A 72,089-nucleotide genomic window follows, 5' to 3' on the forward strand; every position below is an offset into this window, starting at 1 on the left:
GAGACTTCTCTGGAGGGCTTGCACCTGCCGAGTGCCAGAAAGATGCCTTTCCAGGTTCAGAGATTGTGGCTGGCTGAATGTGAAACGTGAGTGGGGACTCTGGGAAGGCGATGCCTGTAGTCCTTAAATACATTGTGCTTGGGTTAGGGCACAAATATTGAAATCCCAGCTCCAACACTCAGGTGAGTAATTCAGTTTCTTTGAGCTGTTGCCCATCTGTGCAGTTGGAACATCATTACCGACCTCACAGGGTTGTGTTATCAGGGTCTAGATGATGAGATGGTGTATACACAAAACCAGAGCAGGTGCTCAGAGACAGTAACAAATCTTATTAGTAAAACCACTACCTCCACCAGTAAAATAATCAGCATTTATTGAGCGTGTATTATGTACCAGACCCTGGCTAACACTGTACACGTTTCATTTTCACAACAGTTGGCAAGCAACATACTTGAGAAAACAGACGCAGTGATGTCATGCCGTTTGCACAGAAATCACATGAGATGGTAGCTCTTCACTAACATTCCAAGGGGTGGAGAGAGCATGGCATTATAAGACAGTGTATGGGGTTGTCTCATGAAATATACAAACTCATCAGTGCTGGGGGCCACACTTTTTCTTGTTAAGGTCCTAGGAGAAAGGGGAGAGAGTTTGCGGTAACCTCATTTATTGGGCGCATCTAGTATAATCTAGATGCTTTTTATGTTATTTTATTTAATTCTTCTCCAGGAGTCTGTGGGTGTGAAAGAATACACTAGGAGATTGATGTCTTTTGTCCAAGGTTATGCAGAACTATGATTAAAACACTGGACAGACCAATTCCAAGTGAACTGCTCATTTTATAATACCGCAAGATCACCCGAGCCTGTCAGGTCTCTTTGTTCTGTTTGTTTATGTATATCATTTATGGAATGTTAATATAAAATATGAAAAAGATTGGAAGATTAAGTCCCATCAGAACTATTTTTGAATGCAGAGGTTAGCTTAAGGGAAGAAAGAAATTTCTTGGATCATCAAATTGAAAGCTTTTGAAGCAGGCTTTCAGGCACGGCTGAATCCAGGTGCCTGAATAGAGCACATAGGCCTTCATCTATTAGCCTCTCTTCCCTCTGTGATGTCTTCATCTTCAAGAAGTCCCTCTCCTCTTTGTAGTGAGATTTCCACTGGCTTTATGGTATCTGGCACAGGGCTACTTTCCCCCCACCTCCCACCATTGGCTTCATTATCTCACCCCAAGTTAGATGACAAGGTGACATGATTTGCGTGGGTCAGCCTCCTGCTGGGTCTCAGAGCAGAGCAGGGGATGGAGGAGAATGGGATTGAGATGGAGGTTGGAAGGAATATAGCCAATGCTCTTTCCTACTCCCCATCGCTAGGATCTGGTCTTGATCCCTTCTTAAGTGCCACAGATTTTCTGCCAAAAGAGGAGACTACCCTGAAGCTTGGTTTTTATCCTAGGGATTGGATGCTCTTTACATGCCCAGGCATTGGCCGGCCCGCCTCCTGGTGGCCAGTCGGGAGAAAGCATGAACAACCTCCCTCTGGCTTGGTCTCTGTTCGGACCCAGGGTCCCACCCCTTGATGCCTGACTTTGGATTCCTCCCTCCCCCACCACCCCACTCACTTCTTGTCCAAGTCCACCCAACTCCAGCAGCCTCCTTGGGCTCCATTTCTTTCTTGCTTGTACCCTGGTGCTTAGCTCTTTTTCTGTCCAGCCATGTCTGTTCCTCACCCCTCCCTCACCCCAACCCCTCAGGGCTTGGCACGTTAAGCCCCCTCTGTCCTGCTCCCACCTCTTTCCAGATGTGGCATCAGGGACCAACTTGCCTCGCTCCTTCTCTGCTTCTTTGGCTCTTGTCCAGCTGGACACCGTTCACCGCTGTGTGATCGAGGGCCAGTTACCTTCTGCGGGTCTCGGTCTTCTCAGCTGCAGGAATGGGGGCGATCCTTTCTGATCAGCTGGCCCGAGCCTGGCGATCGTATTTACAGTAACACGAGCACAGCATGTGAGGAATTACCAGGAGGATCCAGGCTGCCGCGAGGCCGGATTTGTACTGATATCGCCCCATTATGAGGTGTCATGTTGCATTTGCAGGAGGTGGCTCTCCTGTGCTGTATGAAATACTCACCCGCCTCCCCTGGAAGGGATGAGAACTTCTCCCTGCTTCCTGGCTGCTCCACGGTGGAGGGAGCCAAGCCCCAGGCTGTCACTAACACAGGATGACACCAGGACCCAAAGCAGAGCCCTGGGTGTCTGGGTCAGAGGGGTGAGGCTGGTGGGTGGTGCAGAACAGACGGAGGGAACCTGTTGTCTGTAATGGTCCAGGGTCCATCAGAGCCTGGTTGCTCACCTCTTCCCCACAGGCAGAGACACTTGGGATTGGAAGGAGCTACGGGTTGAATTGTGTGTCTCCATCTCCAACCTCTGTGTTGGAGCCCTAACCCCCAGTACTTCAAAAGGTGACATTGTTCAGAAATAATAATAAAAATAATAATTCAGAAACTGCAGATGTGAGTAGTCAAGATGAGGTTGTACTGGAGTAGGGCGGGTCCCTGACCCAGTGTGTCTGATGTCCCCGTAAAGGGGGGAGGTTTGGAGACATACATCGGGAGAACGCTTTGTGAATACTGCAGTTGTGCTGCCACAAGCCTGGGGACTGCCAGAAGCTGGGAGAGAAGCCTGGAAGAGACCCTTTCCTAAAGTCATCAGAGGGACCCTGGCTCTGTCCACATCTTGACTTTAGACTTCTGGCCTCAGAACTTTGAGACAATGAATTTCTGTGATTCTAAGCTGCCCAATTTGTGATGGCTTGTTACAGCAGCCTAGGAAAATACTCCAGGATGGGAGTTCACAGATCCCTAGGGGTCCAAGGAGGTACTGCGTGGGCAGGACATAGAGGATGAACTCTGGGGTCAGCCAGAATTGACTTTGAAAATGAGAGTTGAAGTTTTAGAAGGTAATTTGGTATTGAGAATCAGAATCGGGGCTCTGGAGGTAGAATGAAGAAATCCTTACTTACTCCCTGTGGGACACCAGGTCTAACTTCTCTGGGCCTCAGTTTTCTCATCTGTGAAATAGGGACAACATATCATTGTCCTCATAATATTGTTGGGAGATGAAATGATAACACTTGAGAAGCAAATAGCATATAGACCATGTTAGCTTTCCTCATTGCTAGCTGAGTGAACTTAGGTGAGTCACTTTGCTTGTATAGACCTTAGTTTTCTCATTTGTAAAAGAGGGCTAATAATTTTGTCCTCACATTTTTATTAAAAGCATAAAGAAGGTATACAATCACTTGCTCCAGTAACTGGCAGATAGTAGGAGATAAATAATTGTTAGCCTCATTCTTTCCATTTAAGTTTCCCACCTATGTAGTTGCTCAGCTTCTGCTTGAATACCTCTAGGGATGGGCAGCTCATTATGTTTTATAATATTCAATTCTATAGGGAATAGAAGCCTCACACAGAGAATCCTGATTCAAGGAGACTTTCTAAGGTCCCACACATGTGTTACTCTTTGTCTTCAAGACCGCACTTTATACATGAAGAAGCTGAAGCCCAGGAACCAAACAGAAAGATTAGAAATAAGGTCTCTGGAAAGGGAACCCTCCTGCATTATTGGTGGGGAGGTAAATTGATGTACCAACTATGAAAAGCAGTATGGAGGCTCCTCAAAAAACTAAAAATAGAGTTGCCATATAATTTAGAAATCCCACTACTGGGCATATATCCAAATAAAACTATAATTCAAAAAGATACATGCACCCCTATGATCACAGCAGCATTATTCACAGTATCCAAGACTTGGAAACAACCTTAATGTCCAGCAACAGATGAATGGATAAAGAAGAGGTGGTCAGTATATACAGTGAAATACTACTTGGCCATAAAAAAGGATGAAACGATATCTGCAGCAATAAGGATGGACCTGGAGATTATCAGGTGGCACTGGTGGTAAAGAACCCACCTGCCAATCCAAGTTCCATCCCTGGGTTGGGAAGATCCCCTGGAGGAGGAAATAGCAACCCACCCCAGTAATCTTGCCTGGAAAATCCCATAGACAGAGAAGCCTGGTGTAAGTCAGAAAGAGAAAGACAAATAACACGTGATATCACTTGTATATGCAACTAAAATGTGACACAAATGAACATATCTACGAAGCAGAAACAGACTCACAGAGAGCAGACTTGTGGTTACCAAGGCAGGGGGAGTGGGAGAGGGCCGGACTGGGAGTTTGAGATTAGCAGATACAAACTACTGTATAGAGAATGGATAAACACCAAGGCCCTTCTATACAGCATACAGAACTCTGTTCAATATCCTATAATAAGCCATAGTATAAAAGAATATGGGAAAGAATGCGTGTGTGTGTATAGATAAAACTGAACCACTTTGCTGTGCAGCAGAATTTAGCACGACAGTCAATCACAGTAAATCAGCTGTGCTTGCCTGAGCGTGGAAAGGGTGAAGGGGGAGCGTGGGTGACTGTGTGGGGACCTGGCGTGCTGAGTGGCCCCCTCTTCCTGTCTCTCTCTCCTTCCACGCTTGCCTCTTTCCCGCTGTGGTCTAACACGTGAATTAGTTCACACCATTCCCTGCTTCTGACTTTCAGTGGATTCCCATTGCACTTGGAAAATAGCCCCAAAGGCCTTTGCTTGGCAGACAAGGACCCTCGTGACTCTGGTTCATTCGCCAACCCTATCCTGGGATACTCCACCCTAAACAACCTCACACCAACCTCAAGGCCTCTGCCTGTCTTCAGATGGACCATGCCCATGATCACCTTGGGGCCGCCCTCTGCTCATCCTTCTGTCTGAGCATCACGTGACTGCACCTTCTCACCCTTCGGGCCTGGATCTAGAGCTCATTGTATCCTAGAAGTCCCCACTCCCCCACCCCCAGTGCCTCTGAGCTGGGTCAGTCTCCAGTTCAGTTCAGTTCAGTCACTCAGTCGTGTCCAACTCTCTGCGACCCCATGAACCACAGCATGCCAGGCCTCCCTGTCCATCACCAACTCCCGGAGTTCACTCAAACTCATGTCCATCGAGTCAGTGATGCGATCCAGCCATCTCATTCTCTGTCATCCCCTTCTCCTCCCGCCCCCAATCCCTCCCAGCATCAGACTCTTCCAGTGAGTCAACTCGTCACATGAGGTGGCCAAAGTATTGGAGTTTCAGCTTCAGCATCAGTCCTTCCAATGAACACCCAGGATTGATCTCCTTTAGAATGGACTGGTTGGATCTCCTTGCAGTCCAAGGGACTCTCAAGAGTCTTCTCCAGCACCACAGTTCAAAAGCATCAATTCTTCGGCAATCAGCTTTTTTCACAGTCCAACTCTCACATCCATACATGACCACGGGAAAAACCATAGCCTTGACTAGACGGACCTTGGTTGGCAAAGTAATGTCTCTGCTTTTTAATATGCTATCTAGGTTGGTCATAACTTTCCTTCCAAGGAGTAAGCATCTTTTCATTTCATGGCTGCAACAGCATCTGCAGTGATTTTGGAGCCCCCGGAAATAAAGTCTGACACTGTTTCTACTGTTTCCCCATCTATTTGCCATGAAGTGATGGGACCAGATGCCATGATCTTTTGTTTTCTGAATGTTGAGCTTCAAGCTAACTTTTTCACTCTCCTCTTTCACTTTCATCAAGAGGCTTTTGAGTTCCTCTTCACTTTCTGCCATAAGGGTAGTGTCATCTGCATATCTGAGGTTATTGATATTTCTCCCGGCAATGTTGATTCCAGCTTGTGCTTCCTCCAGCCCAGCGTTCCTCATGATGTACTCTGCATATAAGTTAAATAAGCAGGGTGACAATATATAGCCTTGACGTACTCCTTTTCCTATTTGGAACCAGTCTGTTGTTCCATGTACAGTTCTGACTGTTGCTTCCTGACCTGCATACAGGTTTCTCAAGAGGCAGGTCAGGTGGTCTGGTATTCCCATCTCTTTCAGAATGTTCCACAGTTTCTTGTGATCCACACAGTCAAAGGCTTTGGCATAGTCAATGAAGCAGAAAGAGATGTTTTTCTGGAACTCTCTTGCTTTCTCCATGATCCAGCAGATGTTGGCAATTTGATCTCTGGTGCCTCTGCCTTTTCTAAAACCTGCTTGAACATCTGGGATTTCACGGTTCACATATTGCTGAAGCCTGGCTTGGAGAATTTTGAGCATGACTTTACTAGTGTGTGAGATGAGTGCAATTGTGCGGTATTTTGAGCTTTCTCTGGCATTGCCTTTCTTTGGGATTGGAATGAAGACTGACCTTTTCCAGTCCTGTGGCCACTGCTGAGTTTTCCATATTTGCTGTCATATTGAATGCAGCACTTTCACAGCATCATCTTTCAGGATTTGAAATAGCTCAATTGGAATTCCATCACCTCCACTAGCTTTGTTGGTAGTGATGCTCTCCAAGGCCCACTTGACTTCACATTGCAAGATGTCTGGCTCTAGGTCAGTGATCACGCCATCGTGACTATCTTCGTCGTGAAGATCTTTTTTGTACAGTTCTTCTGTGTATTCTTGCCACCTCTTCTTAATATCTTCTGCTTCTCTTAGGCCCATACCATTTCTGTCCTTTATCGAGCCCATCTTTGCATGAAATGTTCCCTTGGAATCTCTAATTTTCTTGAAGAGGTCTCTTGATTTTCCTGTTCTGTTGTTTTCCTCTATTTCTTTGCATCGATCGCTGAGGAAGGCTTTCTTATCTCTCCTTGCTATTCTTTGGAACTCTGCATTCAGATGCTTTATCTTTCCTTTTCTCCTTTGCTCTTCGCTTCTCTTCTTTTCACAGTCAGTCTCCACCCCTGCATACTGCCCTTACTGTGCTGTTTATTTCCACTATCACCCACGGCACCAGTGGTATGAATGTGTTATTCTGTGCCTGTTTGATGAATGCCTCTCGTTCTCAGCAGACTGAAAGCTCCAGGGAAGTAAAACTCGTGCTTTTTTAAAATTCACAGTTGGCCCCTGGGCAGCTGGTAGGAACTCAGTAACTGTCATTTGAAAGGTTGAATTGCACGGGTCTGAGTTTGGGTCTGGGGTGTGCATGAGGTGGGTGGGGTGTGGTTGTTTTTCTCAGGGAACTGACATACGTATCAGATTTGTAGCTCTGAGATGATAAGTTGGTGAGTGACCAGAACTGTGTTTTAAAAGAAACAAGTGGCTAAACTACATGTGTTAAATCTGGCAAGGAACAGACCTGGGGAACGTGAGACGTGTCACTACCCTATTGAAGACAAGACTGTCCCTGTTCCCCAGGATGTCCCCAGGATCTAGTCCCATCTCTGACACAGAACCTTAACTTGAGTGATGCTCAGTGGGTGCCTAAAGAGAGAATACAGGGGCGCAGACCTTGTCTCGATCAAGGAAAATTCTTTGTCATGTTTGGAGCTGGCACATGCTTGGGGGGAGAGTGGGTGGCCTTCACCTGGGTCTTCAAGTCCCTTCCAGCTCTGAGACTTCATGCTCTAAGAGACCTTTCCCTGGCTGGGCAGACCTGGGCAGAAGACAGAGTAGCTTTCCTTTTCTCGGTTGGGACCACTGGGTGGGGGGCCTGGGAACAGGTCAGTGCTTCACTCCTGGACTGGAGTCTGGTCCTGTTGGTCTTAGCCCCGGGTCTGGAAGCAGCACTACACTCCTTGAGATGGGACCTCCTCCCCCTTCTGCATCTGTAGGTCCTCAAGCACGAGTCCTGAGCAAGCCTTGGTACCTCTCAGCTTGTGTAATGCTTTCCCCGGGTCTCACAGTGCTTATTATCAAAGTCACAACAAACAATCATGGGCCTCCTATTTAAAATCCAGCCTTTGTTTGGTCCCTGTGCTTGGGACTGAAGCTTGGCATTACCTTATCCAAGATGGAAAGCTAGTTGGCAGAGGTCTTTAGTGAGAACTTGTTACCCAGGAGGTCAGGACAGAGCCAGTTCAGAGGGGCTGAGGGAGCCTGGACATTCTCCCTGAGCTCACTGGGGCTCATCAGAGCAGGATGTATGTTCACAGTGACCCTTGTGTGGAAGCCAAGTGAAAATAATTTGGACTCAAGCAGCTAGGGTTTAGAACACCAGCTTCTCTAGGTGACCTTGAAGAAGTCACTTCATCTCTTGGGCTTTAGTTTTCTTATCTGTAAACTGGGGATTGCAGCAGTGTTTACCTCTTAGAGTTTCTGTGAGGAGTAACTGAGTAAAGCAGTGAACACAGAAGGTCCCAGAAGGCCAACATTTTGCCTTAGGGGCGGCAAAGACATTTTTCTTATGCTGAGGGACATATTCTTCCTTTTCTGCTGCTTGGCCCAGTAGTTGCCTAATAGTGGAGAAATGCTTTCTTGGGCCACCTTAAGTGAGAATGTGGTCATTTCTTTCACTCCTGGAAAAACAGTTGGCTTGAGGAATTTCAGAATGTCTGCAGAGGGCTGGATGGCCTCAAGTCTGTTCAGCCTTAGCTCCTCACTTTGAACTTGCGATACCTGAGAGCCAGAGAGGGAAGAGTGCTTGTCCATGGCCACACGGCTGTAAACACAGAGCCGAGATGGGCACTCAGCCCTTGCACTCTTTCTGGGGGGCGATGGCAGTATGGCAGTTGGCCACTGTCCCAACCCTGTTGATGAGACCAGAAGCAGCCTTCCCGAGTCACTGAAGCAGAGACGCTGGGACAGTCCCTTCAACCCAAGGCCCGTGCAGGGCCAAATCCCAACAGGGGAGTTTGCTCATAACAAAACCACGGGCTGACAGCCTTGTGCTCACAAACAGTGTTGAGGGAGGTGAAGGGGAAGTAAGTGCTCTCTTGACTTTGTGAAGGAAAACAATTTTCTTTCTTGGTAACTGCAATTACTTGAAAACCATGTCAAAACAGTCGTTTTTCTCCAGTGCCTCTCTTTCTTACTCTCTCTCTCTCTCCCCTCCCTCCTTTCTTTCTTAACTAGTGTTCAAGGAGCCAAAGAAACTGCAGGATGATCAAGAGAGCAAAAATATTAGTTAAGGACCTTGGACAGAGGTGCATAAACCTCCCAGCCGCTCCCCCCACCACCTCAACACCCTTAGCTGAGCTCTAGTGCGGAGAAGGGTAGCAGCTAATTAATGTCCGAGATCTGATGAGCTTAACTCCTTATGTGGGTATTTCATTGCTTCTTGGTTCCACTTCCTTATGAAGTGATAAGTACGGTGTTAATGGACATTTCTTTCTTTTTTTATGAGACGCTTGGAGGACCCTCATCTCTCCAAAGCACTCTAGGAAGGTTGTCTACTCTCAGTGAGAGTTGCTGCTTGTTCTAATTAGGGTCCTTTCCAATTCCAAACCTCTTTGAATAATAAATAGATAATGAGACTCAGAAAAACAAAGGCTGTGTCTTTAAGCCGTGGACCACAGTTCATCAGCAATTTTGGGGCCACTTAGCTCCATGACTGCTTGGACAGCTGTATCGGGACCTAAAACACCCAATTAATGGTCCTATTTCCACTGTCTGATCACTGAACAGACAGGGAAAGAGGTCATCGGAGTCCCACTTATAGAACTAAACAAGACGCCTTTGTTGAGGTTCTCCTTGGCACCTTCTGTTTAATTACAGAAATGGTTGTTTGACCAAATTAATATAACAGTTTAGCAGAAAGGTGATTGTGTGAATGCGAAATCCCTCCCAGGCCAGGAGAACAAGGATTTAACTTCCACCTCTGCCCTCAACCAAACCTGTGTCATTTTCATCACACATTCGTGACTTATTTGGAGTTCATTTCTCTGTTATTCCTTTCTTTAGAATTCTTGTCTTGTGGGTGTGATGGGCAATAAGCTAAGTTGTATCTGCCCCCGTGAGACTCTCAGACCCTCAAGGGCAAGGAAGAGACCTGACTTATCTGCGCAGTGCTGGACACGGTAAGTGTTCAGTGAGTGTATGACTGGCTGACTAACTGATGGACCGAATGAATGTTGAGAGGGGTATTGAGTTTAAGCTCACTGAGGGCAGGGATTTATGTCTTGTATTTTTTTCCTGGAACAATGTTTGGCACAGAGTAGGCGCCTGCTAATTGCTTATTGTGCTGTGTAAGCATAGGAATGAATATGAGAACAAAGGCTGCTTTTCTTTGCTAATTGTGTGAACTAGAGAAAGGAATTCATCTCTTTTTTATGGATAACTTTCATGAAGTTATGGGGATGAATGGCTTATGTGACGTTGCTTGATGAAGTGTACAATAATATACACATGTGTATTGGTTACCCATGGACACAATAATGCTGTGAAAGGTACATGAAAAGGTGCTCAACATGACTAACCCATCAGGGAAATGCAAATCAAAACTACTTCGTTGGCGGTCCAGTGGTTAAGAATGCGCCTTCCAATTCAGAGGACGCAGGTTTGATCTCTGGTCTGGGAACCAAGATCCCACAGCCCGAGGGGCAGCTAAGCCAGCAACCACAATTACTGAGCCCTTGTACCACAAACGACACAGCCTGTGCTCTGGAGCCCATCTGCTGTAACTAGAGAGAAGGTCACACATCTCAAGGAAGACCCCATGTGCCACAGTTATGATCCAAAGCAGCCAAAAAAAAAAAAAATTAAAAAATTACAGTGAGCTATTTCCTTACAGCTGTCAGGATGGTTGACATGACCGCCTAAAGTCTGAGTGCTCAGTCCCTGGACTGCAGTAGTTTTTCCCTGCCTTGGGCCAAAAAGAACCCCAGAGTCTAGAATGAGGTAAAGGGGAATTCGTTCTCTTCTCACCAGTTAAAATAAATGCTCCGGAGGAAACACCTGAGGGGCCATGTCTGAGAGGATGGGTGTTCAGGGTCAAGTGGCCTCAACAGTGGTGGGGGGAGAGGAGAGGGACACAGGGTCTGGGATGTAGGAGGGTCTGGCCGAAGGTTATCCGGGCCCTCTCCTTGAACTCCCCATCTAAGCTGTGGACTTTAAAAATCATATCTTATTTACTCCTGTCCTCAGCATCCAGTAGGGCATCTGAAGCAGGGATACTCAGTAAATGCATGATTGAATTTAAGAATCAGCATGATGGTCTGCCCTGGGGAGGGTCATCTTTTCCAACAGGGGAAATCTGAAACCAAAAATGGGATGCTCAGAGGCAGGAGGATTGGGCTGTTGGCACCGTGACTGTACCTCTCACCAGGGGAAGCAGGTCTTTAGCTACTAGTTATGGAGAAGTGTTACCCAGTGTCAGTACTGTTTAACTTGCGTACCTTTGGCTTGGGGGCTGCAGAGATACCCCTCGCCCTACCAGCTGAGAAGTACCTCACGGGCCAGTCAGCATCCTTTTAAGCAATTGGGCAAAACAAGAAATTTTGGATGGCTTTTCGAGGCAGGACCTGCTTATTCCAGCCTTGTTACCTCTATTTTCTTCTACCTCTGGATCAGGGATAAATAGTTTAAGAGATTGAGTTTCTTCAAACAGGTCTGAGTTCAGATCCAGGGTCTACCATTTGCTCTACATGTAACCTTGGGCAGGGAATGAATGTCCCTTCTCTGAGCCTCGGTTTCCTCATCTGTCAATGGGTATGATAGTAGCAGAACCCATTCTTGTGAAGATTCAGTAACGTAGTCTAGGACAAGTACTTAGTCCCGACTTCCTCAAATATGTATTGAGGGCTAGCTTGGTGCCAGGACTAGAGAGATATAATGTAGACAAAAACAGATACAGTGTCTGCCTCTGTTGGTTAGTCTGGTGGTGGTAATGGTCAAGTTAGAAATCACACAGAGAAATGTGAAATTGCTGTTGTGGTCACTCCTGTGAGTGGAGTTGCACAGATCTTTGAGAGTCTCCAGGGAGGAGTTCAGCCTCGTCTGGGAGGTCAGAGAAAGCTTCCCTGAAGTAGTGACTCTTGGCAAAAATCCAAAGCAGCAGCACCTAGAAAGCATTTGGTGTATGTATCATTGTCCCCTTCTTCCTCGCCTTCAGAGGTCAGCTTCGCTCAGCTGGCAAAGAATCTGCCTGCAGTGCAGGAGATCCTGGTTCCATTCCTGGGTTGGGAAGATCCCCTGGAGAAGGAAATGGCTACCCACTCTAGTATTCTTTTCTGGAGAATTCCATGGACAGAAGAGCCTGGCAGGCTACAGTCCATGGGGTCACAAGGAGTCAGACATGACTTAGTGACTAAACAACAACAAATCTCTTTCAATCCTCTAGTAACCTCCCGTAAAGTAGGTAGGATTGCTACTCTCATTGTAACACACTGAGTCTGAGAGGCGAAGTCATCGTTCTGAGGGAGGAATAAAGCAGGTTAAAATCCAGGTCTTTCCTCTGTAGACACAGCAGCGGGGTTCACATCTTCCTGGTGTGATTGATGCCTGGGAGGAGCCTGCACAGAGTCCCAGTGATTAGATTCGCAGAGCATTTGTCTTCCCGAAGGTTCACCATGCCTGGAACCCCACCATTAGCTTGGCAGCCGTTACAGTCCTCTTTTGGGTAGAATTGTTTCCTCATTATTTATAGTGGCCAACAAAATGGTCAAATCCCCATGAGGAGAGACAAATTTAAGATGTTGATTAAAAAAGAGATTTGGGAGCAGGTACATTTAAAGGTGGGCTTCCTAGGTGGCATCAGTGGTAAAGAATCTGCTTGCAAGGCAGGAGACGCAGGAGATGACAGTTTGATCCCCGGATCGTGAAGATCCCCTGGAGGAGGGCATGGTAACCCACTCTGGTGTTCTTGCTGGGAAAATCCCATAGACAGAGGAGCCTGGTGGGTTACAGTCCATGGGGTCGCAAAGAATTGTACGCAACTCAAGTGACTGTGTATGCATACATAATCAAAGGCAAGATGAGGAAGGCGCCTAGACCTCTCTGCCTCCTCTTCACCCCCCACAACCCCGTAATCTTAGAGCAGTCAAAATCTTAGTAACCACCTAAGTCAATCCCCTTATGTAATGCCTGAGAAAACTGAAGTTCAGGGAGGGTTCGGTATTTGCCCAAAGGCACACAGCATAGGGACTTGTACCAGGGTTTCTTAAATGCTCTTGTGCTTTTTTTCCCCTCTGCACCATATTCCTTCTAGTTTTTTTTTTTTTTTTCTTTTTGGAGGGAGGGGGCGCTTAAAATTGCCTCCTAAAGGAAGGCAGCAGATTTATGGGTTAATAAACATTTACAATGAGCCACTGAAAAAACAGACTCAGGTAGACAGGAATTATTCATTCAAATTAACTATAAATTAAGATCAACCTAATTTAGGCCTATTAAAATGGAAAGCATATTATCTCTCATTCAAAGGAATTTGTATTTGATGCAAATAGAACAAGTTCCTAAACTTTAGAAATGTTCTTGGATTTTTCATCTGCGTAGTTAACCAATGGAGAATGGGCCCCCGATTTAAAAGCAGGGGAACATACGGAACAATAATTAGTTATGTAAATAATGTGGCATTCTTGTTTATAATTAGTTCAAGAATAAAATAAAATCCACGCATGTCACAGGACTAATTTTCGTATGCAAATGAACAATCAAAATTATAAACGGTAATAATGCAGTTTGGGAGATGTGACATTCTCAATTTATTAGCAGAGGTGCCAGTTACAGCTGATGATGGCTGACGTTGAGAGATTTCAAAGGTGCCCAGACTTGAAAAATTCTCACCCATCAAGAGGAGAAAATCTGACTGAAATATTTTCACCCATTTTATGCTGATGGCCACAAAGTGCGCCCAGGGCTCCCCCACGGCTGGAAAGAGAGATTGCCACACTAGGGAGAGAGGACACCAAGAGGATCTTTGAAAACATTGCCTTGAATCTGGCTGGTGGAGGGAGCCAAGAAAGGGCGTTCTAACCTGGGTCTGGACCTCAACTGTGTGTGTGACCTTGGGCAAGCCACCTGCCCTTGCTCGGTCTCATTTTCCTCGTTTAAGATGGAGGTTTTGTGAAAGAGTTGGTGGACGTTTTGGAATCAAACATCTGGGTTAGAATCTCTGTCCCGCTGCTTGCTAACTGTGGGGCTTCCCCCTTACGTCTCTGGGCTTGTGTCTCCTCATATGTCAAAGAACAGTAATGACAGTGTCCCTTGTCTGTAAGCAGTGCTGCATTAGCTCAAAGAGGAACGATGTGCAAGTCTGATGGAAAGTATAATATCAGGGGAAGAAAAAGAATGAGATAATGAGAAGGTCTAGAAAAAATGGCGCTTAAATTTTGGCATTTGTGAGAGCTTTGTGTTGTTCTGAAAAATAGGTTGAAATTATACCATGTCACCATGAAAATGTGTATCGTGTTTCTTGAGATTTACCCATCCATCCATCCATCCATCTGTTCATCCACCCGTCATCCCTCCATCCATCCATCCTTCCATTCATCCATCTGTCCATCCATCCATCCATCTGTCCATCCACCCATCATCCTTCCATCCATCTAACTATTAAGAACATTTAGAAGGTTAACTGTGTATGATGTGAAGGGTGGAGACTCCAGGCCCATTAAACTGGTGGCACTTCAGATTTGGGATGGGCATGAATGATTATTGGGCAACTACTCTGTGTTGGGCTCTGTCTAGAAGCTTTAGTTACATGATCTCATTTAGTCCTTATACAGCCCTAAAAGTTATAGGTAACAATACATGGAATAATAATAGCTATCATTTATTGAGTGTTGCTATGCACTAGGCATTACGATTAGACATTTATGTGAGTTATCTCAGTTGATGTCCTCAACAGTTTTGAAAAGGAGTTACTCTTATTTCCCAGATTCACTATTATTTCCCAGATTCCAAGAGGTTAAGTGCGCCGTGTGCCCGAGGTCACACAGGACAGGGACACTCAAGCCAGGCTGTAGCCCCAGGTCTTTGGAATCGCAGTGGGGCTTCTGTCTCCTTCACTGTGCCTTCAGGACAGTGGTCTTCTCTTGGAGGGGTGCATGCTGGCTCCTGGCCCAACAAGACAATCATGGAAGTAGGAAGCCAAATGCCTTCTCCCAGAATTGTCTCTGCTCCTTCCCCAGGGGGCGGCCCCTCCTGAGAACCCTGACTGGTCAGCCTGTGCTCAGACCTGCCCTGGAGGGTCCTCCACACCTCCCAGATGTGAGTACACGCAGCCGTCAAGCTCCCAGGAGTCTCTGGATCCCAAGAGCAGTGGGGGATCCTGCAGGATTAGTTGCATCTCCAGCTCCCAGCAGGGAAGCAAGGGGCTGAGACAGCTCAGCTTGGTTCAGACTGAAGGGAAGGCACCCAGGTGGCAGAGAGAAGGCCTCCGTGGCTCAGGGGCTCTGTTCTGCAGGCCCGAGAACCTGCGTGGGCAGAGAAAGGCTCATGGCAGGAGGGGAAAGCCATGGAGGGCCTCGCTTCTTCCAGGGAATGAAGTCAGACCCCAGTGTCCTCTTCTCCATGCAATTCTGGAACTACACAGCTGGAAAAGGAGCCCCAGAAGGGTCTATTTTCACCTTCTTAATTCTTTTGATGTGGCCTTCTTCCCTGTCTTTCTCTCTCTTCTTCTTCCATAGTTATTTTGGGGCACCTACTGTGTATTATGCTCAGGAAGAACCAGGCAGACCCAGTCTCCAACTCCATGGAGCTGGGTCTAGGTGGGGAAGACAGAAACCATCAGATAACTGGCACAAAGAAAGGCATGTTTACACACTGGGAGGGTTATGTCAGGGAGTCACAGGTCTCCCTGCAGCAGGGACTGGCTTCATTGGGGGATTGGCCAGGAAGGGCTTTCCTGAGGGAGTGACATTGGCGCCAGGACCAAAGGATAACCAGGTGAAGAATCACTTCACCTCTTGAAGCTTCAATTTTCTTGTCTGTAAAATGGGATAACAGTAGCACCAACATTCTAGGACATTTGTGAGGATGAAATGCCATGAGACAGGGGGAAATGGATGGTACACAGATGGTCCTTAGTTAGCACACATCATAGCACACCTCCACATGAAGCCACCGTAGATTGGAAGTTTCACCTTTGACCTAGGAACTGCTTGCTGGCCCGCGGAGCTAAGAGTGCAAGAGTGCCACGTGAGATGCTTTGATGATGAACACAGAAGAGGAAGGGTCTCTCTCTGTAGTGTGTGTGTGCTTGTGTGTGTGTGTGAAAGAGGGCAGAGAGAGAAAGAGGGCTGCACGGAGAAGGTGGCGCTCAGACCACGTCCTGAGCAGCTAATACTGTTCAAGAGAATGAAGGAGCGAAGCGCGTTGGAAGTAGGAGGAACAGCAAGTGCGAAGTGATTAAAATATGAGAACGAATGTCGTCTGTTGGTTGATACCTGAAGAAGTTCAGATGGTCACATGGAGCTGGTGTTCACACGAAACAAGCTTTATTAAGACAACACCATATAGACCTTGCAGGATAAAGGTTTCATTTCTTGAAAAAATAATAAGACAGTGCTGCTGTTCTTAATAACAACAACAATGGAGATAATAACAACAGTGGCCACAAACGCAGAGGCAGGGGTGCTTTGACAGACACTGCATGTGGCCGACATGCTAAAACACTATCTACTTATTCTGTGATGTTGCCTGACGACGTCCAGCACCGTGTGGGCTACTCACGCGGGCGAGGAATTGAGGGTAGCGTTGTAGAGGAATTTTCCGTTCTATCTCAGAAGAGATGCTCTGTTTCTGCAGTGTTACCCTGGGCAACATGAATGGTCTAGACAGGTTCGTTCTTTGTTTCCTGGCGGGTCAGATTGAGACAGATATATTAAGGAAACAAGTTTAACTCAGTCAAAGGATGATTGTACAGAGCTCTAAGAGGTAGTGAGCTCCCTATTATGGGGATATGCAAGTGTTAACCTGGCTAATTCCTCATTGGAGATGTTTTGAGAGCAGCCAGAGAGAAGTCAGGGACTTTGCTGGTGGTCCAGTGTTGTAAAGAATCCACCTGACACTGCAGGGGATATGGGTTCGATCTCTGATCTGGGAAGATTCCACATGCCTCGGGGCAACTAAGCCCATGCTCTGCAACTTCTGAGCCCCCACATTCTGGAGCCTGTGAGCCACAAATGCTGAAGCCCCTGCACCTTAGAGCCTGTGCTCTGCAACAGGAGAAGCTACCCCAATGAGAAGCCCATATACTGCCAGTGAGAGAGGAGCCCCTGCTCACTGCAACTCGAGAAAGCCTGTGCAAAAAGCAATGTGCAGCCAAAAATAGACAGATAGATAAATTAGAGAAGAAAAGAAGTCAGGGAAAAAGAAGTATGAGAAATTGGACTAGGAGACCCCAAAATCCCTCCAGTTCCAAGAGCCTGTGGTTTTAGGGAGGCAGACATGATCTTCTATGAAAGGCTTTTACAAACAGCGGGAAACACTCTCATCTTTGCTGTCCCTGTCTTGAGTAGCCTTGACTAAGATTTGCACAGCTTCAGGGGGACGGTTGCCTTACTGTCTCACAGTTCCTTTCCAGCCCTTGAAAGCATTCTGGTCTGTACTTGGAGCAGCTCTCTGAAACTGTAACCAGAGTCACCTTCACCTCTTCCCAACTGTTGCCACAGCTTGCTGCTGCGGCGGTTGGCTATATGCAAAGAACATCACACTTACTACATAGGAGATCCTTCTAAAATACACCATCCACGATTGGGTTTCCTCATTTTAGGCGTGTGAAGTAAGAATAGCCAGGCTTCCAAGACCCCTTGGCTCTATTCCCAGCAGCACTCTTTTTGTTCGTTTATTTGGCTGCGTTAGGTGTTAGCTGTGGCACCTGGAATCTTCACTGTGTCATGCGGGACTTCTCATGGCGGCTCACGGGCGCTGGGTCGCCTCCCGCAGGCTCAGGAGTTTCGGCTCTCTTGTGGCTTACTTGCTCCTCGGCATGTGGAATCTTAGTTCCTGATCCAGGGATCAAACTTGAGTCCCCGCATTGCAAGGTGGATTCTTAACCACTGGACCACTGGGGAAGTCCACCCTATCCAGCAACATCTCTTCATGGGACACATATGTGTGGGGGCCAAAAATAGATCAATCACGTTAAACTTAAAATTGAGAATGTTTGTTCATTGAAAGACGTTAACAGAGTGAAAAGGTCAGAGTAAAAAGGTAAGAAATTGAGTGGGAGGAGATATTTGAAATTCGTATACTTGACGAAGAGCTCATACATAGACCAAATAAACGGATTCCCACCATCCACACGAGAATGGCAGGTAATCCTATAGAGAAATGGGCAAAAGGCTTGAATAGGCAGTTCACCAAAATGAACACTGAAGTGAGCAGGTCATGTGTATGTTCATTTTCAGAATCAACAGCATAATGCGGGTTAAGACCACCACGTGACACTACTGCACACACTACATAAGGGTTAAAGTATGTTAAAAGCTAGAGAATTCTGAAGGTTGGAGAATATGGAGTAACTGCAACAATTTTGTGTTGCTTGTGGGAGAATAAATTGAGATAACCATTTGGGAAATCTGTTTGCTGGCATCTACTAAAGCCAAGCTTATGCATATCCTATGACCTAGTAATTCCATTTCTTGGTATGAATCCAACTGAAATACATACAGATATGTACCAGGAGACTTGTAAAAGGAAGTTTATAGCAGCACTATTTGCGTTAGTCCCAAGCAGAAACAACGTGAATGCTAACAACAGAAGCACGGCTAAATAAATTATGGTACTTTCATGCACTTGAAAACCAAGCATCCAAGACCATGAACAAACCACAGATTCATACAAAAACATGGATGAATCTCACAAACATGATTTCAGGTGAAAGAAGGCAGACCCCAAAAGAGCATGTGCCCTGTGAGTCTATCTACCTCAAGTTCAACAGTTGGACAGACTTGTCTGTGAGTGGACAGACTTATCAGTAGTTGGGAGGGTGGTTATTCTTTGAAGTTGGGGGGGTGACTTGGGGGATATGACAACCTTCTGGGGTCATGGGGTAGGAAAGGCTGGGAATGTTGTGTGTCTTGAGTTCAAGTACTAGTTGCACACGTGTTTGATTTGCAAAACTGGTTCCATACTAGGACTTATACATCTTTCCACAAGTATGTTATATATTAATAGAGTTTATTTAAACATATTTATGGGGTCCTGTATTGTGCAAACCAGGCTTGACTCTAGGGAGTCATTCAAAATCAATGGAGAGGAAACCCTCCCCATCATGAGACGAAGTATCAGACGTCCTAGTAGATAACGTGGACTTGCTGGGTGGCCTCAGGTGAGAGACCCCATTTTCCTTAGAGATAGGAGAACTGGGTCTCATTTCCCCATCTGTAAGTTGAGACTCCTAGCTCTTTTCCCCAATCACACCCAGCTGGCGAATTCCCTTTTCATCACTCCCTCCTGCCCTCAAAGAGACAAGCCCTCCTCGCCATATGTCTCTTTGTTTATTTCCACTCAGAGCCACCTATCAAATCGTGGTCCTGAAAGGCAAGGCAAGGAGGGGCCCTGGCTTCCACCTCTGTGAATCCCACAGCCCTCCTCCTGAGATCTGCAGGGGGAGCATGAAATATTTAAAAGCTTAAATTGAAATCCTGTTAGCGCCAGGTCTTGGAAAGCCAAGTTTCTCAGCCCCAGAACATCAGTATCTGTTTGTCGGTGTCACTTAGGGACCCCGGCTTTCCAAACCATTGACTGAACCTTTCTGTCAATCCAACACTTTTAGGGTAATTTAACTTAATAATACCTTTGTCGGCACCGGCGCCTGTATCTGAAGGGTGATTACCATAGAAGTTATTTTAGGTTGTTTAATGGAATGTAGTAAATTCTCAATTGACAGGGCAGATCCTCAGAATGGCTTTTCAAAGTGTTTACCTTTCAAAGCTTCCCCCTCCTTCACTTTACCAAACTTACTACTTTGAGCTGGTGAGGACTTCATAAATTATTAGCAATTGTTCTCCCCCCGTGTTCACATGCATCATTAATTCTTTGTAAAAAGTTCAAACTGTCCGGAGCTTAATTGTTATCACTGGGAGAACGGCTGGAAATGGATGTGGGCTCTATTATTTCTGTCAGAAATTTTGACTTATTGCACTTGATATTTTACCCATCACATCATATTCTCCGCACAAGAGAGCAAAAAAGAGGAGGGGAGAGGGGGAAAAAAGAACATAACTGCTTCTCCTTGAAACAAAAAAAATAATAATACACATATTTCTGGGGAAAAAAGTCAGAGATCCAGGTGACAAAATAATAGTTCTAATCCCCCAAAGAGAGAGGAGGAGAGCAGTATTGAGGGGAAAATTTATGTTGTAACTTTTATTGGCTTGAACTGTATTTTTATTCTGAGGTTTGAAGGTTCTATAATTCTAGGAATCTAATTTTTAACAGTTCTGAGATATTGAAATTCCATGTGTCCAAGTTCCCGAGGCATTTGATTTTTAGGATAAATTAATCCAACAGCCCAAGATTCAGTTCTGCTGAGAAGTGTAGTCTCTCAGAATTAGAATAATATTGACAAGAGCCACAATAATAGCTAGCATTTATTAAGAGCTTATTATGTGCAGGCATGGTGCAAAGTGCTTCTTATGCATCACCTCATTTAATCTTCACATCCCCTGAAACTCTTGATTAACCCCATTACACAGCTGGGTAAACTGAGACACAGAAGGGTTGAATAACTTGCTCAAGAACACACAGCTGGTAAGTGGTAGGTTAAACTTTAAACTCAGGCAGCCTGTGTTCAATCCCGTAAGTGTAGAATCTAAGTATCCCATCTCAAGATACTGTGGGTGGTTCTTTCTTTTTTGGTCACACCCTGCAATATGTGGGATCTTAGATCCCTGACCAGGGATCGAGTCCACGCCCCCTGCATTGGAAACACAGAGTCCTAACCACTGGACTGCCAGGGAAGCCCCTGTCGGTGATTCTTTTGTCTCCACCTGGAATGCTGTGGATTAGGCAGGGTGTGGAAGTGCAAGTGAACACACTTGTAGGTGAGTCTATTGCCAGACAGCACCCCAGGTGGCCCAGCTCTGGCCTGTCTTTTGCCTTTGTGGACACTGCTGTTCAGCCCAGCAGGTCTTCCCTTCCCGTGCATCCTACAAGGTCCTCTCCCCCAAGGAGCCTTCAACTGTGCTCTGTCACAATTAGAAGTGATTGTTCTATCCTTCAAAACATCACAGCTTTTGGTTCCAGGCAATGGGATGGCGGGCATCTGGTAAACCACCCAAACACATGGAGCATGGGATCAGATGTTGGGCTGGAATCTTGCTTCAGTGTATTGAACTTGAGTTGGGCATGTCATTTGAGCCTCAGCTTTCTCATCTGTAAAATAGGCTGTCTCACTGGATTATTGTGAGGATTAAGGGAGGTGCTCAAGGGGAGCCTAGTAAGATGCCTCATACACAGTTGGTGCTCAATAAATATTGACTGCTGTTCTGACTTGTTATAGTTATCTGTGAGTATGTCCTATCTTTCATACTGAATGTTTTTGTGGGTTAGAGCACGAGGATCAATTATCGTTTGGGCATTTGCTGTGGGGTTAACCTCTGTACTGAAGGCTTTGTGCTTGTGACGTCACTTGACCCTTATAACCGCCCTCTGAACCCGTGATTATCCCATTCTTCAGAGGAGGAACTGAGTCTCAGGTTAGTCTTCCTACTCATAGGTAGGGCCATTGTCTGTATGAGTCAAGCAGGAAAGTAGTTTTCCTGGGGAGACTCTCATGAGTTGCTTCGATTCTGTACCTACTCCCACTTGTCTTTTTGCTGGTCTTCCTTCCCAATAAAGCAGGAGGAGGTCCTGATGTCCCAGTGATGGCAAGAGTGGCTTCTAGATCGAGGGTGCAGGTGGGTGGGAAGGATTGGGCCAGGACACGGGGCTTGAGTTCTGGCCCTGCTATCTGTGTGACTTTGGGGACAGCCCTTCTCTCCCCGGACATTCTTTCCCACAGTTGCAGAAGCATGCGAGTTGTATTATCGTTTAAGTGGCTTCCATGCTGTTTTAGTTTGTGAAGCAATTGAACCAGATGCTCAGATGAAATTGTTATGAGGAAGGCTTACACTCAAGTGGGTGGAGAGGGAATGGGGGTGTTGATCCTGCCCCTCAGCTCCCCAGTGGCACCCAGGGCACCCACAGTGAACACCAGTGTGCCATAAGACACTGTTAGAAAAGAGGTGGCCAAATGGTCCCTAAAGATATTTATTCCTCCAGTGTTCTATGTCTCTTATCATCCTAAACAGTTCAGCTTAGAACTTCTCAGTGGAGCAAGGTGAGCCTGTCCAACGTCCTGAGAGTTTGAGCAGAGAGGATGCTGTGGCCTTGGCCATTGATTTCCATTTGACTTTGGAGTATGGGTCTGCAGGTTCCTCCGAGTCACAAGCTTGCCTGTGCCTCAAGTCTTGTGGGAGAACACTCACTCCCTCTTCAGATGCCTCCTTTCTTCTTTGCTGAGTGAAGAAGTGTCACCATCAACGAAGGAGATGAGGATGTCGTTGTGAATTCTAGCACATAGGAGGTAGTTTAGGCTAGTGGTCTACACAGGGGTAGGAAAGGTGTCTCTGTGGTTCTCCTGGGGGAGGAAAGGAAAGGCAGAGTCCACCCACCACCCCTTCCCTTACCAGAGTACCTGCACTCTGACTGCTTTCCATATGCATGTGTGCTTTTAAAATAGTATTTTTTTTTTTAAATCGGAGTATAACTGCTTGTGTTAGTTGCTGCAGTACAACAATGTGAGTCAGCTATGTGTGTGTATATATATATGTGTATAAATCGATGCTTTTGAACTGTGGTGTTGGAGAAGACTCTTGAGAGTCCCTTATACTGCAAGGAGATCCAACCAGTCCATTCTAGAGGAGATCAATCCTGGATGTTCATTGGAGGGACTGATGCTAAAGCTGAAACTGCAATACTTTGGCCACCTCATGCAACGAGTTGACTCACTGGAAAAGACTCTGATGCTGGGAAAGGTTGGGGGCGGGAGGAGAAGGGGACGACAGAGAATGAGATGGCTGGATGGCATCACTGACTCTCTGGACATGAGTTTGAGTGAACTCCGGGAGTTGGTGATGGACAGGGAGGCCTGGCGTGCTGTGATTCATGGGGTCGCGGAGAGTCGGACACGACTGAGCGACTGAACTGAACTGAACTGAACTGATATACATGTACATATATCCCCGCCCTCCTGCAGGCTCAGCAGGTGGCGCTAGTGGTAAAGAACCTGCCTGCCAGTGCAGGAGACAGAAGAGAAGCGGGTTCCATCCTTGGGTTGGGAAGATCGCCTGGAGGAGGAAATGGCAATCCACCCCAGTGTTCTTGCCTGGAGAGTCCCATGGTCAGAGGATCCTGGTGGGCTACAGTCCCGGGGGTTGCAAAGAGCCGAACACGACTGAAGTGACTTAGCACGCATGCACTTCCCTCTTGAGCCTCCCACCCCCTCTTCCCACCCCTCTAGGTCATCACAGAGCACAGAGCTGAGTACAACAGCTTCTCACTAGCTATCTATGCTGGCTGTCCATGCTAGCCGTCTATGCTAGCCATCCATGCTAGCCATTTATGCTAGCCATCCATGCTAGCACACCATGCTGCGTGGTGTGGCCAAAAAAAAAAGTAAACTTATTTCTGTTTAGTGTTTTATTTTCCTCTGTTTCACACAGAAAGCTGAGACTGTGGCATGTTGGAACCCACTTCCTCTGTCTCATAAGAACCTATTGTGTCCATCTCTTCCCAACTCTATTCAGTGAAGTTGTGTTGGTAGCTTGAAACTGGCCATGGTGGGACTGCTCACAGCAAGACGATTGGCCAACACTGTGAATCAGAGTTTTCCCCTAGGAGAGTCAGTTGTTAAATATTTACCAGCATGCCACCAGACTAATATAATAACGCTTGTATACCCACCACCCAGCTTCGGTAAATCTTGACATTTTGCTGTATGTATTTGTTTCAGACCTTTCATTTTTCTTTTAAGGGATAAAATAATACAAAAACAGTTGGCTCCATCTGTATTACTCCCTACAATCTCATTCATTTGCTTCCTGATCCAGAAATATAGTCCCATCCCAAACTTGGTGTTTATCATGTTTTAAAAATATTTTTACTACATATGTGTCCATAAATAATACATGGTATTGTTTTGCATATTCTTAGATTTATATCCGTCGTATTCTACCATATGCATCATTCCACAACTTTTATTTTAAAATACATTTTATGTTTTTTTAAAAGATTTATACATGTTGATATATGTAATTCTAGTTCATTCATTTTAATTTCTATATGGTGTTCCATTGTATAAATATGCTAACATTAATTTATTCTTTTCTCCACTGATGGACATGTAGGCTGTTTCCAATTTTTGTACACATCTCCTGGTGCACATATGTAAGAATTTTTAAGGTATATACTTAGAAGTGGAATTTCTAGGTGCAAGAATATGCATATCTTAATCTCTACTAGGTTTGCCAAGTTGCTCCCCAAAATGGTTGTACAAATTTACACTCCCACTAGCAGTGGATAAGAGTTCTTGCCAACAATTGGCATTGTCAGATGGCTTAATATTTTCCAATCTGATGGGTGTAAAATGATATCTCTTTGTGGGTTTAATTTGCATTTTCCTGATTACTAGCAAGATTGCGCATCTTTACATATGTTCAATGGACATTTATTTTTCTGTTTTGTGAATTATCTATTCGTTTCTTATGCCATTTCCCCCCAAAGTATTGTTTATCTTTTTTGTAAATCAATTAAAAATATATTCTGATTCTTAATACTTTGTGATTGTATGAAGTGAGTGAAATTTTTTTTCTACCAGTACGAATCTTGTTTTTCAATACTGTGTGGGATATCTTTGTGTAGAAGTTTTCAAGTTTAATTAATCACAGTTTTTAATCTTTTAGGATTTGTGCTTTGAGTCCAGTTTAATATAGATAGTCCATCCTGAGGTTATAAGATATATTCTTACAATTTATTGTATAATTTTAAAAGTTTTATTTTTCCTTATTAATTCCGGAAAAATTTTTCCCTATTTAATTAGGTCTTTAATTAACCTAGAATTTATTTTTGCACAATATGTTAGAGAGGAATCTAATTTTCTTTGTTTTACATGTATGTACCCAGTTGTCCCACCACAATTTAAGAAATATTCCATCTTTTCATCTCTGATTCTCAGTAATGTCTTGCAGTTTTTAGTGTAATAAATTTTCTTATTGTTTGTTAGATTTATTTCTTATGTATTTGAAATATTTGATACTATTATAGCTTTGTAATTTTCTTAAAATTTTTTTCTATTTGTTCATTGCTGGTATACAGAAATAAAGTTGATTTTTGTGTGTATTAGCCTTGTATCCAGTGACATTGTTAAAGTAAAAGTATTAATACTGAATGATACTGGGAAAGATTGAAGGCAGGAGGAGAAGGGGACAACAGAGGATGAGATGGTTGGATGGCATCACTGACTCGATGGACAGGAGTTTGAGCAAGGTCCGAGAGTTGGTGATGGACAGGGAGGCCTGGCATGCTGCAGTCCATCGGGTCACAAAGAGTCAGACATGACTGAGTGACTGAACTGACTGAATAGTTTATAGATTCTTTTGGATCTTCTACTTACTTACTCATGTCACCAGTGAATAAAGACCGTTTTATTTCTTCATTCTCTATCCTTAAGCTTTTACTTTTTTTTCTTTCCAATTGCTCTGACTAGGTCCTGTAGTACAATGCTAAATAGAACTGTTGACAGCAAGCATTCTCATCTAGTTCCTTATTTCATGGGAAAAGTTTTCAGTAGTTTTCACCATTAGGAATAAACTTTGATATATTTAAATTTAAAAGATCAGATTGAGGAAGATTCCTGCTATTTTTAATTTATTGTTTCTGTGGGTTGAAAAATTATCATGTTGTGTATTTGTGTGCTCCCCCTCTCCCTTTTAATGTAATCCAGACTTCCGAGATGTTTTTGTTTTTTGTTTTATTTTGAATAGTGGCTTTTGTGTTTGTTGATCCGCTCTATTGTTCTGAGGCCTTGGGGCTGGAATTTTGGCAGTTGCCCTGCTGGTACAGACATACCTTGAAGAAATTGCAGGTTTGGTTCCAGACCACCACAGTAAAATAAATATTGCAATAAAGCAAGTCATGTACGTGTTTTGGTTTCCCAGTGCATAAAAAAGTTATATTTACACTATGCTATTGTCCATTAAGTGTGCAGTGGCACCATGTCTAAAAATTTAATATACCTTAATTAAAAAAAACAAACTTTGTTGCTAAAAAATGTTATGCACTGTCTGAGACTTGAGCAGGTTGTAGTAGTCACATCCAAGATCACCACAACAGATATAATAATAATGAAAAATTTGAAATACTGTAAGAATTGCCAAAATGTGACACAGACATGAAGTGAGCAAATGCTCTTGGAAAATGACGTCGATAGATTTGATCAATGCAGCATTGCCAAAAGCCTTCCATTTGTAAAGCAAAAACAAAGTGCGTTATCTGTGAAGTGCAATAAAACAAGGTATGCTTGTATTCAGGTTCAAGGATAAAGAGTTTGCCCAGGGAAGACAATGGTATAGTGGATAGTAATTGCTTGACATGATTAATTCCTTAAAAGGGACATAAAAAGGGCATTGTTCGTCCTCAATCTTCAGTACCCAGAACAGAGCATCTCATGTAGAAGTGCTCCATAATGCTTGGCAAATGGAGATGCCAGAAATGAGTAAAAGCCTTTTTACCTTTGCAGTATCCCACTTCTGACACCCATATTGCAATCTTTCTAGAAAGTGAACTGGACTTTAGCAGAGATAGGAAGACCCAATCTTCTCAGGCTATTTATTTGCATCAGGCCTCCCTAATACAAAACACTTTGTCCATTGTGGTTTTGGCCATGAATATAGAGCTTTCAAGAGCAATTCCAGTTGTTGGACAGGAAGTGCTTCCATACCACAAAGACTTTCTGAAATAGATGAATACAAATCAGTTTCATTCATGCCAAGCCAAGCCAACTGAATCCTACAAAATGTACCCAACTTAGTTCACATCAATTCCATTGAAATTCACCAATATAGTGACCCAGCTCAGCCCAACTCAACTAAAAAAATGCAACCCAATTTGACCAGATAGTATTTAACAAAACCAACCCAACCCAACAAATTATAAAATGCAACACAATACAATAACTGCTTATCAGTCTACCAACCTAACTCAACCCAACACAAGCAAATTCAAGTAAGAAGAACTTCCTGCACAAGATGTCCCAACAATGTAATGAAATTCAGTGGAGTGCAATTTAATATACTGTTTTAACATCTTTTTGGCTTAAGGGTACTTTGCATACTATGCCAGAATAATATCTATAAAATGTGTATTTGTTTACAGTTAGTTTTTGAACAAACCCTTGAAACCATAGCCTTTTCAAACCTCCTCAGTGTAGGTATGAGGAAACCGAATCTCATAAATTAGAAAATTATCTCTATTCATCTCCCTCGCCTTTCTGGCCCCAGAATCCTCACAGCACTTTCTCTTACTTTCTGGTCTCAGCTGCACTAGACTGTGAGCACTGAGGGCAGAGGCCATGTCTTTTTCACCTGTCTGCACTCAGCACCTTTCAAAGGGCCTTGAGAAATGTGGTTTAAATGAATGAATGACCGGAGGAAGAAGTCTGAGAAGCTCATTCTCTTTTGAAGCATCTGTAGAGTTTATTTATTTTGGTGGCCTATTGAGGAGGATGCTAAGGTGGAAGGCACAGACAAGCCTATATCTGAATCCTGGCTCTGCCACTTACTAGCTGTGTGTACTTGGACACACACCTCTCTGGACTTGCCATCACCTCTCTGGACTTTCCCATAGAGTGAGGAACAGAAGACCAACTCCAGGGGTGTTTTGAGGATAAATACTCAGTTGATACGTGTAAAGCACCTCATACTATGTTTAACATATAATTGAGGATTAATAAATAGTGACTAGAATTTTTCTCTGAGTCTTTGTTCGGCATTTTACCTTTGCAGTTTGGGGACACTCCCTCTGTGGACCAGGGAAACTCAAAAGACTCTCTTCTAGATTCCTTGTGAAATAATATCTTCTTTTGCCATTGTTTCAGCGGCATAAGTATTGAATAACCACCATTTTTTTTTTTTTTTGTATTTCACTATGATTCCTTTGTTAAAATAGGGTTGAGAATGATCAGTCTGGTAGAAGTGTGAATATATATGCTTAAACAGTTAGGGTAAATTAGGGCACAGAACTTTATGACAGTTACAGTCATTTGAACATACACTGTTTGCCACCCCTGGTGGATACACAGCTAATGGCATGTGATTCCTGTGCCAGAGGAACTTACAGTTTAGAGAGAAGATGATGTAGAAATGAGGTTGACGGGAGCTAACTTTGAGGACTTCAGATGTGGCGGCCACGTGTGCTGGGCAGTGGGTTTGTGTTTGGGAAGGTGGTATATTCTGGGCTGCTTTGGCCAGGCCCTTTCCCCCTCTTGAGTTTCATTTCTTCCTCTCTGTAGAGGGGATCACAATACATACCTCATTGATTGTTGAGGGGATTCAATAGGAGACTGACCAGTTCCCTGGCTTACAGAAGGTGTGAAATCCATATTGGTCCCTCCTTCCTCATTTACATGGGTTACCATGCACCCCGGTGACACCACACATTTGTGTGTGCACACACACATGCACACACGGACCCCTGTGTATTTATTAAGCACAGTTAAGATGCCAAAAGTGAAACAGAGTCAACGAGAGTTCTGGCTCAGAAAGTATGTCCCCCTCTCTGAAGCAATACCCGTCCCTTGAGTCCTGAAAAATACATTCATCTGACCCCACATTCTGCTCTGAGAGACCCACACGGCATCATCCAAACTGCTGAACAAGCCCTCGCGGCTGTCAGACACACAAATGGCCCCGTCTGAACAGCGTGGTCTCCACCTTCTCTCAGGGTGCCAGGCTGCCCCAGATCGGGGCTCACATCTAAGTCCCATTTGCTGCAATGGGCTGCCAGGATAGCTGGCTCCAAAGTCAACTGCCTCCCCCGCTAAGGAGCTGGAACTGAATTCTTCTTCATTACAGCCTGGCTGTGGGTTAGGCATTATAAATAACATCATTCAGACAGCCAGATGGACAGCATGCCTAACTGGGGGCTGCTTCATCTGTCCCGGCAGGGATGGCCCTGAAAATAGCATCTGAGAGACTAGGCAGGACCCACAGAGTGACCGTGTCCTTCCCTTGGGTTTAGTGGGAACCCTCCTAGCTTATCTCATCCAGGAAGGCGACTACCTGTTCTCTTTCTTAGAAATCTTCGCGAAGAAAGGAAAATCTGCTCAGACCTCTTCTACTTTTTTTTTTTTTGGTAATGGTTAGTACAGTGTGAAAATGTTCTGGGGTAAGATCTGGGATAAGATCTTAAATCCTGGTCAAGTCATTCACAAGCTGTGTGACCTCAGGCAAGTTAATGAACCTCTCAGTTCCCTCACCATTAAGATGAAAGATGAGAATAGCGCCCAGCTCAAAGGTTGCCACGGGGTTTAAGCACAGGAGCAGGGTCATCATAAATGCTTACGGAATGGAGACTAGAATTTTAGGGAGGCACCAGGTGGTGGTTGTTCAGTCGCTCGGTCGTGTCTGACCCCTTGTGACCCCATGGACTGTAACCTGCCAGGCTCCGCTGCCCTCCACTGTCTCCCGGAGTTTGCTCAAACCCATGTCCATTGAGTTGTACATGCCATCCAACCGTCTCATCCGCTGTCGTCCCCTTCTCCTCCCACCTTCAATCTTTCCCAGCATCAGGGTCTTTTTCAGTGAGTCAGCTCTTCACATCAGGTGGCCAAAGTATTGGAGCTTCAGCTTCAGCATCAGTGCTTCCAGTGAATATTCAGAGTTCCAGGTCAGTGAGAACAATTACTCAGCTCCCTCCCTTCCTGTATCTCCTAACATCACTGAGGACCGCTCTTTCTGGATCTGGGGGCTAAGTAAGACCCCATCTGAAGCACTACTCAGGCCTGTGTACCCATCTGCCAGGTCTGTTTTATTATCCAGGAGGTAGAGGAGCATAAAGGGAGGTCACAGGACTCAAGTCCCAAGGCTCAGTATATCAGCTGCTGCTGCAGGAAACAGAGGTGGCTCAGGGGCTATGAATGAGGCTCTGTTTAATCCCCCCACCTCCATGCCCAGCCCCAGGACACACTCCTGACATCTGATTTTATGTCTCAAATGCCATTAAAAATAGATTTAAGCTCCAAGAAAGATCGGAGAGTTGCTCCTGTAGTCAGTAGTCCCTTGGTTTACTCAGAGGACTATAACCCATCTCCAGTGACATCACTCTCAAACACATCTGAGGGTGAGTCCTCTTCCAAGCACCATTGCTTGGCATTCGGAGTCTCCCAGCATGATGCTGCCCCTGGCTGGCTCACTCCCACATTTCCTCCACACCTCTGTGCTCTAGGTGTTAAACTCTGGGGCATTCTCTGGCTGTATTAAATGTGGTCCAGCATCTTTGCGTCTGTTCACTGGGTCTCCACCATCTGCAGTGCTGTTCATCTGCTTGTCCATATCCTCCCATCTTATACTTACCCTTCAAGACCATGCTGAAGTGTCCTTTTGCGTCAGAAGGTTTCTATTTTGATCCCTCTGAGCAGAAGTAAGCAATTATTTACGTATTCCAATGTTTATTGAATGCTTTCTTTGCTCTAGACATTGGAGGCAAAGCGTGAGCCAATAAAGAGCTGGTTCCTACCTTTATGGAACTTACAGTCCTGATGGGAAGAGAGAGACAATTATCAAATACATAAATGATTGAACATATATGTAGGAATTTAAATTAGTGCCCCTAATGAAATAAAAGGATTCTAGGGCTTCCCTGGTGGCTCCGTGGTTAAGAATCTGCCTGCCAATGCAAGGGAAAGTGAAAGTGAATGTTGCTCAATTGTGTCTGACTCTTTGTGACCCCATGGACTACACAGTCCTGGAATTCTCCAGGACAGAATACTGGAGTGGTTAGCCTTTCCTTTCTCCAGGGGCTCTTCCCAACCCAGGGATTGAACCAGGGTCTCCTGCATTGCAGGCAGATTCTTTACCAGTTGAGCCACAAGGGAAGCCCAAGAATACTGGAGTGGGTAGCCTATCCCTTCTCCAGTGAATCTTCCCAGCTCAGGAATCGAACCTGGGTCTCCTGTATTCAGGTGGATTCTTTACCAACTGAGCTATCAGGGAAGTCCCCCCAAGGCAGGGGACATGGGTTCAATCCCTGGTCTGGGAAGATTTCTCCTGCTGTGAGGCAACTAAGCTTGTGTGCCACAGCTACTGAGCCCATGCTCTAGAGCCTGTGAGCTCAAACTACTGAGCCTGCGTACCATACCTACTGAAGCCCGTGCACTCTAGAGCCCACGCTCTGCAACAAGAGCAGCCACCACGGTGAGAAGCCCACACACAGCAACTGGAGAAGTCCTGTGCACAGCATTGAAGACCCAGCACAGCCAGAGAGAGAGGAGAGAAAGAAACAGGTTCTGGGAGAAATATAGCAAAGGGATCCGACTTCCATCTGTGATCAGAAGAGGCTTCCTTGAGGGAGTGATGCTGAAGCATCAGGGAAGTTAGTGGGGTGAGTAAGGAACAGGAAGAGCAGCCCACGCACAGGTCCTGTGGCAGGACCAGTGCAGGACAGTGACCACATATTCGAGTCTGTCCTAGACAACCCCAGCTGTCCTGGGTTATTAATTAGTAGCATCCTCTTTCTCTCTCCAGAGTGGCCTAGCTTGAAAGATAAATTGTATGGTTGCCCTGTGATTGTGGCCTGTTCGGGGACGGCAGGAAGAGGAGGGGCCAAGGCTGGAGAGGCTGGGGGGACTGGACCAGGTGGGCTTGAAAGCTGGAGAAGTAGTCTAGTCTCCATCCTGAGAACAAGGTGAACCTCTGAAGGGGTCCAGGCAGGGGTGCCAGGATTGGGTTTGCCTCCTGAAAACCTCTCCTTCTTCTCTGTCCTCCTGAGTGCCCTGGGACCTCCTCCCTTAAAGATCTGCCCTGGATCTTATAAGTTGTGGTCTCCATAGCTCTCCTGCTCCTAGACTGTGTGTGAGCTGCAGAGGGGCAGGAGGAACTCTCTGTGACCCTCCCTCTGATTCTTTTCCTCTCTGCTGGCTCGGTGGTGAGCCCCCAGGGAAATCTTGGAAGCTGTGGCAGAATCTCCATTAACTTGGGCAAAGTAGAATATTATCCCCCCTACTCACTGTCCTGAGCCAACCTAGAACCTCATCGAGTAGTCTGTGTGAACGAAAAACTAACATATTATGTCTGAGCCATTATAAATATCGGAAATAAATCTTGGAAATATCGAAAGGGAAAATAGCAGCTCCTGAGCATTGAGTGCACGGCATAGGCTGGCTCTGTGGACTCTATCTGCGTCCTTTCATTTAATCCTGACGCTGCCCACTTTGTGGGTAAAGACGCAAAGACTCAGAGAGGCGGAGTGGCTTGCCCAAGGCCACACAGCTAATGAGTAGACGAGCTGAGGTCTGAACCCAGCAGTTGCTGCTGTTGCTCAGTCACTCAGCTGTGTCAGGCTCTTTGCGACCCCGTGGACTGCAGCACCCCAGGTTTCCCTGTCCTTCACAATCCCCTGGAGTTTGCCCAGAACTCACGTCCATTGAGTCAGTGATGCCATCCAACCAACTCATTCTCTGCTGCCCCTTCTCCTCCTGCCTTCAGCCTTTTCCCGCATCACCCAAAAATATCTGATTCTAAAACCAGTCACAGAATTAACCAGTCCCCTATCGCTTCTCGGCCTTTTGGCTAAGATCAAGTGTAGAATTAACTAATCCTCTATCTCTCTCTTTGTCAGCTGGAGCAGTGGGGGTCTCCCCAGCCTGTGGCCCGGGGATTTAGACTGGCTGTTCCCCCTGCCAGGCAGAGCTTCCCCAGAGCAGATGCTGGGGTAGGGGCTGGGGGTCGGAGAAGAGACGGGTATCTTGCATCCTTGGCCACAGCCTCTGGTGCCATCTCTCCATCAAGAACCCAGCTCAGGCGCAGCCGGTGTGGTATTTCTTTCACCCGCCTGCATTTTGGCAGATTTCTCAGAGAGAAATGCTCTTAGATTCATTTAAAAGTCTAAGCAGGGACAGCACAAATTATTAGTGCTTGAAATATTTATAAAGTCCCTTGTTTGCCATGCCATAGGAGGTGAGAGACCACAAATAAAAAGGGCAGTGGATGTACCATGAGCAGCAGAGAGAAATGAAAAGGGAAGGTGTTTTGTCTGTCTGCTGCCACCTGGTTTTCCAAGGCTGCCCAGCAAGGTGCGTTTTCATTCTGCGTTTGCTCAGGGGAGCTTCCTTTCTGGCGCTCCCGCTACATCTCCACCCTTAAGATAGTCGCCCGGACATTTGAACTGAAGGCTTAAAGATCACAGACCATCAACATTCGGGGAAGCTGGGTGAAGGATATAGGGAGCTCTTTGTGCTACTGGTTTTCTTTATTATTATTTTTTAACCTTTTGTCTAAAATTGTTTCAAAATAGAAAATCAAAAATATATCGCAAAACATCCACTATGTTTGGCTGGAAGAGAATGTGGAGAAAAATGTTCTTTTTCTCCTTGGTCAGATGGAAAAATGGAGACCCAGCGCATGGGGTCTCGATTTACCCAGTGAGTCAAAGACAAGAGCTGAGATCTCCTGACTCCCACCCAGACCTGCCCTTTGCTGCCTCCTGCCACTTCAGTGCACCATCTGATGATTTGGAAAAGAGGGCTCTGGTCACGATTTGGGAATCCTGTGGCTCTGATTGAGTCATTCATGTGTGTATATCTGAATGTATTATGTGCATATTCGTTCACTAAGTGAAGAAATATGGTGCTTTGTCACCAAGTCAGACATGTCCTGCCTTTGAGAACCTAGGAAAAGGTGTGGTTCAGTTGACGTCCACCCTCCAGATGAGCCTCAAGGGCCATGGAGCATGAATAGCACTGTAGAGTTGTCCCAACCTGGAGCAAGGAGCCTGGCCTTTTGTACCTTACACTACTTGGTTAGTGGCAGTGGGACACCCCTCAGGGAGGCTGTAGTCTCCGGGTATTTCCAAGCAAGTTGGCTTTTGTTCAAATCAGTCGCTCAGTCATGTCTGACTGTTTGCGACCCCATGAATCACAGCACGCCAGGCCTCCCTGTTCATCACCAACTCCCGAAGTCCACCCAAACCCACGTCTGTTGAGTCGGTGATGCCATCCGGCCATCTCATCCTCTGTGGTCCCCTTCTCCTCCTGCCCTCAGTCTTTCCCAGCATCAGGGTCTTTTCAAATGAGTCAGCACTTCGCATCAGGTGGCCTGAAGCTCCAATACAATACTTTGGCTCTTGTTGGCCGAGGGCAATTCTTAGCGGTAGGGTGCAACTGTGAGTATGAACAGTCAACATTCACAGTAAGTGGGGCTGGATGTACTGGTCCTTCCAAGGGACCTGAGTAGGGCACTGGGAGTGTGTGCTCCTGGGAGACCGGAGCGTCGTCACACTGGGAAACTGATGGAGACAGTGAGGAGCTTGCACATCCCCGTGAGAGAGCAGGCCCTCCATCCACCGACTCCCGTCAGTCCTCAGGAAGGCTGCTTCCCTGGGAGCTTGATTCCCAGCCTGAAGGAGCATGGCCTGACCTGTGTGGGGCTGCAGAGAGCTCCAGCAGACAGAGGAAGGCCTCGGCAATGAGACCCTGTGTGCGGGAGCATGGGAGTTGGGCAAATGTGGCCAGAAATGGGAAGTGTTGAGGAAACACGGGTGTGTGAGAACCAAAATCATCCATTGCAGATGGCCTGGGCCAACCACACTTACCCCTCAGATGTGTGGACTTAGGAAGCTGCTGGAAGCACGGGGCCTGTTGGCTGGAGCACCCAGGAGAATCACAGGGTCCCAGCTGGGTGGCCTTTTGCACGTTGAAGCTGTGTGGATGTGAAGTTGAGACATCATTAGAGGGGATGGCTGGGGAGAGAGTGGGGCAGAGAGCCGTGTGTGCAGACGCTGGAACGTCACTCAGGGAGGGTCATGCTGGCCTGAGAACATGTCTGAATTCTGGTCATTCACTCCTTCATTTGTTCTGCAGGCATTTATGGAGGGCCTGTAATACGCCATGATTCATATTGTATATAGCATTGTGCTAGGTGCGGGGACTCCGATGCATAAATAAGACCGACAATGTAAATGTTCTCTGAAATAATATTTTGAGAACAATTAGAGTTTTGTTATAAATTTGTGGACTGTGACTACTTTGTACAATTTTTATTTTAAGTGTGCACCAAGAAATAGCCAGTTCGAATCACTGATTTGATTTTTGTAAGCCATGTATTAGAAGTAAAATTTTAGTGAAAAGAATCATTTCAGTCTATGTATAGTGTGGTAGTTAACGTAGTTTTTCAAAATTATTTATTTTAATTTGAGGATAATTATAATACTTAAACTCTGTAACAAAGACTCAAAATACAGCAGTATAAACAAAATAAAAAAAATAAGACAGAAAAGATCCCTGTCCTTGGAGCTTATATTCTCTGTGTGTGTGTGTATATAGTAGGTAATTAGATAAATAAGCAAGATAATTTCAGATACACATACATGTGGTAAAGGAAACCAACAGGGTGCTGAATGGAGAGTATCTGATGATACTGAGGGGTACTTTTGACAGGATGGTCATGGAGAGACTGTCTGATCACACCCATTTTACAGATGAGGAAACTGAGGCTTTGAGAAGTTCAGTAATGTGCCCAAGTGCATTCAGCTAGTAAGTGGTCCAGTTTTAGATCCCAAGCCTATCTCTCGGTAGCAGCCTCCACTTCTTGACTCTGAGTTCTTTGAACCAGCACAGACTAAACCCTCTTCCTTCTTCTCCTGTCAGTCATTTTGTGGTTTGGAGACAAGACCTGACCTCCTGAATCCTGACACAGACTCTCTTGTTTGTGCCCTGGCCCTGGACTAAGCGGTGGCCGGGAGCTCTGGGGCCAGCCTCACTGTGGCAGGTGTCGGGGTCCAGGAGCGCACAGTGGCTCTGGGCTGGTGGTCCTGGCCTCATCATTTGTTTATGGTAGGAACTTGGGCAAGTGACCTCCTCTGTCACCTGCTGATACTGACTGTTTTACTTCCTGGCGTTACTGAGAAGATTAAATGAGCCAACGTTTGGGCAAACACATGGACCTGAGCCTGGCACAGAGTGGACACTCACCTTGATCTTGGTGGGGCCGCTGTTTACCCTAAATAATCTTATCACTTGTTGGGGGGTACACTGGGCAAGAGGCAAGTAGAGACCTTCAGTTCTGGTCTTCACGGACCTCAGTCCCCAAGTGACCGCAGGCCAGAGCCAGGAGTGGAGAGAGGAGGATTTTCTGACTCTGGGTCTGGACTGCCAGAGTCAATTAGGGGCGTCAGACAGACGGTGGCCTCCAGCACCCAAGCAAAGCGATGTGGCGGCCGACAGAGGGGCCAACTCGTCCTGACCTTAAACCCGAATGCTCCTGCCCACATCTGCAGCTAAATAAACCAAGTAAATCATGCTGGCAGATAGATAATTAAATAATTATCAGGCACTTAATAACAAGGAGTGGGTGTTCTGAATTACCATATTAGACAGTGTCTTTGAGGACTAATTGTTGCATTACATCAGAGTTACTCATTCATTATTCTTGTCATTTCGGGTGATAATTTGCACTTTAGGAGACAGCGACAATTTTAGCAGGCAATTAGAGACGTGTCAGGCCTGGCCCCGTGAGTTACTGTCACAATTATTGCCTTTTTTTCCAGTGTCCTCATTTGCAGCCGTGTATTTAAGGGGATTTGGGTAATTCCAGGCCTGGGCAAAACAACCAGCCCACGGGACAGTGGCAGGGTGAGGAAGCGGTGGTCATGGCTGTCAGGACAGGGGACGGCTTCTGAGAAGCAGAGGGGTGGGGCTCAGGCCGCCGGGAGCTGCGTGAAGCTCCTTCCTCTACTGGCGGGAGGCCCTTCAGTCTCTGAAAACCAGGACTCTGTCTCCCCAGTCATTCTTGAGACTGTGGCTTCCTCTCCTGGCTCCTGGTTGCCCACCCAGTCCAGCCCTTTATTCACACTCACCCCAACATTTGTGGCGAGTTCTTTGCAGACTTGGGGGAGGCTGAAGGGAGGAGAGAGAAGAAGGGAGAAAGGTTTTAAAACATTTTCTGGATGTCATGATGCTTTGACAAGGTGGCGGCACCTTGCAGACCCCCTAACTGCCCCTCCCAGGGTTAGCTGTTTCCTAGAGGGAGCACACCTTGCCTTTCAGCACACCTTTGATACACAAACCGACTGATGCAAAGGCCACACACTCCCCTACCTCCTTTTATCAGGCTTCTGCAGCTCAGGATACCACCTCTCTGTCTGAGTCACCCTGGGGCCAGGTCCCAGACGACAGGGGAACCATCAGCTATATAGTCCAGTTGTGCTCAGTTGCTCGGTTGTGTCCGACTCTTTGCAGCCCCATGGACTGTATCCCTCCAGGCTCCTCTGTCCATGGGGATTCTCCAGGCAAGAATACTGAAGTGGGTTGCCATGCCCTCCTCCAGGGGATTGAACCCAGGTCTCCCACATTGCAGATGGATTCTTTACCATCTGAGCCACCAAGGAAGCCCCAAAAATGCTCAGCCTTGAAGTTGTAGCCTGCCAGGCTCCTCTGTCTATGGAATTCTCCAGGCAAGAATACTCGAGTGAGTTGCCATTTCCTTCTCCAGGAGATCTTCCTAACCCAGGGATCGAATCTGGGGCTCCTGCATTGGCAGGTGGATTCTTTACCATCTGAGCCACAAGGGAAGCCCTGCAACTGGCAGCAGTGCTCCTCTGCCCATGGAATTCTCCAGGCAGGAATTCTGGAGTGGGTAGCTGTTCCCTTCTCCAGGGGATCTTCCCATTCCAGGGGTGGAACCCAGGTCTTCCACATCATGCAGGTTCTTTACTGGCTGAGCCACCAGGGAAGCCCTAAGCCTGCTGAAATTCTGCAACCAGACAATGCTAGATCAGCTTACTCTTGGCTCACTTGTGCTTCCTGAAAAAACCACAGTCAGGTCTCTGGCACGTGTTTTCTTCCTGCTCCTTCTGCCTCCCTACCAGAATCTCCTCCTGGTGTTTCCCCACGTGGCCCAGCCTGTTGTGTCCCCTCCTCTTGGGAAATGTGAGCAACAACCTTTTTTTTTTTTTTCTAATTAAAATAAATAAATAAATATTTCGCTGCCCTGGGTCTTTGTTTCTGTTCTTGGGCTTTCTCTGGTGGAGCTGGGGCTCCACTCTCTAGTTGCAGGGCTCGGGCTTCTCATCGCAGTGACTTCTCTTGTTGCAAAGCACAAGCTGTCGAGCACACTGGCTTCAGTAGTTGCGGCTCTTGGGCTCTAGAGCTCCAGCTCAGTAGCTGTGGTTCCCAGGTTCATTACTCCACAGCCTATGGGATCTTCCCGGACCAGAGGCTGAACCCCGTCCCCTTCATTGGCAGGCAGATTCTTAGTCACTGGCCCACCAGGGAAGTCCAAACCACCTTTTCAATGGCAGTCGTCTCCCGATCACCATTGTGAAACAAACGGCCGAAAACTCCTGTACATATTTTAACAGAAAAGAGAAGGAAGGGGGATAGAAGAGAGTAGAGGAAGGAAGAGAGGGAAATAAGAGGGAAAATGGAACCGGAGAAAGAAGGAGAGATTAAAAGGAGGAGGAAGAGAAAGACCGAAGAATAGAGAGGTGGAGAAAAGAGGCGAAGACATCAAGGTGGAAAGGAAGGAAGGAGGGAGAGAGGTTGGGGGAGCGAGGGGGAAGAGAGGAAGGGAGATTGCACTTGAAAGTTATATTTGAAACCAACTTTTTTTTTTTTCATGGCTCAGAATATTTACTTTTTGGTGAAAGTCAACGTCTGGGTTCATTTAGCCACGGTTGACTCTCTTGACCCTGGGCAACTTGAAAACAGACAGTGTGAATCCGTGACTCAGAATAGTTTCAGAAAATATTTTTCACTGGCTGCATCAAGAAACAGAGCACTGTTCAACCCAAATGCGCTACTCTGTGAGAGAGGGGGCGGCTCCCCCTCAGACTGGCTGTGCCCAGGTCTGTCCTCAGCAATTAGTGAACAGAGACCGAAATGGCTCCGCTGGGTCTCCCTTTCCCTCCAAGAGAGAGGGCCGCCCCCGAAGGGATGTGTAAGCCCAGTGACTCTCGGAAGGAGCAAAGCTCAGAGCTCAGCTTGTGGGTTTGGAGTCCTGGTTCTGCCACTGTTTGCTGTTTGCTTGGGCAAGTCACACCTCTGACATCCTCATTCTTAGCTCAGAGGTGGTTGGCTCTGCTGAGATTTCACAAAAGCATGACTGTGAGGACTTTGGCCACCTGATGCGAAAAACTGGCTCATTTGAAAAGATCCTGATGCTGGGAAAGATTGAAAGCGGGAGAAGAAGGGGACGACAGAGGAGGGGATGGTTGGACGGCATCACTGACTCGATGGACATGAGTTTGAGTAAGCTCCGGGAGTTGGTGATGGACAGGGAAGTCTGGTGTGCTACAGTCCATGCGGTTGCAAAGAGTCACGACTGAGTGACTGAACTGAACTGAACTGAAGTACTGAGTGGGGGCTACTACTGTTTCCCTGGTGGCTCAGCTGGTAAAGAATCCACCTGCAGTGTGGGAGACCTGGGTTCGATCCCTGGGTTGGGAAGATCCCCTGGAGAAGGGAAATGCTACCCATTCCAGTATTCTGGCCCGGAAAACTCCATGGACTGTGTAGTCCATGGGGTTGCAAAGAGTTGGACACGACTGAGAGACTTTCACTCCGTTAATTTTGCACTAGCTTGTGGTTTTGTGTCCCTGTGTGGTTTTGGTCTGGGCCTACCATCTCCCTGGTCCTGTGGGGATAGAAGATGATTCTGAGGCCCAGTCTGGTTCCCCCTGGTGAGGGCTACCCTCTCCGTGAGGGTCCCTCTGAGGGTTAGAGTGCTTCCTGGACCTCGCTCCTTAGGGCACGCTCCCCGTGCCCCTACATCGCAAGTCCATCCCCTGACTGGGGAGAGGAAAAGGGAGCTTCCACAGCAGGTCCTGAGCATCCGTAACATGCAAGCCCCAGGGCTAACCACTTCACATCTGTCGTTTCATTTACGCCTCAGAGCAGCCGCTGAAGTGGGTGAAATTATTCCCATTTTACAGATGCAGGAGTCCGAGGCTTAGAGAGATGATGTAGGTTCTTTAGAGTGATACAGCCAGCAAATGTCAGCTGAGTCAGTCACGAGCTTTCTGCAGTCCTCCCTGCCTCCTAAGATGCAATATCATGACCCTAGGAGGTCACCCCTCAGGAGGATGATGTAGGAAGTAGTGCTTTGGACCCATTTCTGCAGCAGGATTGGCTTCACATAGCTTAGGGTGTTATCTTCAAATATTTTAAAAGTCAGATTTAAAGAAAAACACAAAGCATCGAAAAGTACAAACGGCTAGTGGTAGCGCACCCGTCTCTCCACTTGTCAGCCGTCTAATCTGTCTGTTGCTCCATCTTTCTGTCTGTCCGTCCCCCTAGCCTCTCTCCTGTCTCTGTCCTTCATCCCGTCTCTCAGCCTGTACCCGCCCATCTGTCTGTCTGCCCGCCCGCCTGTCTAAACCATGCACAGGCCTGCGCACACCACCCACCGCACTGCACCCACCCGCACACACACACACGCATAAGCTCAACGGACTTAACTAAGCTAAAACCACAGTAAATCTGACAGGCTCAGGTTAACACGATGGTCAAAACTGTAGGAAATACAGTATTTTGAAAAAGGATAAATCCAGCCAATTACAGATTTATGTTGACGCCAGCTTAGTTACTACAGTTTTACAATAATCATTGATCAATCAACATTTTATGACAAAACTATAATTTTCATGTGTTCCACCTTCACCTGAAAGTTTCCTCGTTTGCTTAATTCCCAGAATGCGATTCTGTAAATCTTTCTTCCTGCGATATTAAGTAGATAATAAGAATGCCATGTAAGATTTGCTTATGGTTTAAAGCACAGTTGCAAATGATTTATAATTAGGGCCAAATCCAAGACAAAACATTATTAAAGTCAAAACCTGTTGTAAATTGGCCCAATCTGCTTAGGCTTTTAGCAATTTATTGGGGTTTGATGACAGTATTCCCTCTGGTGAGATCCAAGGGGTCAGCTGACGCCAAGGGGAGATATTTATGAGTAGGGGGATGCTGTAGAAATCACTGGGACATCCCTAGTGGCATCAGCCGAGGGGACAGATGTGACTCCATGTGCCACCTTCGAAGGCAAAACTCTCCTGCCAACTTAGCCACCGATGAGGGACCTGAGTCCACTCTGCTTCCCCCATGGGCTGATCACCTTGGAATTTTCAGTTCAGGGATTTATCTTGAATAAGTCCAATGAGTAGAGAGTCATTGGTGCAAAATGTGTTTATTGAGCACCTATTATGCGAATATCCTCTGGAGGAGGGCACAGCAACCCACTCCAGTATTCCTGCCTGGAGAATCCCCTGGATAGAGGAGTCTGCCAGGCTACAGTCCATAGGGTCACAAAGAGTAGGACATGACTGAAGGGACTTAGCATGCATTATGTGCAGGATATGGGGCTACAGTGGTTTGAAAATGAGCAAATGTCCCTGCTCTCATTGTGCAGTGTGGGCAAGAGATAGACAAGACCTCGTCCTGGTGGTGGTGGGGACGCAGGTGGGAGTGGGGAGGGCGTGAGGGTTGATAGTAAGAGGTGGGAGGGATGCTGGAGGAAGTTGGGAGGGAGGCTGGTAAGGTTCATTTAAAACAGAGTGGTCAGGGAAGGCCTCCTGGAGGAGGTGGTGTTTCATCAGAGTCACGGGTAAGGGACTAAACTATGGGCTGTCTAGGGAAAGAGCACCTCAAGAGGAGAGACCAGGAAATGCAGAGTTATTGAGAGGAGAGTGTCCCCAGCAGGAGCCCAGTGTGACTGGAGCAGAGTGACGGAGGCCTCTGAGCCAGATCTGATCAGATCAGCATTTAAAATAATGGTTGTTCTGACTGCTGTCTGGAGAACAGACTGTAGGGGGCAGGAGTGGAATCAGAAAGGTGAGGTTGGAGAATTTCCCGTCCACTAGCTGTGAAGGTAAGGTGGCTCAAACGGGGAGGCTGTGGGTGGAGATGGGGAAAGAGGGTTGCATTTGAAGCAGTTTTTGTAATTGAGTTGACAGGACTTGTTGATGAATTGGATATTGGATGAGACACGAAGACAGGAGTAAAGGTCAAGCCCCAGGTTTCTGACCTGAGCTACCGGGGGAACAGTGTTGCCATTCCCTGAAATGCGGAGGAGGAGGGAGTGGGACCAGGTTAGAGAAAGGCTGGGGTGGCATCGAGGCTCTGGCGATGGGCGTCTGAAGTTTGAGATGCCTTAGTGCCCAGCTGGGGATGTCAAGGGGGCTGCTGGATGTATGCGTCTGGAGTCTAGGAGAGAGGTCAGGCTGGAGATATAAATTTTGAAGTCATCAGCCTGAGGATGGTTTTAAAGCCATGAGATCACCAGGAGCTGAGGACAGAGAAGTGTAAGAGAAGGCCTGTAGGCTGAGTCTTGGAGCCTGCAACGTTTAGACACTGGCTGTACAGTCACTCAGTCATATCTGACTCTTTGTGACGCCATAGACTATACAGTCCATGGAGTTCTCCAGGCCAGAATACTGGAGTAGGTAGCTTTTCCCTTCTCCAGGGGTTGAACAGGTCTCCCGTATTGCAGGTGGATTCTTTACCAGCTGAGCTAACAGGGAAGCCCCTTTAGACACTGGAGGAGAGGATAAATGTTCCACACGGGATGTGGGGAAGGAGCTGCCATTGACATAGAAGGAGATGCAAGAGAATGTGGTGTCCTGCAGGTGAGAATAAAACCAAGGGTGAGGGCACCAACTCTATCAAAGACTGCCAGGCGGTCAAGTAGGAGGAGCAACAGAGCCTGGCTGCCGGCTTTGGAGACGTGGCTGTCGTCGGTGACCTTGACACTAAAAGTCTTGAGTTCTTGGACCACCCTTTGACATTTCATCACTGACCTTCACCAGGAGACATTCCAAGAGTCAGTGGTCTCAAAATTGCTTTGTTTCTTGGAGAGGTATCTTTGAGGAACACCCTGCGATGCCTGACAGCTGCCTAGGCATGAACACCCATGGAGGTATTTCTCCCAGGAGAACTTCACAGAAATCTCTTTCTTTTGAATGACTGAATCTCCCTTTTCCAAACTCCTGGATTCCTGGTTACTTCTTTCATTGGCCACCAGTTGCCTGGCACCTGCGTAGGGATGCATTTTTGTGTGTCAAACTTACTCTTGGCTCCCTCTTATCTTTTATTCTCATTTTTCTGGTTCCTTTCCCCTGTTTACCTTGTCTGTTTTATATGAGTCCTCTGTTAATGTGTGCATTTCTCTTGAATGTGTATATTTCTGGGGTGTAATCATGGCAGATCTTTTTGGAACCATATGGGGGTGGTGAATAGGATAGCAAATGCCAAACGTATGACTGCCTCATAGATACCACTGGATCTCCTAGGAACTTGCATGTGTCACCATGGAAAGGAAATAGACCTGGGCACAGAGCCAGGAGATACTTATTCCGTTCCTCCCTGTGTGTGTGACCCTGGGGCTCGGTTCCCCTCTCTGAGCTGCAGTCTCTTTGACTCTCATACTCAGGGGGTAACACTAACTCAGGGTGAGCACATGTGAGGCACACAGGCCCTGGCCATCACCCAGCGCCTCAGCAGCATCACCAATCCATACGGCGCTCTCTGGCATTGAGCTCAGACAAGACATCAGCATCCTTCTTAACACAGCACTTCAGGCTGCAGATACGTATTGACAGCAGCCGGGGTGCCAAATGAGATCTTCTTGCCTTAGAGGACTAAATAATATCCCAGAGTGAGACTGACGGCTGGCCGTGGACTTGAGCTGTGGTGGTATCTATAGCGACATTCCAGTGCCCCCGAGAAAAAATTCCAAAGCAGAGGGGGCTTGAAAAGCTCCATAATAATTGTAAAGTGCGCCATGCATATCCTGGCATTTGTCATCGAGTATATCATCAAGAATGACATTTGGACCATGCCTGCCATGTATTTAAGATGAGAGTTTGGAAACCTGAGATATAAAGAATTACCACCTATCCAAGTCTGAATGCTTATCCTCAGAGATAGATTTGTCTTCTGTTGGAATAAGCAAACTCATTTACTTTCTACAGTCTTCAAAACATTTTTGTGTGTTTTCTTTCCAAAGAGAAATAGGAACATAACCCAGTATTTCTATTCAAATCATCTATCATTAAGTCTGGAGGGAGAAACTTTCCTTTATAGACAGCCTAGGTAATTACTTTTAAATTAATTGATTAGAGAACTCCATGTCACTGTACATAACTTACACATGTAGTTCTGTCTATGTTCTTTTTTAAAATTTTATTTATTTATTTGGTGCTGGCTGTGCTGGGTTTTCGTCACTGCTCGGGTTTTCTCGAGTTGCCATGAGCAAGGTCTGCTCTCCAGTTGCTGCGTGTGGGCTCTTCACTGGGGCGTCTTCTCTTGTTGTGGAGCACAAGGCTCTGGGGTGCCTGGGCTTCAGTAACTGTGGCACACGGGCTCAGGGCTTGACTCCCAGGCTCTAGAGCACAGGCTCATGGGCTTAGTTGCTGGCAGCACGTGGGATCTTCCCAGACCAGAGATGGAACCCATGTCTCCTGTATTGGCAGGCGGATTTCATTTTATTTTTTAACCACTGAACCACCAGGGAAGCCTGTCTATATTTTTTGTCCAGGATTCAGAGTCCTAACTATGTGACTCATGCAGTACTAAGACTCTTCCTTCCAGCAACCTTCAGTTCAGTTCAGTTCAGTTTAGTCGCTTAGTCATGTCCGACACTCCGCGACCCCATGAACCACACCACGCCAGGCCTCCCTGTCCAGCAACCTCAGGAGGTAGCTAATTTTATTATTCCCATTTTATAGCTAGAGAATTGATGCTCGAAGAGGTGAACTAATTAGACCCACGTGTTTTCTGGAGACATCTTCAATGGCATCTCTGATGTAATAAAATTCTAATCATAAAATTCTTAAAAGGATTCTGATTTCCTACATTTGTTTTTGGAACACTAATGAGAAATTGACGATGGCTTTAATAGAGGGTATGTGAGCAGCCTTTCATCTCAGAGAGAAGGTGATGTTTTACGTTTATCTATCGCCTCTCTAATCACTGTGAAGTAAGCACTTATGGTCCTCCTTTCACAGAAAAGGAGGTTTTGGAAGCAGTGCCTTGCCTAAGTTCATAAGATCTGAACCCTCTGTGTGTGTCACTCCAGATTCCTTCTTCTCTGATAAACTTCCTCTCAGGGTTAAGCACAAGCAGACATCACTCCTTCTCAGAAATGAAAATGAAAGGACAGGATGATTTTTGGGGATCTCCAAAAGTGGACCGTTTAAAAATTCATGCGCACAGATGCCAAGGGTGGAGGGAGAGAGACTTGGCCACTGGGACAGACGTGGTGTCAGACGGCTGCCTCCATATGGTGATCTTGGGCTCCTCATGGGCGACAAGTGGGTTGGTTACCAGGCTCGGCAGGCAGAAATGAATTTGGGGGGTCCACTCCGGTCCAGGCGCTTCCGGAATGAATGATGCTGAATGAATGAATGATGGAACAGCCGCCCTGCTTGTTCCCGCTGCGTTGTCAGACCAGACTCGAGTAAGTATCCTGTACACTACATCTTAAAAGAAAAGAGCACCCCTTTACAGTGCTGAGCCTGAAACATCGTGCCTGCTCTGCCCTCCAGAGCTCCAGAGGCACAAACGACCCTCCCCACTTCCCCACCCCACCCATTTCTGCCTTTAGAGCGGCATCCAGGGAATCTGCTGCAGCAGCAGGAACCGGCTGACAACACAATTCTTCCTGTTTCCTGGGACAGCCTTTATTTTGCTTTGTTCTGCACTTGAAAGTGAGCAGGCACAAGACTGTCAAGAGCAGCTCCTTTCACTGAGCTGCCTGGGACACAGGGGATGTTAGGTTGGGTGGGGGAGGGGGACGGAACCAGCCTTGCGGTGGGCGGGGGGGTGGGGTGGGCGAGGGGGCTGGGTGTGACTCCATCCCTGCTGTGTGACCCTGGATGCGTCCCTGGTGCTCCCTGAACCTAGGTTCCACTGTCTCGGAATCCAGGAGGCTGGGTGAGGTGCTCCTGAGGTTCTTTCTAGTTCGGAAACATACCTTGAGGGATACACACGTTCACCGTCAGCGCCTTGAGGAATAAATCCTTGACGGTCTGATTTCAAAAACAACAGATGCCTGCTCCTTCCCAGAGAGCATCTTTGGAGAGAGGCATTGGAGAGGGTTATGGGACTCCTGACTCTGAGGTCGGGAAGGGGAGGATGGCCCAAGATGGGAGAAGAAAGACTCCAAGATAATGAGAAATTGCATCAACTTTCCCCAGAGCTGTTTCTGGCTCTTGAAGCAAGCAAAAATAAAGCAGGAGGGGGAGAAAGGAAAAAAAAACACAACAGGCATTTATTTTGGAGCTGAATCGGAAGCAGAAGTGTCAACTGGCTGAAATGCCGCCTTCTCCTGCCGGCTAACGTGTGGGTGACAGCCCGCACATCCAAATGAGGGAGCGATTAGACCGCGCTCGCCTCTGAAGATGGATTTCTTGGTTGGGGGAGCGGGCTGGGGGGCTGGGCTGGCGTAGAGGGGACGGCAACGCGAGGCTCTGGCAAGTTAATTAGGGTTCAGGAGTCCAGCGAGCAGGGGGAGGCTGGATTTGCATAAAGCCCATTTACATAATGTTCTTCACAAATTGTGCAGCCCAGAAGGCTTCTGGGCTGGCAGGAAGGTGCTGGGAGTGGGGGGCCGTGCTGCACTGGTTAGATGCCCGAGGCGGCAGAAGCCAAGGGGTAAGGGCAAGGCCCAAGACCCAAGACAGGGCCTCCTGCCTGCCCCGTCTGTCCCTGCCATAGCCCACCCTACAGCAACCTTCCCCCAGGCCTCCCCAGGGCATGTCCCATCCCCGAACTGCCCCCACACCATCCCGCCTCCCCAGGGCAGTCCAAGTTCTCAAGCACCTCTGTGATCACAGCTCTCCCTTGCTTAAAGCCTTTTGGGGGCTCCCCCAGGAAGAAGTCGCCTTACCTATAACCAGCCTACTGACCCCTCCTGCTCCCCTGAACCGATCATCCTTTTTGTACCCTCTTCATACCTATGCTCAGTCCCCCTGAAGGACTCCTGGGTCCTTGAGCGTGCTTTTCTCTTCCTGGCCTCTGCTCCTATTTTGGACCATCCTCCTACAAAGGCCAGCCTCCTGGTGACAAACCCCTCCCCCTGGTTCCAAACACTCCCCCCAGCTCTTGGGGCATTTCCTCACATCCTGCGGCCTCCTGCAGTGGGCGGAAGCCCCTCTGGCGTGGTCAGAACTCTTCACGCTGCCTCGTGCTTGCTCAGGGAGGGCCCCTTGCCCCATCAGGTTGGGCCTCCTCCAGGAAGGGATGCGCTTGAAACATCCTGTATCCATCAGGGCAGGGCTGTGCAAACAGTGGCGTTAGGTGTGCATACTCAGCTGGCCCCACTCTGCACCCCATGGACTGCAGCCCGCCAGTCTCCTCCTTCTGTGGGATTCTCCAGGCTAGAACACTGGAGTGGGTTGCCATTTCCTCCTCCAGGGGATCTTCCCGACCCAGGGATCAATCCCTAGTCTCTTGTGTCTCCTGCATTGGCAGGCGGGTTCTTTACCACTGGCGCCACCTGGGAAGCCCCATGCAATAGTGGGCACCCAGTAAATGTTTACTGGATGAATGAGAGAAGTCCGCTCAGCCACAGATGGAGAGCAGGTTCCTGTCTGCCTGAAATGAAGCATACCAGCTCTTTAATTTCTCTGGGGTTCCCCCCCTCCACCTCCTTTCTTGTAATCATCAGCCAGTCCTGTGTTTGCGCCTCAGTGGACAAGATGCAGTTACCCAGGAGAATAGGCATGCTCTGAACTGGACCCTCCGCTGGAAGTAGGATAATAGAAGGGAGACAGAAGGGTGAAGGACATCCCAGGCTGGGGAGATAGGGAGGCTGAAAAAGACATGGAGTGTTTAGAACATGGGAAGAGGGATGAGTGGGCTGGAGCCAGAGGTGAAACAGGAAACATTTCGTGAAGTCTTCAGTTCTGAGCTAAAGAGGCTGACAGAGATCTGGTCGATTTTTCTATGCCTCTAAAGATCTGTGTTCAAGGAGAAGAAAGAAAAGAGTGGCACCAAACTGAGCACCTACTGTGAGCCACGCAGTGTGATTTCACTTCACAAACACGCACAGTAGGTATTACTTCCCCCATAAATACCAGGTTGGAGGACAGGCATGCTGGCCTCATTCACCAGAATCTCACAGTGGTCAAGCAGGGCTTTGAGCTCTGGTTTCAAATCCTAGTCAGACTTCTGGATTTATTTGTGTATTAGAGAAGTATGAAAAAAAAAAAAAGGAACTAGAGGAGAGAGGCCAAGAAAGGGGCCAGAGAGAGGCAGGCAGTCAGGCAGATGGCCAGAGAGAGGAGGAAAGAGAAAAGCAAGGGGAGGTGGCTGAGAAAGTCAGGAGAAAGGAAGAAATTCACAGGTGTCAGTCTCCCCCTGGGAAGAGCAGTAGGGATGCTTTTGGTCCCAGACAGACCAGGCTGCTTGAACCTCCTGTGACAGACTTCTCCATCCAAGGTCCAGCGCAATAGCCACTCACCTTCTGTGGCCACTGAGCCCTTGAAATGTGGCCGCAGGACTGACGAACTGGATTTGACTGCATTTAAATTTAAATGCGAACAGCCATGTATTTAAATGTATTAATTTATATTTAAACGTGAACGGTCATCTGAAGGTGGTGGCTGCATATCTGAAGTCCTGCCCTAAGAACAGTCGTTGCTTCTATCAGGGGTCCAGCTTGGGTTTCCTTTGAGTCCTTCTCGACCCCCCAGTCTGCGGCTCTGTTCTGAAACAGCGTCCCTGGTGTTTCTTTCCCTCACATTCCTGGACATCCCTCCCACACGGAGGTTTAATTTTAGCTGATTCTCTCTCAAGGACAAAGTATATATTTTTATTTTAATTTATGTCGCCTGAACCATTTCCAAGTTTTACTTTTAGAACCTGTCAATATTAGTGACATGTGGCATTTTAGGTACTTTTCTGCTGGTGGGGCCGAAATTTATTGTCATTTTATGTCACTCGGCAAAATGCACAAAACGCCAGAAGTGTTATAAACAGAGACGATTTATGTTCGGGTTGGGGTGAGGTTAAGAGAATGAATATAATCCATTTTTTTTTCACAGACTTTTATGCGAGTGTGCCGGCCAGCCGGCAGGTGCACATTTGACACTCGGCGGGATGTCTTTTCCAAGCAACAGGAGATGGCAGATGCAGACGGAGCCCAATTACCGCTGCTCTGGCCTGATCACGCCATGCGCTTGTGTGTGTGTGTGTATGCGGATACTTGCCCCACTCTTTGGTACCCAGCATGGGGCTGTGCACACAGTAGGGCTCAATTAAAGCATGTGGAAGAAACAATGAAGAGGAGGAATTTGAGACATAAATGGGAGTTCTTGTGACTTCTCTAGTCCACTCTCATAAGAGTGATCTTTTAGACCCGAGTCACTCCACTGCTCTCAACCTTTCAATGGCTCCCCAGGACCCTTGAGTTCTAGCTCAGCAGGTCTGTCAAGACCTGGCACCTGAGGGTATCTCCGTCTCGCCTTCTCTGAGTTACTTGCCATGCTCTGAAACGTTCATGTTCTTACTGCATCTTGCTTTTGCTGTTCTGCAGTTGGAAGTGCCCCCGATCCTTCTTCTGCTGGTTATTCTTCAGTAACCAACTCCAACTCCTCTGTCCTTTGCAACCTTCACCCCTCTATCTTCCCAAAGAGAATGGATTGCTTCTTCTTTGGGGAATCTCCTGCCATATCTATCTATCTAGATATATTAATAGGTAGCCAGGTATGTTGGAGATGGCAGTGGCACCCCACTCCAGTACTCTTGCCTGGGAAATCCCATGGATGGAGGAGCCTGGTAGCCTACAGTCCATGGAGTCGCACAGAGTCACACAACTGATGCGACTTAGCAGCAGCCAGGTATTTATCTAGATATTATTTTTGTTGTTGTTGTTTAGTTCCTAAGTTGTGTCCGACTCTTTGCGACCCCATGGACTATGGCCTATCATGCTCCTCTGTCCATGGGATTGTCCAGCAAGAATATTGGAATGGTTGCTATGTCCTCCTCTAGTATCTATCTATCTATGTCTTCATTGAAGGACTTTTCACAATACCTTGTTGGCTTTGTTCTCTGTTGCTTCCTCCCCAAAGAATGGTCTGGGGAGATGTATTCATCTTATGCTGGGTCTGCACAGAGAATCTGACAAAGGAAAGATAATTGGATGCCATAACAAATGGGTTCCAATCAGGTTGGCCCCAGCATTCCCATGGCTGACTTAGGATTCAGCTGTGTTGGATCTGCGAAGTCAATTACCCTTGTCCTCCTCCTTTCCAATTTCTGAACCTTATGGCTGTTATCTTTTCCCTCAGTGCACCCTGTCCTTAGATGTTCATGCCTTGAAAAATTCCTTTCCTGTAATTTTATTGGGTTTCTTGGAGGGAAATATATTCAAGGGGTTTGTTCAGTTCACCATCTGAACTGGATGTCAGTAACAAGTGAACTGGAAGTTTAGACTTTGGGCAAATTGCTTCTCTTCCTTGGGTCTCCAGTTCTTCACCTATGAAAGGAGGGAGTTGGGCTGGATGAGTGCTAGGGTCCAGCCAAAGTCTTGGAGGGGGACAGTGCTGGTCAGACGTGCTTGATGGGTTGTGAACAGGGGTTTGGATTTTATGTGAGAGCAGCTGCCTGCTGAGACCCTGTTAGGACCCGCGCTCTCCTTGTGCTTTGAATCCTCCGTCCCTGCTGTCCTGCCTCCCAAACACTGCAGGCAGCGGGTGGATTTGAAGTTCCCCCTTATTCAACCCCGGTGACAGTCACCGACTCTCCTCCAGTTCTGCAGCTTACCTAGAGCACCCACCCTCACCTAGTGCAGCTCTGGGGCCAACCCAGTGAGAAATCTTTAATCCCACCTTACAGATGAGAAATCCAGGCCCTGGGAAAGGCAAGGGACTTGCCTAAGGTCATCGGTTAAATCAATTAGGAGCCAAGTGCCAGCCTTGGTCTGACTGACCTTTGACCCTGGTGTGTCTAGCATCTCGCCCGTCATGGATGCTCAGCTTCTATTTATTTGGAGTGGGAAGTGATGACACTTGGGTTGGGTCACAAAGGAGCCATAAGGGCAAGAAACATCATTTAAAAATGAATCATGCAGCATGGGACTTCCCTGACTGTCCAGTGGATAAGACTCCGTGCTTCTACTGGAAGAGGCACAGGTTCTGTCCCTGGTCAGGGAACTAAGATTCCAAATGCTGCATGGCACAGCCCAGGAAATCATTAATTATACAGCATGAAGTTTTTTAGGTCCATCTGCATTACAGAATGCATTAGTACGTTGTTCCTTTTTATGACCGAGTAATATTCCATTGTATAAATATATACCACGTTTTGTTCATTCATCAGTTGATGGACACTTGGGTTGTTTCCACTTTATGGATATTGCTACTGTGAACATTCCTGTGCAACTTTATCTGATGCCAACTGAAAGAAGTCACACACTAACTAAAGGTCACGTGTGATAGTTAACGTGAAATATCTGGAATAAGTGAATCCATGCAAAAAGTAAGAAGACTGGTGGTTACCAGGACCTGGGGAGGAGTGAATGGGAAGTGGGCTTGTGGGGGTGATAAAAAGTGTTTTGGAACTAGATAGAGATGATGGTGGTACAGCATTGAGAAGATGCAAAATGCTGCCAAATCGGACACTTTAAAGTGGTTAGTTTTATGTCAGGTGGATTTCACCTCCATCAAACAATTAATTACCAAACACTTCACTCAAGTAACCTTCAGTCAAGGCCCAGCCGTGCATTTGCTAAGTGTCAGGCTATAGGTGTGAAAACGTATAGTAGGCACCTGGGAAAGATTTGTGGTGTCCACTCACAGATTGTCGTGTTGATTGTTTCTATCTTCAGCCAAGTCTGGTCCCCAGAACAGTGTCATGGGACCCCCGAGCTGGTTGGAAGTACAGGACCTTGGTCCCAATCCCCTCCCACTGAATCTCTGTATGAAACACACCTTTGCCTCTTTTTTTTTTTTTAAAGATTATTTTTTTCCCTGATGTGGACCATTAAAAAAAAAAAGTCTTTACTGAATTTTTTCCAATATTGTTTCTGTTTTATGTTTTGGCTTTTTGGCCCTGAGGCAGGTGGGATCTCAGCTCCCCGGATCTGAATCTCAGTTCGATCCAGACCAGGGATCAAACTCCTAACCCCTGCATCTGAAGGCAAAGTCTTACACATTGGACCACCAGGGAAGTCCCCATGTGTTTGCCTCTTGAACCTCCTTCCTTAATCTTCTTTGCTCATCACTGAAGAGAGAGATGGCGGGAGAGGATTGAGGATAAATCCCCTGAAGTCTGTTGTCACTGAACAGGACCTGTGGTCTGTCTGTCCGTCCGTCTATCTCCCCTCCTGGTTGCTCTCCGTCTGTCTCCCCCTCCCGCCCTCTACCCCTGCCCCCCACCAATGTTTCCCCCACTCAGCAGAGTCCCTACCTTCCCGCACTCTCTCAATTGATTTTTCTCACTCATCTTGGCAGGTTAGTAATCACCCTTCTCAGCAGAAATTCCTTCCATTTCATTACACCGGGTGAGAAATACTGGGCCGCAGGGGGTGGGCTGGGGGCTGTGTTTCATTTCACTCCCATCTCTGTGTCAGGTGAGGCGGGGAGCGGGGAGCTTCCACACTGGGCTCCCTCTAGGAGGGAGGTCATTGGTGTGAGAGGGAGTGGGTACCCCTTTGATGCTCTTTCCAAACCCTGAGGGTCCTGCCCCCAGCCCTCTCCAGCTCTCAGCCCCATCTGCCCTTCCCTGTCCTCAGTCATCACTTGCATTTTGAGGACTTCCTGTGGCTTACAGAGCCCCCTCTTGGCATCGCTTCTTTTAATCTTCACACAGCTTCTCCATTGCACAGGTGAAAAAGTGAGGCTTGGAGTCATGGAGCCACGTGCGAGATAGTTGGGAGTGAGAAGTGGGTCTGCAGGCTCTGGCTGGGTGTCCCAAACTGCTGGTCAGTAAAGGGACTGCTCCAGCCACCTCCCTGCCCTGGCGCAGGCCTGGCAGAGAGAGCTCGGCATTTGTGGTCCCACAGGCTTGGTTCCAGTCCCAGCTCTGCACTTACTGGTCATGAAGCTCTGGGCAGTTGCTCCATCTCCCCACCTGTCCTTCTCCTTAGCTGTCCAATCAGAATGGTACAGAGTTGGGAGAACCCGACTCCCAAGAGTAGGAACTCTGTAATGCAAACCTGGGCTTCTCCCTTCACCACCTGTGCCACCCATCCAGCAGAGGTGGCATCACCTCTCTGGGCTCTAACCCCTCCCAAAGCATGTTTAGAGGTGCCATGGGTCCCTCTGGATTATTGCAAAGATTCCATGAGCTAGCTCCCATGTACCTTTTAGCACATACCTGGCACATGAGCGAGAGCTCAATAAATGCTCTCGACTGAAAGAATATCATCATATTTCATCCAATCTAAGTTGCTGTCATGATGGCAAGATGTACCCTGAATTCACAGATGCTAACATATGAAGCATATGAAAAAAAAAAGTGTGCTTAGAATCAAGAACTTTCCTCCTGCATGTGGTGCCTGTCCCATGCGGGACATAAGAATAGGCACCTTACATACATTTCCTGACAATAATCCTAAAAGGTACAGTTTATTCTCCCCATTACAAGCTGAGAAGGCTGAGGCTCACGGAGGTGAAGCCACTTCCCCTACGTTATATCGTTGTAAGAGGTGAAGCTAGGATCAACCCAGGTCTCTCTGCTGCCAAGTCCAACATGCAGACGGAAGAAAGCAGACCTGACCGTGTTTTGCAAAGTACCAAATTCCAGTCATATGCGTAGAGGGGAAGAGAAGGAGGAAAACTGATAATAATGATAACAATAATGTCAACTTAGCACTGGGTATGGAAAAGGCAATGGCAACCCACTCCAGTGTTTTTGTCTGGAGAATCCCAGGGACGGGGACCCTGGTGGGCTGCCATCTATGGGGTCGCACAGAGTTGGACACAACTGAAGTGACTTAACAGCAGCAACAGCAGCAGCACTGCGTACCTGTCATGTGCCAGGCACGGGGTTTAAGACTCCTGCAACAACACTCTGTTATAATCCCTATTTGACAAATGAGCAAACGGAGGCTCAGAGTGGTAAAGCAGCTTACCCTGAGTCACACAGCCAGCAAATGGTGATGCTTCTGGGCTCCTAATTGATATTGGAAACTGCTCACCTTGGGTGCAGGGAGCTTAGCTGGAAGGACCCTCTCTACCCGGGTGGCTCCCCTTGGCCCCCCGCCCCCGCCACAGGCTCGCCAAGCTGGCTGTCTACTAGGTTCTCAGCCACTTTTCTGTAACTGTCTGTCTTCAGCCCCTCTCCGTGCCTGTCGGCCCCGGGGCTGAGGTGGCAGCCACAAGGATGGAGACCCAGAGTGCGCGGTGTGCAGATCGCCCCATTAAAATTTCATGCGGATTCAAAAATTCAGTGTTGACTCCAGTGACGCAAATAGGTATGAAAATTCCGAGGAAGGCACACTCATTGTTACCGAAATCAAATGGTTGAACGGCCACTAATGAGGCAGACAAGGAGCCTTGCGCACCCTCTGAGGACTGGGATAGACGAGAGGAGCAATCGCGCTACATTATTCATACCCTCTTGTCTGAGTTTCAAATCTCAAGGAGGCTCTGGAAGGGGAAGGGAGAGAGGGCAGAGGCAGCGGAGGGGGTGGCGGGAGACGGCCGCTCTGCCAGCTGCACTAGGTCGGGTGACTAATTGACAAGTTCTCACAGAGCCCCTTCCCCAGGGCGCCCTCTTCCAGCTCTCATTTTCAGCTCCTGCCCACAAGCACCTGCCTCGCTGCTCGATCACCCCCATCCGCGGCCCTTGTGCTGTGTGTCAACTGGAGAGGGCCAACGGGCGAAGGTGGGCATGCGCGGCTGGCTTCCGGTCCTGCCTCCGTGCGAGCTCCGGCTGGTGGCGAAACCTCTCTGAGTCTGCAAAACAGGGAAGCCCGTCAGCAGCTCTTCTGCCTACTATGCAGGGGTGGAGGGAGACTGGAATGTCTGAGGTTCAGAGGCTGCGTCTTACACTCGCATCTTTAGGAATCACACAGGGATCTTGCTGGATGGAAAGTCCAATGCCGCCAAGTCAGGGGTGGGGCCTGCGATTCTGCATCCCCAGCTAGCTCCGACGGAGCCGCTGGTGTGCGCTCTGTAGGGTGGATCCGCTGGCCCTCCAGGCTTTCTGCTTTGTATCCACCTCCCTGGGCAGTTTGGAAAGATGTGATGCCCACAGCATCCCTTGAAGGTTAAGTTTAATTGGCTGGGCCCAGGCATCAGAAGTTTTAACCCCCACCCCTCTTGGTTCTTACATGCAGCCAGATTATTGCAGTTCCTATTATTAATACTTTATTGTTCATTGCCTTCATATTTCCTGGCCGTTTTGCAAGACCCTGTCTTTCCCAACTCCCCTGCAGCCTCCAAGGCCACCTTACACTGGATATTTATGTGTGTGTGTGTGGGGGGGGTGTGCGTTTGTTTCCTTCTCACTAAACAACATCGTTTGCAAGAAGGAGCCTCAGGACCCACTCCTTTGCTCTCAGGGCAGTGAGGGGGAGGGGAGAGACTGCATCCCAGGGGACTAACCTCTCTCCAGGGGCAGCACCCCTTTCCAGGTTCTAAGGGTCCACTCTCTGGAGAGGCGAGGGAAGTGTGAATCAAGGGATGCTTAATGCTTGATGGTCTTCGGTGGTTTCTAACACTGGTGACACAGTTTCTCAAAGGGTACAGCAGACTCCAGATGAGCCAGGGGTGTGAAGCCAGCTTGCCAGGAAGGGGTAGATCTCTACCCGCATGGATGTGCACTCCCACTGTTGACCACGCACCCGGCATAACTAATAAACAGGTTCCTGAGCGGAGCACTCCCTGCATTTCGTAATTATTACTCGGCTATAAAAATCCCTTCTCCCTCCTGCCAACATTATCTTAGTAAACGTTATGAGCGCTCACGAGGTTAATGCAGGGCCGTAAATCCGCAGTGGGTCGAACAAGTGAGACTTGAGGAACTGTTCATAAATCTACCGGAACGGCTCCAGTTTGTTTATTTAATAAAATATCATTTCATAGAAATGCACAGGGCACTGCGGGGCTCGCACCTCGCTGGGCGCGCGTGGGGAGGTGGGTGAGGTGAGGTTTGCAGAGGATGGCGGGCGTGTGCACACGGGCGTGCACAGAACACCAGGCACAGAGGTGGAGCAGTCAGCCGCCTGGTGCCCGGATAGCCGTGTGGTCTGTTATCACACCAGCCATTCTGAACTCAGAACCTGTTCCACTTAACGGCGGCCTGTTCTCTCGGAATTCCTTAATGGGCCTCGTCAATATTTGAAATGATGCTACAAGGCCCAGGACATGTGTAAAGCTGTTTGCACAACCAGAACACCTCCCTGAGCCAATCTTCTGGGATTTGTTAGGGGCGCTTTGCCCAAGCCGGGCTGTTAAATCAACCAGAAGTCAGGCTTCCCCACGTGTTGTGGGATAAAATGCCCAAAGCACGGGTACTGGGGGAAACAGACGTGGGTTCCAACACCAGATTCGCCCCGAACCGGGAAGATGGCCGTGGTATTCACATCTCTGGCCTCAGCTTCCTTCTCTGGACTACAGGAATCATCGTGGCACAGAGATCTGTGATGTAAAATGCAGGAGGACCAGAGTGGGGAACCAAGATGGCTTGTTTTGCTGTTTCACTCACCTGCATGTCTGCAGCACTGCAGCAGCTCTGAAAGGCCTTTGCTAATCAGTTTTGGCTGCGGTCATCTTCAGAGTCTTCCTTCTTTTCTGTTTAATTGGCAGGGCCCCCATCTGAAAATAAAAGACAGTAGGATGGGATCAATGGAAGCAGCAGAAGTAATGCAGAACCTGGAGGTGGTATTCCTGCCAAGTGGGGGTTCGCTTCCCTGAACTTACCATGGGAATCGAGTCACAACGAAGGAGACAGACAGTGTGGTCTCCTGGTGAGGACCACAACGTCCAGAGACCAGGTTTAAGCCCTGACTCTAACCCTTGACTATCTGAGTGATCTCTGTGGTTGAGCATTTTAAGTGCTGAATTCTTGGGGAATGATACTTTTTTTAAAAGATGGGATGTTACCTTCCCCTCGACACCCCTGTGTTTTTTCTTTTTTTGGCTGTGCCATGTGGTAATGTAAAATCTTAGTTCTCCAGCCAGGGATTGAAACCATGCCCCACTGCATTGGAAGCACAAAGTCTTAACCACTGGACCACCAGGGAAGCCCGTCTGTGGGATGATCTTAACTCCTGCCTCTTAGGGCTCAAGCTGATGTGGGTGAAGTGTGTGTATAGGCCTGATATGTTGTACAAAGTCAATAAACAATGGTCAGATGGCTAGTAGAGGAAACAAAAGCTAGGCAGAGATGATGCCTCCCTCCTCAGGCACTCCCTGGACTGTCCCAGTTTGGAAATCAAAAGGTCTCATTCCCTGGGAACTCCCTTCGTCCTGGGAAAACTGAACAGTTGGTTTCCCTAGCAGGAATGGATAAGTCAATGCTTGAAGCACTCTCAACTCTGGGTTTAATTTGGCCACAGCTATTGATGATTTAATAACAGCTGGCTGATTATAGAGGCTCCATCTAAAAGACTCTAATTCCCCAAGGCTAATTGCTGAGCGTTTGATTAACCCAGTGGCTCTCATTAGAATCACCTGAAGAGCTTTCTAAACATACCAATGCCTGGGCCTCATCCCAGACCAGTCTTCCTCCAGCTCACCGCTATTGACATACTGGGCTGAATAAGTCTTTGTGGTCGGGGGCTGTCGTGTTCATTGAGGGATGTTGACGCAACCCTGGACTCTACTCTGAAGATGCCAGCAGAAACTCCCTAATCTCTAAATAAATAAATAAATAATTAAAAATCTCCTGGGTAGAATCAGCCAAAGTTGAGAACTAATGCCCCAGACTAATTCAGGAAGTTGGGGGCAGGGTAGGAACTAAACCCTGGTTCAGTTCAATCACTCAGTCTTGTCCGACTCTTTGCCACCCCATGAATCACAGCACGCCAGGCCTCCCTGTCCATCACCAACTCCCGGAGTTCACTCAAACTTGTGTCCGTCAAGTTGGTGATGCCATCCAGCCATCTCATTCTCTGTCGTCCCCTTCTCCTCCTGCCCCCAATCCCTCCCAGCATCAGAGTCTTTTCCAGTGAGTCAACTTTTCACATGAGGTGGCCAAAGTATTGGAGTTTCAGCTTTAGTATCAGTCCTTCCAATGAACACCCAGGACTGATTTCCTTTAGAATGGACTGGTTGGATCTCCTTACAGTCCAAGGGACTCTCAAGAGTCTTCTCCAGCACCACAGTTCAAAAGCATCAATTCTTCGGTGATCAGCTTTCTTCACAGTCCAACTGTCACATCCATACATGACCACTGGATTTCATATTAAATTCCTGCCCATAGCTGACTTTAGCATTTCCCCGGGGCCAAACTCCTTGTTGAGCTAGTGGTAAAGAACCCACTGCCAGTTCAGGACACATAAGAGATGTGGGTTTGATCCCTGGATTGGGAAGATCCTCTGGAGAAGGCAATGACCACCCACTCCAGTATTATTGCCTGGGAAATCCCATGGACAGAGAAGTCTGGTGGTCTGTGGGTCCATGGGGTCGCAAAAGGGTTGGACACAACTTAGTGACTAAACAACAACAGTAGGCATATGATTTTCTTAACTTGATCCGACACCCTGATGCAGGAATTCCTATGATTCTCCCCTCAGAGGACAAGAAAACAGGTCTGAAGAGGGAAAACAATTTGCAAGTGGAGATGACAGGACTCAAAATCAAGGTTGTGGGGGGTGGGGGTACAGCATTCTATGGAGAAAAAGATGGAAGTTTCAATATTTAAGTTTTCTGACTGTCAACACGAGAGGCGCTCCAAGTTTTTGCAGGATTCCAGTCATTCCAAAATGACTTAGATCTGAGTGGAAGTGGCCAGCAATTAAATCCTTGGCATTCGGATTACTCCAAACACTCATGGAGGCAAACATTTCTTCCTTCTTTTAGATGCAATCTGGATGAGCCAGCGGGAAATCAGACAGTGACGGGCAGGAGACACAAGGTCTTCTGCCTTGACTCATCAGAGCTGCGCCCTCCCTCTACTACCTTCTTCAACCCGGAACCACCTTCTTCAACCCGGAACCTCCTTCTTCAACCCGGAAGTGTTCAGCCCAGCCCTTGCCCTCGCTGGAAGTGTCTACGGGTCTTGGAGCTGAGACAGGAAGTGACTTGGGTGAGGTCAGTGTTTCTCAGATTTCCTTCAGGGTGAAGGGTAATCACAACATAATTGTGAAAAGCAATTACAGGGATCACAATAGTCCAAATGGAGAGTGAGTTTTCTGACTGCCAGGAGGGGAAACATTTTAGGATTGGTTTCCTAAGAGGAACCCATCACTTTGATTTTAGCCCTGGTGGTGAACACAACATTTGGTCTAATTTTAGAAACGTTCTGAGACAGGAATAGGTTGTTTTCTGTCTTTGTCAGACAGTAACTTAACGTTTTCTGAGTCTAGGATGGATACTGGCTAAAAATTTACGTTCAAAGACAGTTCTGTTTCTTTAGAATCACACCAGAAATTTCTGATGTAACGACAGTGATTCTTAACCCAAGTGGAAATGTGTATTGGTTGAAATATCTGTTATAACCATTAAACTTGGAAGTGAGAGAGAAGAGTGTGGTTAAGAGGAGCCAGGTCTCACTTGCATCACAGAAGACCCTCAGCAGGTGAGATGAAGTTCATTAGTAGAGGAAGTGAGAAAGTTGGGAAGGCAGGAGCAGCACTTGCAAAGCCATGGGGCCGTGAGGAGGCCAGCTGTATTGGGGGTTGGGGCAAATTTCAGTGGCAGGAGCCAGGAGTATATGAAATGGGGAAGTCAAGAGATGCAGCTGGTTGGGGAGGGTCTGAGAATTCTTACCCTGCAGTCTGCTTTTCCTCAGACACTCAGCAGAAGCAAACTTTTACCCCGATCCCTACCACACCTCTGACAATTGGCTTGGAGGCCTGGCTTCCTTAACTCCATTATCACTGACCTCCTTTTAGGATTGCAGACATCTCCACCACCCTGTGGATTCCTGACTATGTCAGGTTACATGGACAAAGGGAATTAAGGTTGCATATGGAATTAAGCCTGCAAATCTACTGACCTTGAAATGGAGAGATCATCATGGATTCTGTGAGTGGGCCCAGTGTGAGCACAGGAATTCCTAAAAGTGGAAGAGAGAGAACTAGAGAGAGGGCAGCACAAGGAGGAATCGGGCCAACATTTCTGGCTTTGCAGATGGAGGAAGGGGCCTTGAGTTCAGGAATGAGGCAGGCTCTAGAAGCTTTGAAAGGCAGGGAAACTGGTTCTCCCTTACAGTCTCCAGGTGGAACACAGACCCAACACTGGGTCTCATGGGCCTAGTGAGACCCATTTTGGGCTTCCGATCCCCAGAACTGTAATACAGTAAGTCTGTGTTGTTTGAAGCCATGGTGTATGTGGTTATTCATCACAGCAACAGTAGGAAACTCATTCAGACCCCCATTTCTTCATCTGAGAAATGAGTTTAATAATTAGGCCTCATTGTATATTGAAAATTGAATTAATGAACATCAAACATTTAGCACAGATCTGGGCCCACAATATGTGTTCTTTTCTAGTGAGGCTGTAAGTGATGGAGTTCAGGTCTACTAGCTTAGATGTGTTTGGCTACTCCAGTGAGGGACTGGAGGAAAGAATCTTGGACTAGGGATCAGGAGGACTGGTACAAGTCATGGCTCTGTCTCTCACTAATAGACAGGTGATCTCAGACTTGTTTCTACTGTGATCCAGGTCTCAGTTTTCCAGTCTGTGTGATGGGTGTGGGGAGAGATGGCCCATAAGCATCCTTCCAGCTGTGACCTTCTTATGAGGATTCAGACTGTGTGTGGGGAGGTAGGGGGGTTTTGTAGCTCACTTGAAACCCTTAGTTTGGTTTTCTGAGAAAGCGCACTTCCCATCATGTTCTTGAGACCTCAGGGTTGATGGTGGTCACCCCAAAGCACTCGCTTCTCCCTGCATCCTGAATAGGGCCTAGGGTCAAGGGAGCATCCTGAGACCATAGGCCAAGTTAACTGGTCTCTGCTGATGTCCAGTCCGTGTCCTCAGGCACATCAATTCCTCCCCAAACTCACAAAGCAAACCAACAGTTAAACATGTAAATATCACTCTGTCCCCTCAGCCAAGTCGATTCCTGAGGGCCTCCTGGTGCAGTTGAGTTGAGGTGGGTTTCAGTGGTGGCTGGGCCACTTGCTTGTGAGCAAATTGCTTAACTCCCATGAGCCTTAGTTTACCCATCTGGCAAATGGGGATAATAATAGGCAACATTAGACTAAAGTAGATTCAGCCTCATAAAGTCATTGTGATAACCAATATATTAATTCAGGTAAAGCGGTATGATTATTGCTATGATCTGCAGGAGGCAGGAGGAAGTGTGGGTAGTGTTCAGCCTTCCAGTGGGGGACGATGGTTGTAGAAGTTTATACCTAAGCTGAACTTTAAGTGGCAACAATGTATATGAAAAGCTTAATACAGTACCTGAGGTGGATTACATGCTTATAAAGGAAAAGGAAGAGAATAAGAGATGAGGTTGCTGGGGAGCCAGTGCTCCCTCGAGGCTCCCTGAGTCTGATCCGCCTTAGTCCTGAGTCTTCTCCTCTCCCTGCTTCTCCCTCTCGCCCCACTGCTGCACCCGTGCTTGGTCCTGGCCCTGAGCCCCGAATCCTACTGCAGGGGCACCCAGAAGGCGTAGACATGACAGGAGAGGGAGAGAGGCAGAGCTGGAGAGAGGGGCTTGAAGGAGATTGATGCCGGCATTGTCGTCATGGCAACGACAGGATGGGCTTGAGGCCCCACTGCCAGGAGCAGCTCCTCCAGCTCTTCCTGGATTCCAGAGCCTTTGAGGGAAGGCAGGAGGCTCAGGTGGGGGCCCTGAGAACACAGGTGGGGTCTCAGGGCGACAGCCAGGAAAGAAGGAGGCTCTGGGACCTGCCAAATCAATGGGCTCTTAGAGCAGACCTGTCCAAACCCCTGAATTGAAAGGTGGGGGAACAGCATTAAGGAGGAGAGTGGTGAGGACAGGCGTTTTTAAGCACATAGTAGGGAACTGGTGCTTCCACCTCGCTTCTGATGACTTGGCTCTGCCACCACACTGTGTGACCTGGGAGGGCAGGGGAGCATCTTGGTTATGGGCTAGGTGTCAGAGAGACCTGGCTTCAAACTCTTGCTTGGCCACTTACCCAGTGGGTGGTGGGGTCTGTTATCTCCCGGAGTCTCAGTTTCCTCATCTACAACATGGATGGACTTTATGATTTATAATACTGTCTGCCTCGTAGAGTGGTTGCAATTTTTGAATGACATAGCTAATATAAAATGCTTCATATGGTGCTTGGTAAAGCATAAATGCTCAATAAATGTCCCTATAATAGTAATATTACAAGGTTAGCCAGCAAGAAGAAGCTTCACATTTTGCTGGATGGAAAAAATATCCACTGTATTTGTGTAGCTTCACGAGAGACGGAATCTACTTTATTTCTTGAACCATCTGGTTTTGCCTCTTTGGTTTTTCCTCTTTGTCTGCCTTACATTTATAGCTATATTTTTCTGTCTCTTGGAGAGCAGAGCTCTGTTTGCTCAGGGAAGTCCATAGGTCAGTAGTCAGGAGATACAGGTTAACAATAAATAATAGTTCTCATTTATTGGGAACTTACTATGTGCCAGGCTCCTTGCAAAATGTTTGGCATGAATTCTTCACAATGATTCTTTGTTAGGTGCTCTTATTATTCCATTTTAGAAGAGAGGAAGCTGAGGCTCAGAGAGGTTACATCTATCATCCAAGGTCACAGAGCTGGTAAGTGGCAGAGATGGGATCTCAGCCACAGGTGTACACTTATTCTTGAGAATGAGAGAGCGGGAAGGACTGATGCCGCTGACCTTGGTCCTGAAACCTTAGTGGCCGACGGGGCTGAGCTACTCCTTAGAATGCCTGTTCATCGGTGCTCCCTGTCCTCCCTCCGCTAGAAATCTGACGGGTAAGAGCGGACGCCTTGGGGAAAGAATATAGAAAGGAAAGAACACAAGAAGTCGGTGATAGAGAGAATCAGGGCCTCATGAGAGGTTGCTGAGGAGAAATAAAAGTGACTTGATTATATATAAATATATATATGAAAACAACATTGCTGGGGGAAGTGCTTTTTGAGACAGCTGATCTTCACCCTGCTTGCCACATTAGTGGTTAGTAGCCTATTTTTTCTCGCTTTCAAGTGGGGTCTCTTTATTCTTGCCTCACAACATAGTGAAAAATCCAAGTGTGACGCCTGGCACACCTGGGTGCACTCTCTTTAGCCCTTTTCCTGGTTTTATCAGTAAGTATCCTCTGCCTACATTTGCTCTGGCCATGCTGCATCCTGGCCAGTGATTGCCCACCCAGAACATGGATTTCCTGGGAAGAATTTCTGCAGCCCAGCCACCCAAGTTCATCTGTAATGCGGGCTTTCCCTGCCATAAAGCTCCAAGCTGCTTGGCAGAATTTGGAACCACATTTCCCTGCATTAAAAAGTGCCTCGAGTGAGGATCATGTTCCAATGGTGGCATGTAAATGCCTCTTTCAAGAAGGGAAATTGCTTTGAAGTTACTATTTCCCTGGCTTTGATAATAATCTGCTTAATGTCTTGTGTCAAACTAATTACAGCATAATTACCTTTTTTAATAACAGGTACTTTTAATTGGTGCAGGGTTAAACAATTCTGTTGTAAAAATCAGTTGTTTTACATTCATGGCTATAGTTTACAAAGAACTGGGACAACCTTGTAATATTAAACACTCCACCGAGCTGGGATGGGTGTGAATGAGAAGGCTGCCATGCCTCCTCTCCTTGACGTTAGACCGCATTTCTTGTGATGCTTCACCTGCTCATGGACAGAACTTCTTATGCCAAACTCTTAGGAAAAGAGAGGAAGGATGCTTAGGGCCACATGTGTTCACAATCCTCATCCTGCTTCCTTCTTATCTGTTCACACACAAGAGCATGTCAAAGAAGTACTGTTGTCTCCATTAAATAGATGGCTCACCCGAGGCACAGAGAGGTTAAGAACCTGCTGTAGGTCACAGCGTCACATGAACGAATCAGACTCTCAACTCATGCCCTTTGTCTCCAAATCCAGAGTTTTTGAAAGGTAGTGCGATTGAGTGGTTAAGAGCTTGGGATGAGTCTGGAATCTAAAATATCCGGGCTCAATCGCAGCTCTATAACATGATTACCGAGTGGCCTGGGATGACTCCTTACTCTCTGCAGACCTGTTTCCTCATCAGTAAGTGTGTGTGTGCTCAGTCGCTCAGTTGTGTCCAAGTCTTGTGACCTCATGGACTGCAGCCTACCCACCAGGCCCCTCTGTCCCTGGGATTCTCAGGCCAGAATGCTGTTGTGGGTTGCCATTTCCTGCTCCAGGGGATCTTCCTGACCCAGGGATTGAACTCATGTCTCTTGTGTCTCCTGCATTGGCAGGAGGGTTTGTTACCACCGCGCCACCTGGAAAGCCCCCATGAGTAAGAATAAGAAGTAGTAATAGTATCCACCTCATGGGACTGATAAGATAATATAAAACAACATAGGCGGTGTGTCTGACACAGTAGGTACTCATACGGTGGTAATTCCTCCCGTTCCCCTCTGAGCATTGCTACAATTGCGCTTTTCTTCTCCTGGATTCTTTCCTTATTAAAAAAAAAAAGAAAACTCTTGAGTACCCCATGGACGTATTTCCTCACGTCTTGGCTGAAAAAAAAAAGTGCACACACTCATCTCATTACTGCAGCTTTTTGCATTTCATTAAAAAACCTGACAGGCCATTTCATAATAATTTATTAGCACAGAGTCAATTTTTATTAATTACAATCATTAATTTATCAGTGTTCCCGTCATCTGAAGTTTGGTCAGAAATGAAAGGCGAGAAGTGCAGAGAGAAAAATGGGCGAAATGGAAGTTGGGGGGATCAGGGTCCAGTGGCGTGGGGGTGGGGATGGAAGGGGCTGATTGGGCTGGTGGACCCGATGGAACGGGAGGCACCATCTTGGATGCAGAGCCTGGGGAGGGGCGGTGTCCCTCACTGGTGCTCACGGGTCTGACCGTTGAGTGATGCTTGCTTTCTTAACGCGGAAACAAAAGAAGTGCAAGGTTGATGCGCGCAGGGCCTCGCAGACGCCAGGAACCAAGCCCTCCAGGCCCTGTCTCCGCGTCGCCCTCGCCTTCCCCCTCGCTCACTCCGCTTGGGTACTCGTCGTTCCAGCTGACAGTTACCTCTCACGCTGGTGGCCAGCCTCTCGAAGGTGCCAACCTTGTCCTGGCCATCACTCGAATTTCCAGATCCTACTGGAGAGTTCAACAGGTACCTGTTCGCGGGTCATCTACCCACCCTCTGCCCGTTTTATGGGTACAGAAGCTGAAGCCCAGAGAGGCTGCCTGACCCGCTTAAGGTCACACAGCACCCTGACGGCTGAGTCAGACACAGGAATTCAACCTGCTCGACCTTTGACCAGTGGCCTCTCCCTTTCTTACATGTGCCCCCCTTTTTGTGTTTTGGCTTTTCCCTCCATCTCAGCCCTTGGGGTGTCTCTTCTTTTCAACAGAAAACGTACAATGAAAAGCCAAAATATGGATTGCGAATAAAGGTGAGGCTATTCCCTCTGAGAGGGACAGGGTTAGTTTCCTTCTGGGTCCTCATCTTCCTTCACTGAACCTCGTTTCTGGCACCTACATTCTGGCTTGTTCTTCTCTGGGCAGGGAGCCCTTCTAATGGCTGCAGTAGAATCACTGTAGAATCTCTGAAAAGTGAGCCATGGAAGCACTCAGGTACTGGGGTCCACCCTGGAGCTGTGTGATCCACGGGCTGATGTCTGAAGGATGGGAGTCACTGCTCTTGGTGGGTCCTTAGGCAGGGGGTCCAATATTACTTAGCACAGTTCTTAGTATTTTGTAAGCTCTCAGCAAATAGCAATGGACACAATGCAGTGTATTCAGTGAGCCCAAGGTTGCACAGAGCTGTAAGACTCTGTCCTTTGGGGCAGAGAGAGGAAAGGAAGAGGACCACCGTAACCTCGCTGTCAGGAGTCGGGACCATCACCTCCGCTTTATCAGCAGATGGGGTGACAGCAGGCTTTGTGCTTCAGAACAGCATCTGAATATCCTGTTCTTGACCATCCTCTCCTGTCTGGTGCCTGCTTGGGGCTGGGTGTATAGCCATGCCTCACATGTGTTACCCCCTCTGGAGCAGTGGGTTTGGGTCCAGTCTGAGATGTGTAAATCTGCCCAGTTCTGAGTGGGGCGGAAAGTGAGGATTAAAGTATCTGTGCTAAATGACATCAATGTTAGATATAGAAACTCTGGGACATGGTGAAGGACAGGGAAGCCTGGTGGGCTGTAGGTCTTGTGGTTGCAGAGAGCTGGACACGACTTAGTGCCTCTTCCCTGGTGGCTCAGATGGTAAAGAGTCTGCCTGCAATGTGGGAGACCTGGGTTCCATCCCTGGGTCAGGAAGATCCCCTGGAGAAGGAAATGGCAAGCCACTCCAGTATTCTTGCCTGGGAAATCCCATGGATGGAGGAGCCTGGTGGGCTACAGTCCATGGGCTCACAAAGAGTCGGACACAACTGAGTGACTTTTTTTTTTTTTTTTAGTGACTGAACAACAACAGCACTCGATAGCTGATCCCATCCTTTAACACAGTGCCTGGGAACTTAACATGTAGATACCATGATTATTTGGGCAGTCGGGGCCTAGGTGCACAGAATTATGTAGACCCTCTCTGCAAGGACTCTTGTTTTAAATTACCCACCCCCACCTTCCACCCGGATGCGCCTCCTCTTGACCGCATTGGCACGCATCCTAGTTTTCATGCCCTCCAGCTCACAGTCCGGCCATTCATACATATTTGTGTCTTTGGAAAATGTATGGTGTGTGTAACCTTGTAAGTTGCAGCATTGATTGGGTTCTTTTTCTGGATTTTATTCTTTCTCGGCATCATTTGTTTATTTATTTATGGCCGTGCTGGGTCTCTGTTGCTGCCCGCGGGCTTTCTGCAGGCTGGGGGTCACTCTCTGTCGTGGTGCCAGGCTGCTCATGGTGGTGACTTCCTCTTGTTGCGGAGCATGGTCTCTAGGGCACACGGGCTCCGTAGTTGTGGCGCATGGGCTTCGTTGCTCTGTGACTTGTGAGTCTTCCCAGACCAAGGGTCAAATGCGTGTCTCCTGCAAGGGCAGGCAGATTCTTAACCACTGGACCCCCAGGGAAGTCCTCAGCATGTCTCTGAGACCCGCTGATGCTGCTGCATTCAGGTCTGGCTTCTTTTTTCCCGACAGTTGTAGAGTATTTCCCATTTCCCAGCTTGCCTCCCGCCACATGTGGACTCACCTGCTGCTGCAGGGAAGGAGTACGGCCACCTTGTGTCAGGATAAGGAGAATACAATGAATACCCTTGTGCATATCTTCCTGTGGCCCCGACTGAGAATGCCTTCCGGCTCTGCCACCAATGACGGCTTTGCTGAGCTCTTCAGTGTCTGCACACTTAATTCCGCCAAGTCTGGCCAGACTGTTCTCAGACGGCTGCATCCTTCACACTCTCTCCAGCTGTGAGTGAGAATGGCTTTTTCACCACATTTTTGCCAAGACACAATACCATCTTTCACTTTGACTCTTGCCAGTCAAATGGGGATAATGCGGTACTTCATGGTTAATTTAATTTCCATGTCAGTGATCACTGGTAATCTTGAACATGTAATATACTTATTAGGATTTTTTTCCCTTTCTGTGAGTTATTTATTAATGTATTTTGTCTATTTCACTATTGGATTTTTAAAGGTTTCTTTTTTTTTTCTTCTGATTTATAGATCTCAGTGTTTCCTAGAGAGTTATTCTTTGCAAATACCTTGTTTCATTCCACTGGCCTTGTGCTAGCTTCATCTGTGGTGTTCTTGGGATGGATACCTTTAATTTTGATGTAGTGAATTCCATCCTTTACCTATGTTATCATCTCTAATGTTGATAAGTCTTCAAGAAATTCTACTCCCTCCTGTTGAAGGTCACAAAATATTCTCCTATTATTTTCTTCTGTTTGCATTCTGCTTTTTTGCTTTTCATGTCTAGGTATTTAATGTATTTAGATTTTATTTTTGTGTATGGTGTGAGGTAGGAATCCACCTTGATTTTTCCCTCTTGAGTAGTTCAGTTGTCTCCGTATCGCACCCAATAAGTCATCATTTCCCCACTGTCTGTGATTCTACCTGTCTCTCTATTATCTATCTATCCATCTAGTTTACTTTGCGCTCCGTATTGCTCCCTTTGTCTTTTAGAAAATATACTATTAATATGGTTGTATCTATCTACTTTATCTCTGCTCTCTATTTGCTCCATTTCTCTTTTAAAAAATGTACTCTTAAAATGGTTGTAATCAACAGTGACAAAAGCTAAGCATCTCAGTAGGGTTACAGGAAGTCGAGTTTGCAAAAGGACTTTAGAAATTACTTTGTCTGATCACGTCATATCACACATGGGGCAATTAGGCTCAGAGGATGGCAGCTCCACGTTCAAGGACACAGTCAGAAATGGAATTCTTGTCTCCTGACCCCCACCCTCATCAAGCATTCCTGAATATTTGTTCCCTTTCGTGACTCCTCAGGGTGTTTGGATGCAAGTGCCTTTTAGGGGCAAACATATTCCAAGCCTTGATGTTAAATTAAATACCAAATACCTTAACATTTGAAAAAATGACATTTATTATACTGAGTTGTAAACAGAGGAAAAATTACAATAGAATCCAGTGTAGGTCTTACATAAACGGCACCCATTCGGTGTAATGACTCTGAGAATGTCAGTGCTAACAAGCACATAATTGGCACCGGGGAGATAATTTTTGCCACCTTATGCAAAGGGGAAACCGTTCTGCATAATGATTTTACCTAGGAATATTCTTTATTCAACAGGCCTATTTGCATAACCCTCCCAACTTCCTTGAGTTAACACAAAATGCTCTGGAGACATTGCCAAGTCTCTTCCAGAAGACGTCTGCTTCTTTTTCTTCTTCTTTTTTTTAAACTTTCCTACTCCCCACCCCCAGCTTTACTGAGGTATAATTGACATATAACATCGTGTTAAGTTTAAGATGTCTGCTGCTTGAAATAAACTCTCCTCTCTCGAGCATGCGGGTGTTGTGTGCCAGGGCTGTGCTCCCTGCCTCAAGTGCGTGATTTGTATTTGCACTTACAGCATCCTGAAGTTGGACATTTTTTTTCGAGAGCTGGATTTTTTTCTATTATATTCTTCACGAGATTCCTCACATTTAGCAAAGGGCTCCAGCTGCAGGAGATGCTGACTGTTGTCAAATGAATATGTGAGTGAGTGCCTGTCATGACGATCCTAGGAGGTCGAGTTTTTGTCACTAGAAATTGAAATCACTGGGTAAACTCAAAATGCCAGCCAGTGGCCAATTGGGATTTGAACACAGATCAGCCGGACCCCAGATATATTTATCTTACAAACATATTCCATCTGTCCCCCAGGGAGCACAGTGTCTAGTCTCATGCTGTCCAATATGCTAGCCACTAGCCACGTGTGGCTCTTTAAATTTAACTTAAATAAAAAAAATCCCCAGTCTTAGGTGCCATGTGCAGGCTACTCTAGTGGGTAGATCAGCACTAAAACATTTTCATCCTTGCAGGAAATTCTGTTGGACAATAGTGTGTTTATGTCTACCCTTTTTGAGTGTCAACTCTGTGTTGGGCTGTATCTTAGATCTGTGGACAGCTCTGGTTTCAAGCAGATGTGGATTCAAATCCTAGTTCAGGACTTGACTTTATGTGGGAGCCTTAACCTCTCAGCAGCTGGGTTTTGTCTTCTGCAACATGGAGATAATAATAGGCCCTCAAAAGAGCAGTGTGAAGGTAAAGGGAACGGATACACAGAAAGCATTTAGTGGAAATGGCACCCCACTCCAGTACTCTTGCCTGGAAAATCCCATGGACGGAGGAGCGTGGTAGGCTACAGTCCACGGGTTCGCAAAGAGTCGGACACGACTGAGCGACTTCACTTTCACTTGTCTGTGAAGATTAAGCAAGGGTCCCCATTCCACGAGGAGGAAACTGGCATTCAGCGGAGTGATGGAACTTGTCAAGGTTCTCACGCCTTGAGCAGGCACCCTGGGGTTTGCGCCAGTGTCTGCCTGGTGCCAGAGTTGTAGGAACTTTCTGATACTGTGGACATCCATCTCTTGAAGCCCTGCTTCTTACAGGATAGGGAAGATCGCCGTGCCCAGTAGTTGGAGGTAGTCCAGAGACTACAGGGAGTAGCTTATGGATGAGATGTGTTCATGGCAGTGTTGTCCTCCTGTACCCAAAGAGATCACTGTTCTGCACAAAAGTTTAAAGAACACATTTTGTTAAAAAAAAGAAAAATTTAACCAAACAAAAGACAGGTTTTCTTTCTCATATGAGGAAATTAGTCGTGGTAAGGTGGGAAATGAGTGTCCTAGGATCGCCTATCTGCTTAATCTAAGAACTAGAGTAAAATCTCAGATCTAAGAATCCCCAGCTCAAAGTCCCACATTTCTGTATTTCAGAGATGATTTACAAAGAACTAGATTTGGGAAGCTTCCCTTATTGATCAGGGCTCTTTCAGTAACAAATGCCAGGAATACAAATGAAATTGTCCTCATCTAGAAAAGGAATGTGTTGGTTTATATGAAAAGAAATGAAAGGGGTGCCAGATTCAGGTATGGCTGGTTCCAGCTGCTCAAGTGATATCAAGAATATTTGTGTTTTCCTCTCTTTGGCTTGGCTTTTCTCTGAGTTGACTTCATTCTTGGGGAAAAGATTTCTCTCTGGGGTGGTAAGATGACCAGCAGTGCCTGCAACTCCATCTATATTATTTGCCCCAACCGATTCCAAGAAAGTCTTCCCTTTAAATTGCAGCAAAAGTCAAAGGACTGGCTCTCATTCGGTGGCTTGAGTCATGTGCCCATTTCTAAGCCAATCAGGGAGAGGGATTTGTGCAACTAGAGCCCCAGGGACTGAGAGTGGAGGAAGGGTGAGTCCCCAAAGGAGTATAAGCACCTTGTTCCCAGAAGACAGGGGAGTGGATGTTAGATAGTCAAGAATAACAGATGTTTACTGTGCATTGTCCAGGTCAGTGTTTACACTTACCCTGCCCACTTGTCTGGTGTCTGAATTGCCACCGCGTGGTCTTCATCAAAAACAGGAGTATAAAGAATAGTAACAGGAGAACGTTTAACTCCTCGCACCCAAGGCTAGGGCAGTGTGAGCTCAGCGAGCTCTGGATCGGGAGAGAGGTGCCATCAAGAGGGCCATTGACACCAACAGTGATGAAGGCACCTCAGCCATGCTCAAGGTTGACTCGGCTTATAGATGAAATTTCAGGTTGCTCAGCAGGAATCAGGAGCTGCCTTTGGAAGACGTGAACAACTGGGAAGGCTCCTGGGAGTTGGCGATGACTGAGCTGGGCTTTGATTCATCAGTGGGATTAGCATGGACCAAGGAGAATGCAGCTGAAAAGAAGAATGTTCATCTTGAGACTACGTGGATCATCTTAGAAAGACGCAGAGTGAAAAGATCCCTCCTCTCTCTTACCTCCCTTTCATCCTTCCATCTCGGACTGTGGTTCATTCACTTGGCACCTCTGTGCAAATGAGTGAAGGCCTCCTCCTCCCGACAGAGCCTACTCCTGCCCAAGATAAACAGCTTTGAGCTACACTGTAAATTGGATTTCAGCCCCTCTCTGTCCCATTGGCTGATCATCCTTGAACAAGCAGTGACTCAGACAATTGTCCCCAGGGGTCTTCTTCCTTCTGTCTCTCCGCCCCCAGCCCTGGTTCTTATTATGCATGTCCTGCAGACCTGGCCACTCTCGGTTTTGGCCATCACGCCGCCTCTCCTCTCTGTTATCCTGAACCGTCTCACCAGTCACTGTCATTGCAGGGAACCCTTGACCCCTTCACCTTGCTCTGGGAGCCCCCACCTCTGAGGCCGCTGGAGGACCCCTCCGCTGACCGAATCCACCTCCATTTCCTCCCTAGCTGAAGGGCTTTAACTCACAGGCCAAGGCTCCCCTTTTGACAGGCTTGATTTGGC

General features: G+C 47.2%; 1 pseudogene; it reads left to right on the plus strand.

The window, feature by feature from the left end:
* The first annotated feature begins 32,537 nt into the window (after positions 1 to 32,537).
* On the plus strand, positions 32,538 to 32,682 carry LOC148774913 (U2 spliceosomal RNA; annotated as a pseudogene).
* The last annotated feature ends 39,407 nt before the right edge of the window (positions 32,683 to 72,089 follow it).

This window comes from Moschus berezovskii, chromosome 19 (assembly GCF_049115385.1).
Source record: "Moschus berezovskii isolate FMDL1 chromosome 19, NW_MosBer_1.0, whole genome shotgun sequence".
Lineage (NCBI taxonomy): Eukaryota > Metazoa > Chordata > Mammalia > Artiodactyla > Moschidae > Moschus > Moschus berezovskii.